This window comes from Chrysemys picta, chromosome 7 (assembly GCF_011386835.1).
Source record: "Chrysemys picta bellii isolate R12L10 chromosome 7, ASM1138683v2, whole genome shotgun sequence".
NCBI lineage: Eukaryota > Metazoa > Chordata > Testudines > Emydidae > Chrysemys > Chrysemys picta.
Window position 1 is genome coordinate 109,307,591 of NC_088797.1, and position 72,089 is coordinate 109,379,679.

Consider the following 72,089-nt stretch of genomic DNA (forward strand, 5'->3'; position numbering starts at 1 on the left):
GCCTTGATCCTGCAAAGACCTATACATGAGCCTAACTTTAAGCATTCGCATAAGTCTGCAGAATCAGGGCCATGTTTATGTATGTTTTGTACAGTTTCTAAGCTAACTCTGCAGACCACATATTTGGCGCACAACTTGTGTATCTTAAATGTCAGAACATGGGCACATTTGTTTTCTGTAACAATTATATACAGATAAATATTTTTTAGATAAAGATTGCTATGCAAATAGTTACCGCCATGTTTCTACAAGTTCACATAGGAACAAATGAACACTCTGAGTAAGTTTCCCAGACCTGAAGAAGAGCTCACTGTTAGCGCAAAAGCTTGTCTCTCTCACCAACAGAAGTTGGTCCAATAAAAGATATTACCTCACCCACCTTGTCTCTCTTACGACTAAACAGGCAGATGTTGCTATTTTCAAATTATTTATCAAAATGTTGTTAAGCTCAGTCTTTCTTTCTGGTTAGATTGTTATGCCACATATTTACATTTTAAAAATTATTCTAATTGTGAATAATGATATAAAGTATTTTATCCCAGGCATTCAGATACTAAGGCTATTAATGTGGTATAAAAACTTAAACAGCCTAGATAGATACAGAATTAGTGTCCTCTTCAAAAGCACATTGATTTGCACACATGTATGTTAAGCCACAGAAAAGTTGACTACAGCCTCCAATTTCCTAGATGAACAACCATTAGTGTAATATGTCTACATTCTGTGTTTTTTTGGTTCTTAAAACTCCCAGAATTGTTTTTCCTTCTTCTTATTAAATCTTACTCAAAACAAACCAGAAAATATTATTGTTAACATTCACCAGTGAAGGTGAATTATTCTATAAAATTGTCAGTGGATCAGAAAGCACGCTCAGACTGCTCTATTTTAAATTGCAAACCGGGTTTATAATATCTTATGGAGAAAATACTAGATTCTCCAAGTTTGCCAAAAACACCTGTGATTTTAAAAAAAAAAATGCAGCTTAACAAATATCCTGAATCTCTGCGTTACTTATGGCAACTGGAGCTGAATAAAAGTGATTTTTATTTCCTTACAAAATGTATCTCACTTCTTTTTAATGGTAATATGTTTCCACAAAATGGTTCTCTCCATGTAGATAGGGAGAAGCCATAGAGACACCACACAAATAGCTCTTTTGATATTCTTTCTGATAAGGCCACCCTTTTACCACACAAAAATTAAGTTTGGTCGGCACATTATAATGTCCATGTGTTTGACCATTGAACGCCCTGTGTAGCCATTAGAAATAAAAGAAAAATCAATAGGGTTTCATTAAAACAGCAGGCAATCAGGGCTAAGGCACTAGCTTAATTACAGTTTCAGTAGCGTTTGCTTTAATTGGAAAGAATAAAAGAAGTGAAGTGGAGTGAATGAAGAAATTAGCATATCTATCACTGTTGTCACATTGTACCGTGGCCTTAAAGCACTGTTTGCTCTTTAGTATCTCTGAAGCTGTGTGAAGCCCTGAAAAAAATATGAAAAAGGCAATTAGCAAATAATCAGACTGCACCTTTGTAAAATTCTAATTAAAGTCCTTTATAATGCTGGAAATGTATTTTTTATCTTTATTAGATACACAGGATATAATTTACAACATGTTTGTTAATTTTATTTCTTTGGCATAATGCATATATATTTGGCATAATGCCTTAATTCATATATAATGAATACAGTAGTAAAGTCTTTGTACTATATGTTAATACTCTGCATTGGGAAAGGCCTCTCAGGCTACTGTCACACATCAAGTCCTCTTCATAAAGAAGTGACTCGTGGACCAACATGGAAGGCTTCCCTGGATGCGGGGCACTCTCTAGTCAATCAAAGATGCAAAGCAAGGACTGAGTTATGCCACGTGGAGAGAGGACACCTGAACACACAAGATCCTGGTAGCCTGAATATACATGAACCACACACAATGGGCTCACAAGGACGTATCCAGATTTGTACTGCTGCCAGGAAGGATGGGCTGGGATGGTTCAATGGCCCAACCACCTGCCATTAGCCACATCAGCTGGTGGGGTGCATGCTGCAGTGTGACTTCATAACACCTTGCATAATATAGAGCCAAGCTCCATGGTGGCTCTTGGCACAACTCCCATTGACTTCAATGGGTGCTGGATCTCGACTTTGGTGAACTACTCATCTTGTTGAGGCTGCCGCTATTGCTATTTTCCCACCATTTTATTTATTGATAGAACTGATATGAGCTCCATGTACAATATGCCTTGCGAGTGATTCTGTTCGTAGGGTTATAGGACATGTACATTAAAAAGCTGCAGCTATCAGGGAATCTGCTTGGTGAATACTTGGTGAACACTTCTTGCCTGAGCTAAGATTGGGAGTCAAGGGACATGGAGGTCTGTTTTTTGATCTGACCTTGACCTGCTGAATGACCTTGGGCAAGTCACTTGACCTCCGTTTCCTCATCTCTAAAATGGGGTTGATAATGCTTTACCCACCTTTGTAAAGAATTTCAAGATCTACAGATGAAGAGCCAGGTTTCAATCTCACTTATACTGGTGTAAATCAGAACTAGCTCCATTAACATCACAGAGTTACAGTGGTGTAGAACTGGTGTAAGTGAGATCAGAATTAGGCCCAAACAGTTATAAAGATGTGCCAATTTATTTTTTATTACTTAGTATTATTATTAACTATTCATATTGAAGAACTAAATTGTTCACAAACAAATCATGATTCCCATGGACTGATTTGCTACTTGAAATTATGCAATGACTATTTTGGGGAAAACACATTTCAGACTATGGATTGCTGATGAAAAAATTGCTAGAACTATTTATTTGAATATTTCAACAAGTACTCTGTTCCACTGTGTTGCATGATTGGGTGCCTTAGTCACATGATATTTTTTCTGTTCTCTTGTTGGATAAGTGCTGCTTCAATTATGGGGCGGGGAGGGGGGCATGAATAAACCACTAGCACTTTGAGTCTGTAGAGCAAGTAAGGGAGCAGTTGATGGAGAGATTAGGAGATAAACTGCCAAGATTACAGAATTTTAGAACATTTTATCTTTTATTTTCTGGACCACATATGTCATACATGGAACATTACTGCTTGATAAGGGATCAAATTATAAATTAGTTTTCTCTCATTACATTACATAAAACCTCATTACATTGTGTAAGAGAGAGAATCTGTGTGTGTGTGTGTTTACACACATCCAGACATATATATGCTGTATATATATTACTCATCAAGAAGATCAAGTGCTCTTACTAAATTTACAGGTCTCTGATTTTTTGTAATCCATCAACATACACCACATTCAGTGTCACAAACAATTTAGCTACTATGAGCTTGGTCATAGCTATGATTTCTGCCACCATTCATACATGTCCATCTTGTTTGATTGATTTCTTCAGTCAGAAATCTGGCTAGCACTGGGGGGTATTCTGTCCCACTGGCTTGTAATATAAAACTAGTGTTCCATCACCTGTACAAAATAGATAAGATAGATGTCAAAAGCACTGATTGCATTTCTCTAATTTTCTGGGGTCTACCACAATCATATCTGTGAGGAGCAATCACGTTATTTTTGTCCATCTTGTTTGTTTAATTGCTATAGGGCTTAGGCAGTCAAGGTGGTAGCCCTTTTGGAGACAAGGTTGTTTATACTTGTAGAATTTAAGGCTGTGTCTGCATGCTAATACACTCTTCCCAGGTCTCTCCTATGTTTGCATGAGTAGTCACAAGAGGGTTGCTTTCCACAGACATTCGTGTGAACAAACTTTGCTTTAATTTTGAATATCGAGTATTTCCCCAAACCACTGACAAACAAACTTACAGTGTAAAGGTCATATTGCCAGATGGCATGAAACAATGTAAGTCCATTGAACTCCATCCTGCAGCACCTGAGAATATTGCCTCTAAGAATTGTTCGCAGAAACTATTCAGAGAATGATTCTAAATAACCGATTAATTCAAGAAAACCACCATGTGATAGCAGACAATTTCTAAACAAAAAATCAGTGAAATTAATTGAAGACATTTTTCATAACAAATTATTCACCCAATTGGTTTTTACTCGTAAATTTCTTTGTGTTTTAACTGTGACCTCATGTTACTGTGAGAGCATAGGTTCCTTTGCTGCATAACTTGCATCTAAGTCCTTTGTATATAAAATAATTGCACAAAGAACACATTAGAGCTTTGGGCTTTTTTTTTTTTTTTAAATCTGTGGTAGAATTCATACAAAACTATATGAGAGATACTGGTGAGATCCTACCTAGGTAGTTGGTATCTTTATTAATGAGCAGATAAAAATTCATTTACTTGAGAAACCTACATAATGCCAAAGCTGGCTTATTCTCACTAACATCAATTCCAAAGGAATTTTAAAATATTTTTATGTTGATTTATCTTTTCATTTTTGTAATATACTTTATTTTTGAACTTCTCCTTTGTAATACTCATTATAAATGTAAAAAAGTAGCTTGATCATAAATACAACAAACTGTATTCCAGCTTCCAGCTCTATTGAAGTTCAGTAAAAAAAAAATCCCTTGTTTATAGAAGAGACTATGTATTTCCTAATTTGGCAAGGCCTTTTAGCACATGTCTAACTTTTAGAAAGTGATTTGTCTCACAGGGAGTAATTTTAAAAAGCACTTAGATAATGTAGAGGCCTACGTCCCATTTTCAAAAGTGACATGCCCAGATTTTTAAAATATTTAGGCCTTGCACAACTCATTGTTGCAAAGCCTAAGTCATTTGGGCAGCTAAGTGTCATTTTCAACAGTTAGCAATTAGGTCCAGATCCTCAGAGGTAATTAAGTGCTTAACTCCCACTTAACTCAAAGGAAGTTAGTCATAAAGAGAATCTGGATGTTAGGGCCAGACGTTTAAAAATGACTTTACCCTGGTGCATATACTTCATTGACTTCAGTGGGAGTTAGGCACCTAGGAGCTTTTGAAAATCCCACTAGATGTTTGCTCTGAATCTTTAGGCACCCAGAATATCTTTAAAAATCTGGACCTTAAGAATCTAAATCCCACTGAAATCAATGGGAATTAGATGCTTAAATACTTTCGAGGGTCTGGGCCTAAGAACCTGTCACTTTTGAAAGTAGCTTAAAAATGTGCTTTTGAAAATGTTGCCAATTGATTTGTGAATTACCTTGCTGAAGAGTGGGTAAAAGTGATTGATAAAGAAGGAAATGTATTAAAAATATTGACCGACATATTTATGGACAGATATTTGTTTTGTTAGGTGGTTTCCAGAATTTGTAGAAGTTCTCATTTGTTTTCTTCGAACAAATAACAGGCCTAATGGATACCATTTCCTGCAGCAGGAGTATTCTGCATTCTTGAATCTTGTATTCTTTTTTTCTCTCCCCCACTATGAGAAAAAATGACAAAATAATGTCGCTTGTTGAGCAGATGCTGTCTAGTTTTGCCTCTGCTTCTCACAAGCGCTTCACATTCATGGTGACATGAATGTGAAAACATGAAATCAGCTCTTAACAAAGAAGATATAAAAAGACAGTTTAGGAGACAAATGTTTTGATAAATTACTACAAACAAAAGTGATTGGAATTAATTGTGGGTTTGATATTGTTTTAAATACAGTTTTATAAAGCTTCCTCTTACACAACTACTATTTAATTAACTATTTAAAGTGACCATATCTGCCTTTTCACCAGAGGATTCTTGAAAGACAGAAATATATTTATGGAGTGGAAACACAATTTGCAAATGAACTTTCATATACACAAACAAATGCCTCAAACCAGCTTGACAGTACGTGATAACTCTATTTGTAATCAAAGGTTAAAGTATACTTAAACCAGTTTAGCAGTTAAAAACAATTTTAATTGAAAATATACATTTGTAATTGCAAATGGAAAGATTTCCTGTAATAGCAGCAACAGACCCATTTTCTAATAAGATGAACAATACAGTTGATGACTGAAGCATCTGTATATAGTTACATACAGCATTTCTGTACTGCAGGCTGCCAATTTATTTCAGCAGTGAAAAGCTTGATTTATTGTTTGTAGCATTACCATCTGTTGTAGTTATTACAGAAATTATATATAAACCAGTTAGTAAACACTTTGCCCCATTGTCTGTTGTTTTGATAATCACCCATAATAACATCTAGCATCAATATGGTCTTTAAACCCGATTTGGGAGTTAATGGAATAAGAGGAGGCAGTCAGTATATGCACCAGGGTAATGTCATTAGGAATGTTTGTGAAGAACAAATTAAATCAGTTGTAAATTGTGCTCTCAAGTCAGCCAGAAAACCAGTCTTGTTCAGGAGAAGGGATTTATATTTTAACCTCGTGCAGAAAATGCACTTAAGCAGATTAAAATAAAATAGGGACTTCGTCAATGGATGTAAATGGTAATTGTTGGAGCTCTAATGGCTTCCTGTTGGCTATGTCATGCACTGGGCACAGCTATTTTAAAGTTAACCAGTGCTTGAGGTCATACTTTTACAGATTCAGTCATTAAATAGGGCTAGACATGTCACTAAATGGCTGATTATTCAAATGATGAGGCTGCTCAAAAGTTATCCATGTCTTATTTTGGACACGGTTTGGGTGTTTTTTGGAGGGTGGGGAGGTACAGTTTAAATAAAATAAAGATGAAATGAATTCACGTATAAGTCAATAGTAGCATCCGTTTGGGTCTCATTTGTTTGGATGCCAGATTCGGCTTTATTTCAGTCTGTATTGGTTAGTTAAATGATCCGTATCAGACTTTTTTTTTTTGAACAAATAGTTTTATATATCAGCATTGTAGTCTCTAAATAAATTATCATATATGGAGGTGATATTTGTGTGCTACATTGCACAGTTTACAAGTATGTGATAGATTTATCATACATTTATGCAATTTATCACATTCCTGTGACCATATCACTTGCCTACTAATTCATTTCCCCAGGACCCTGACTCACATATCATAGGAGCCCTTGAAATACAGTGTTGGAATTAACAAAAACAAACGATGCAGAAATAAAATGACCCCCATTATGTCTAAGAGGTCAGCCATTAGTGTTGGTTTAGCATCATTTTAGTGATATACTGAAAGAAGTCAAATATGGAGTTTCTTGAAGAACATTTCTTCCAAAAGGTAAGGGAAAAAACACCTGCTCGGTAATCATCTAATCATTGTTTCATTTGCATCTAGATATTATGAATAGGTAATGTACACCTCTACCCCGATATAATATGAATTCGGATATAATGCAGTAAAGCAGCACTCCAGGGGGCCGGGGCTGCGCGCTCCAGCGGATTAAAGCAAGTTCGATATAACACTGTTTCACCTATAACGCGGTAAGATTTTTTGGTTCTCAAGGACAGCATTATATCGGGGTAGAGGTGTATTTATTCATTTATTTTTGTTTATAACTAATATTTTAATAGCACCAGCTCTGGGCTCTAGCCATCTTTTAACCAATGAAAATACAACGACATAAAGATAAAATCAGCAGCTTCCATATAAAGCCAGAAGAGAAGAAATAACCAACCAGAGAAATCAACCCCAAACAACACCCCAGCACACTACTAATACTAACCATTCTGGCACATGCTTTCCCTGTGAAAGTGCAAGAAAGAGATGTGCCTTGGCCTGTGCTGTGCCCTAAGGTCAATGCATTGTGGGTGAACTCAGAACCAAAGTAAGAAAAGTGAATTCCAAAGCCTCTCACAGAACGCCCATCCGGCAACCCCCCTCTCTTTTATCCTAAGGCTGCTCAAGCACCGCCACTGACTGTGGGGAAAGTGGAGTCTCTCATGTTCTGAGCCATTTAGGGCTTTATAAATCAAGACGACCACGTTGAACTCCACCCAGAAAGCAACAGTCCAGTCCTGATCTCAGAGAACTGGTATCATGCGCTACAGGAGAGATACACCAGGGAAACAACAACAAGCTGTGTTGTCTGCACCAGCTTTAGTTTCTGGGTAAATTACACAGAGCTTTGCAGAACAGAGATAAGACCTGTCCCTGGCCCCAGAAAGCTTACATAAGACAACACATGGATCGGCGGGTAGTGTTCGATGTATCGGGGATCGATTTATTGTGTCTCGTCAAGATGCAATAAATTGATCCCTGAATCGATGCCTGTACGCCACCTCGGCAGGAGGAGTAAGCGGAGTCGACGGGGGAGCCGCGGCAGTCGACTCGCCGCAGTGGGGACGGCCAGGTAAGTCGAACTAAGATACTTCTTGTAGCTGAAGTTGCACATCTTAGTTCGAAACACCTCCACCCCCACCCCTGCTAGTATAGCCCAGGCCAATGTTATGGGAGAGCATTTTCAAGACTCAGAACAGTAGAGGAGCATTAGAGAATAGTAGTGAAAGGAAATAAAAGTAGAGAAACCAGACCTCCAAATGGGAATGAGAAGTCAAAAAGGAGTGGGGGGGACAAGGTCTGGAATATTTTCTATATTAAAAATATTTAAGGGCTAAAGTATTTTTCATAAACTAATATAATTATTTTAATTAAAAATCTTTAAAATATTAATGGGTGTAGTCTGAAGGCAGACTTAATTATAGCAGCACCATTCACGCAGATGTAGTTAAGGCTCTGTCAGAATTTCCATTATGAACACTGTTTTTCAAGAGGTTATAACTCAATTGTACAAATTTGCCACAGGCTGAAACTTTACATAAAGTTCTCAGGGTGGAAGTGATTTTTTTTTCTCCAATTTTAGTTTAATTGATTTGACTGTAGAAGGGCAGGAAAGATTTGGGATTTCAGCTGTTTTCCTGCATGTGGTATTTTCTAGGCAGCTTTTTGGTTTTGTAGATGGGTGCATTTGGGCATTTTTATAAAGAGAGTCTTTAAAACAGCCAAAGATTGAGATTCAAAAGGTGGCTTCTGCTGATATGTACAGTTAAGTGCACACATGCTACATACTGCCCGTGTGCTGCCTACTCCCTGTGTCAAAATCAACATTTGAACCTGATTATTATCCCCTGCAAAATGAGAATCAGGGTTTTGATTCAGCCTATTTTAGGGCTAGGGAGCAACTGCAAAGTTCAGACTTGAGCCTTTGCTTTCCCCAGCTAGTCTGACCAATCCTGGTGGCCAAGCCTTGTGTATAATGGATGACCGAGGTTATATCTAAACAGGGATAAAAAAAAAATCTATGGCTGGCTCCCTGTCCTTTCTTTTCCGTGCAAGGATCATGGAGATTAGTACAGTCTCACGGCAGTGTAAACCCCATGGAATAGACAGAAGAGTGGGGATAATAGATATTGGAGTCCTTATGACTTTAGAAGCTGAGGGAGGAAGAATGGGTTTCTCCTGCCACCACCTTTCCTCAATATATCCCATTTATCTTATGAATCCTTACTCTGGTGAGCTATCCTGTCCCCAACGACTGCTCAATTTCAGAGCTTTTAGCTGCAGACTGTCTTTGGGTCACTTGACCTATTCAATCGTTCCTTGGCTGTCATTCAGCCAGAGAAAACCCTGCCTCATCTTTTTGAGATACAGTTGCCTATGCAGTCAGCCAGGATTGGGCTGGCTGTGTGCCACTCTGGTCCCCTGACATAAATCAGAGCAGCCTCCAGATTGCTTTATTTTATGCTAGCTGCTGATGGCCTCCAGGGGTTGATATCATAGCTAGCGATCAACAGGGCATCCCCTGTCCCCTAGCCTCTGAATTGGCAGCAAGGAAGGGAGTGGCATAGGAGCTGCAATGCTGGCTCTATGCCATTGGAGGAGACTTTTAACACTAGGCTGATCCTACGGTGTCCAATTACACACCAGTCCGGTGCCCAGATTCCACTAGTGGTGCACTGTATTCCAGGATCTGAACCAAAGCCTTTAAATTGTCAAACACTTGGGTGATTCACACCACTGAGAAATGAGTGAAGGCTAGGAGTGTAGGGGACGCCATAGAATCCATGGCACAAATCTTATGGGTCCCAGGAATAATCTGCACCTTTTATTATTTACATTTGTATTGAGTTTTTCAGAGGAATTTTAAATTCACAGAACTATACCGCTGTAGAACTTCTGATACACATATATAGGATAGTAAATTTTGCACAACAAACCACTTTCTACGTTTAGACCTTTCTAAACGTCATGGAAAATAAGTTTTGTCAACTTCAACAGAATAGTTTTGCTTTATGCAATAGCAAATTTAAAAACACAACCCTATTTTATTCTTGGAGGATACAATATTCAACTTCTGATAAATATCAGACTCATTTTCTCTGCCTGAAACCTAATCATTAAACCACATTCACCATTGTGAGATATCTGGCTTGAATATGCCATATTAGTGGGGAAATTACTCTAAATAAGAACACAACTGACAACTGTTGCTGGCAGACTAATGGCCTATTTTATATATTGTACAAAAAATAATGTCATTGCCTGTATATTTACTGTATCATTTGCTTTAGACTCCTGTTTTTTTTTTTTCATCATAGTATAGTATGGTTGCTGGAAAAAATTGTAATCTAAAGCAAAATGCACACAGTTCAGTGCAACCAGAATTCTATGTCCACACAGTACTAATACCTATTACTTTGTAAAGATATCTGCCAGCAGGTAGAAATGCATCCCATTCTCATTGCTATATAGGATTATTTGGTAACCATTTAATGTAAGATTGAATTATGTTAGTAGCAGAACATTTTTTCACCTGCTGGGTAGTTTTTCAACTCAACCTACTAAAAGAGATGGGGCCACCATAAACACACAAAGATACATCCCTGAATGTGCTATTGATGATCTTTTTAAAATAAAATCTATCATAGTATTATACAGTGATAGTAGCTATTGCAAAGTAAAGCACAGACCCTAAGAAGTCCACAAGTTTGCAACATGAATGATGTAATGAGAACAAATTACATTTATTTCATTTCCAGTCCTTGTTAATGTCTTCCTCATGATAATAGATTCAGATTTTGTGCCATTATCTGGTCTTATTAAAGGAAAGTGGTTTCAATTTTAATGCTTCCTATATAAAGTAAAAGAACACCTGCTCATAGAATATATTTTCCATGCACCTAACAAAATACAGTGAAATTAACAAAATGTTTCTAGCCATATTAGAAAAAGGGCACAACTGTTACTCTCTATATAAGACTGATCTTGATGTGGATTCTAGATAAGGTATATCACTGACAATGCCAAGTGCTCAAAATTTATTCTTTTTGTGTTTTTCTTCAAAATAATTCATGCTAACAATGCATGCCAAAACTATTTTTTTTTTAATTTTAACTTTTTCTATAGTTTTAGAAAGCACTGCTGATATAAGACATTTTTACATGTAGTTTCCTGGACTGAATTATCACACACAATAGGACATATAAATTTAGATCCCTAATGTATGAGAACTGATATAAGTCGTTAGAGGGTAAAATACTTCCATATTAAGCTGAAAATGTGACATGCATCAGAGAATCAAAGTCCACATTATACATGAAAACCCTCCAACTGGAACAAGGCCACCACCAAATCAAAATGGGTCCATCAATAAATGAAAGCATTGAATACCTTGGGAGAAATTCTGACCCCATTGAAGTTAGATGCTAACTTGTCTCACATATATAACATTAAGGAAAGAATAATCCAGTCAGCTGAAGTCAGAACATGCTCCAGGTCCCATTCTTGAGTAGAGTTTTAGAGCACAGACATCTTCAACCTAGTCTCTTAATAAGTCACCACCTGCCCCTTGTCTCCATCAAGGAAGCCAGTCTTTCATTCACTTCTCCTACCACCACCTATGTGACACTTTTCCACATGGTGCAAGGTTTTTTCCTGCATTAGAGCTCTGCTCACTACAGAAGAGAAGAGCCGGGGAAAGTCACCAAGAAGCTATTTACAACTCCCCAAGTTTGAGGGTCAGTCCTAGTTCCAGCACAATTTAGAGATGCTCCTGGACACCTCTAAACTGTGCTCTTGACAGAGGGTCTTACAAGGCCTTTGTATAGAATTGATATAACAGAGAGGAGCTCCCCAGACCCCATCGGTACAGCCTGCCTCCTACATATCTACTACCCTGGGGGTAAATGGATAAGAGGCACAGATCTGGCAATGGTACAGTTCTACCAAGCAGAGTGTTTTACTACAGCAGCAGAATTCTCTGTGGGGCATCTGAATCCAGATTACAGCTCCTTTATGCCACTTGAGTGGTGTAGAGGCTGTGATCACTAGTTAATCTGGCCATAAGAGTACTGTGCATGCCATGCCCTCTCTGAATTAGTCAAGCTACTACCTTCTCCTCAGAGAAATTTCTTCCATGATGCCTACAAGACTGACAATCAAAAAACTATTATAATTAAACCCACTTTTAATTGAACCATCAAATTGTGCACATCTAAACTGAGGAACCTCATGATATTGTTAATAGAGCTAGTCAGAAAACAGGGGGTGGGTTCTCCTGGAACAGTTAGACAAAAATGAATTTTTGTTGCTATTTGCATCAACATTTTCCACTGAAATTTTAGTTTTTCAGTGAAACATTGAAAACTGAAATATTTTTATTCAAAATGGTGCCATAGTGGTCTTGGGAGTTGTAATTTGGATACCTTAAGCTCCCACTGTCCTCTATGGGCCAGATTCTCTGGTCAGATTACATCTCCCATAATGTACCACAGTCAGAGATCACTATGACACACTCTGTCCCCTCACCAAGAGTGGAGAAAGTGGTGCAACGTCTGAGATATAGTCTGACTAGGGAGCCCAAACATAGAGAAGAATAGGAGCATATGGCTCCTGAACCACAAAACCAATGAGGTACTGTGGTGCCATTTTGAATACACCACTTTGATCCTTTTCTGTGAAAACTTGATTTTTGATGGTGGATTTAACCAGCCCTAATTGTCAACGTTGCCCGGTCCTTCATCAATCAATCCCTTCCCTACAGCCTGTTACCATTATTAATTGCATCATGTCTAAAGCTAGATTGTAAACTTTCTGGGGACATGGAGGGAACATGGTTACCTATTTGTGCTGTAAGTTGCCTTGGATGCTGTATAAATAATAATTATCAGTCATAATAGTTAATCATAACAGCAACACAATATGGGCCACTATATGGTGTAACTTCATGCTGGGACTGAACAACAAGGAATGAATCACTTTAGATTGCCTTGTTCTGTTCATTCTCTCTGAAGCATCTGGCACTGACCACTGTCAGAGACAGGATACTGGGCTAGAGAGACCATTGATCTGACCCAGTATGACTATTTTTATGTTCATTGACTTCAGTGCAAGAATTCCATTGTTAGTCAGTTTTTAAGGTACTGTTTGAAGGTCTGATGACTGACAGCCCTGGAGATCTCTATATACAGAACAAATACCACCGTGGCAGTGCAAGCTTCTCCACGTTATTCCACCCATGTTGTTCAAACCTGACCTGGGATGATCCTCTCTAGGAGTGAGAGGGTAATTCAGTCTCCAAGAGCTGTTTCAAGTTTCCCTTCTGGGACTCACCAGCAAGTCATTTTTTGAGGCAGATGCCGACAACCAGGAAGTGGACTGAACCCAAACTCATTTCTCATAGATCAGCCTTCAGAATATCACCATTTATTCATTCAGATCCTGAAGTGTGCTAGGAACCTAACCATTCCTAGAGTGATACCATCCCTTCCCCAAAGAGTCTGCAGTACAGGTTTAGACATAATAACCCTGATTCTCCCCTGCCTTCAGGTTCTTTGAGCTACACACTGGCACAAAATGGCCTTAAAGCTAGCATAGCCAGCCAGAGATGGATCAGCCCAGTATACAGGGATCATCCAGTGGCATAGATCTGAAGGCTAATGCCTTCTACACCCCTACCTTTCCCATGTGCATTCTTCTTCTTCACATTAATGTAGCGAGATCTTGTGTTTAGCCACTAGGCTATTTCTATTTAGGGATTATTTAACTTTATCACAAGCAACAAGAGCCTACATCTCACCCTCTGCTGCCCAGAGCCTCACTTTCCAAGATGGAGAATGGCCTTTGTTTACTGTAGCCACATCCTATAACATCACCACGGCTCATAACATAACCACGGCTGCACCACACACTGCAGACTGCACAGGGGGGTATGGCTGGGAAAAGGAGGTCTGATCGGAACGTCCAGTCAGTCATCAGCTGTCAAAATAGCTCTTTCATACTCATGGCAGCTCATGTAATTTAGAACAGCTTTTAATTTATGCTAAGGGAAAGCCCAGCACACAGCCAGCCCAGAATCAGAGAGAGCAATGGTGGCTTAAAGCTACCTTTGGCCCCATCCACCCAAGTAAAGCTCTGTGCTCCTCACCCATAGCTGAGGATCTGTGTCAATATTACACATAAGGGGCCAGACTCACCATTCAGCTTCCTTGATTCTTAAGTGAAACTGAGGCCAAACCCAATCCATGGGTAATTTACAGCAGTTCTGGCAATGCTGCATGGAGCAGTCCTCTAGGGACTTGTCTGCTGGCTGGCGGTCATAGAGCACAGGGCATCCTGGCTCCCCCCTTTCCCATCCCTGACCTGCCCAGGAATATTGGCAGAAGGGTGCAAAGGAAATGGAGTCAGGGGCCAGCATTTGACTCATAATCGTAACAGCAGAGTTGTGAGAAACAAAGGAAGAGGAGTTAGAAGTCAGGAGAGGGAAAGAGTGAACGTACACTTCCACATTTTCATCCAACTTACACTGGATTTGAACAGGCGATCTAGAAGTAAAAGGTTTTATATCCCACTATGAAGCCATTGAACTAGCCAATCCTTCCTGTCTGATTAGTCTGCTATAATACAACATCTTCATATTTCTCAGTCACTCAGGGGTATCTGGTGCAAGAAGGTAATTACTCTGTCCCCCGCAACTACAATTAGAATAATTGTTGATTATTCTAACACCTTGCATTACTCAGCATTACATTTTGGAATGTCATGTGTCGTCATTCAGTGCAAGAGAGTGTAATGCATATTGCATTTTATTGGTGATTGAAATGGAGAAAAATGGTTTCTTTTGAATTAGCTGGTCCTTGCAGGCAGCCAAGCTTGAAGGAAAAGACAAAGTGAATATTATTTGGGCCACATCACTCTTTTAAATATAGCACACCATTAAGTCCAGCTTGGTTTTACATTCTTGCAACATGACTGTTGTTTCAGTTATTCACTTCTGTTGTCACATAAATGTGGGAATCCATAACCCAGGGATGCAGCCTATCCATTGTGCTGTGCATTTGACACTGGTCATTTGACACATGATGAACTCTTGAACTGTAAAACATATTGATTATTGTTTCTTTTTGTAATTTTTATTCGCTCACAGTGAAGATTGCTGTTTATTAGTTTTCTCAATATTTTGTTATAGCATTTGTGCTTAAAAGCCCTGATTATGAAAAGCACTTAAGCACATACTTTTCGGAAAAGGGGCCTAAAAGGTTATCTGAACTGAAGCGATGGAAAACCAAAGCCTCTATCCTGCAAATGCTTATGCATGTGAGTAAATTTATGCACAGTTTGTACTCATATATGTCAGTGTTTGCTGGTTCCAGGACAAAATGTGCATTTTTACTCATAAGTCAAATCAATGAAATGTAACAGGATCAGATGCTTTCATGATAAGTTATTGAACCAATTTTGTGACACTCGTATTATCAGTGAATAATTATGCTGTAAGGTAGCTGTAGAATTGTCTTAAATAATATGAAAACTTCCAGGATACTACTGTGCAGGGAAGGGAGAAATCTGTAAGCCATCTGCTGGTTTAATTTAACTTATTTATGCACCATTGCTGTTCTACTATTAGAGCTACAGACAAATTGGCACTGGTTACGTTCTTATTCTCTTGCATAAACTTGGATACAGTGTGATTTCAACCTCCTTAGCGTAGGTAGACAGAGGATCAGGGTGTCACAGCACTTGAAATGATATTGTCATAGAACCGTAGAAATTTTGACAAAATGCGGCTTAAGGCTATTGAGAGTAGTAAAACCTATACAATGTGGCTTTTGTTGAAGAGGCAATTAGTGGAACAGGACATGGTAATTGTGAGAAGGATTTAGCTGAAGCAGGCTCTGCCTAGTTTTCCCCAGGCCAACAGATAGATTAACAGAAGTCTCTTACGCTTTGTATCAATTCAGTCAGGAATTTGCCAGCCTGTGACAATTTGGTCAAATCCAGTCTCTTCTCTATCACTGGCCGACATTGTGCTGTAATTAACAGAGTATTTTTTCTGGCTGTTAGCTCATTCATTTGCCAATGTTTGCTCCAGCTGCCTATATCCTCTAGGAAACATATTTCTCTGGGAGACTTCTATAGAAATTGCTATTAAGAACACAACCTAAAGAAATTTTTACTTCATTGCAGCCAAATCAAGAAACATTTAAAGAAAGAATCAGCAGGGAAATCTTGGGCTACCGTGTGAACTCCTTACTCACAGTGGTGAACAAGTTTCTTACCCAAGTAGTCTCACTAATTCCAATGCACCTGCAGCAGCACCAGTCTTTGGACCAAATCCTGTCATGTATGTTACGCTTGAGGATGTCAGTCAGTTCTGAAGAATAAGGAACAAAACAAAATAAGTCAAAACAGATTGGACAATTTGTTCTATTGGTAAAATTTTTGGAAAATTATTCAACAGAATATGGGCCAAAATCACTGTTGGCATAAATGGGTGTGACTCCATTGAAAACAACAGAGTGCTACACTTTATAAAACTGACCCACCATTATAATAGTTAATAAATTATCCAATGCTATTTCTGACCAACATCGTAAATGTAGCATATTTCACAGTTTTGGTCATGAAGTGACATGTGTAGAGTTGTGTCTAGGCCTAGCATGTGTGTGTCTATCTGCAAGGAGCCTTCCACCACACACACACACACACACACACACACACACATGCACAAAGACCAGCAACCATTGCAATCTGTACCCCTTTAATAGTAAATCTGATTTCTTCTATGTGCGTATGAATGAATAGCAAAGAGCAAGGGATGGCATTAATGAGATTGATTGAACTAGAGACAAATTATCCCATAACAAGGGGCTTGTCTTGTTTTGTTTGGGTTTGGGGGAAAAACAAAGGGGAAGGTTTTCAAAGGCACAAAAAGCAGTCAGACGTCCAATACCATTGATTTTCCATGGGAGTCGGATGTCTAACTGCACTTCGTGCCTTTGAAAATCTCCCCCAGCTGTGCAGTTTGACAAAAGCTCCATGGGTTAAGTCTAGCAGTCTTTACTCAGGCAAAATTCCTGTTGTAAACAAGACATGATTAAAATCTGCAAGATTTGTACCTACAGAAATAAGGGTCAGACTGAACTCTTCCTTTCTGTGCATACCGCAGTCCAAAAAGCCCTATATCAAGACATTTCAGAACAGCGTGTGGTCATATATTATATAGTATGTGCTACAAATTTTAGATGAAATGATAGTCTTAATGCTGAATGAATTTCCTTGCTTTTGTGAGGTTTACTCAGATCCTTATCTTTATTCCCAGGTGAATTATTTTAGCATTTTCATGCCCCAGTATTACTGGGCATTACTCTTTATAGACCCAACTTAGTAACAATCAATAATGCAAGTGGGCAATTTATTTCAATGGGGTTTAACAAACAAAATTATAGGCTTATTCTGACCTTGTTACACCCGCAGCCTGGAGCATTTATTAGAAGTTTGCCGACGATGCATCTGGGGACATTGTGTTACAATCTCACGTACACTGGAGAATGCCATCATTTTAAAAGGAGTTACTCCTGAACTAGATGGCACAAATAGGCCCAGAATCAAGCCCCAACATGCCCTACATTTGCAGACAGTGAGCAAGATTGTATGGTGGCCTCCAGCAACGTCAAAGCAAAATGGGGCTACTCTGTATTCTGCCATATTGCTAGAGGCCGGAATTTTCAATGGAGCCCAGACGAGTCAGGTGCTTAACTCCTCCATCCCAGCTAGAGAAAGAATAAAACCAGGTGCTGCCCAGAACATTTCCATTGCCAGCAGGGAGGTTCATGGCAAACAAATAGTAGTTGACTGTTGTGACTTTAGTCATTATTAACTACTACCTCTTAGTGCCCCTCAAAGGGAATATCTAAAAAGCACCTTGCTCTGTCATATAAAAGAATGTAAAACTACTGAAAGAGCCAAATTTCCAACCTTCAAAACAGAAAAGTACATTAAGCATAGCACCACAAGCTCACTTTATCCACAGGCCAATGAGCAAGTGTAAAATGCAGTGCTGGTAGCTAAATGAATCTTAGAAGTAATGATACCTCTTTTAATGCTGACGAACAAGATGGCCAGACCCATTTAGCATTTCTAGTTAACGTTTTAGCGACTGCTATGAAGTAGTGAATTTTACTAACCATAAATGTCTTTGATGTGCTTGAAAAATGTAACAAGGTGTAGAACTCAAAAGAGCAATTACAAAATGGGTTAAAGGGAAGATGAAAATACTTCTACTCTGGGAGAATTACCACCAATCCAAGAGCCAGAAACTGCCACTCTATTGACTAGTATAAGAAAGCAGGGATCCTGTGTGGATTTGAAAGAATAAGGAAGGGAGTAAGTTGGTTTGATCATGTATCTCAGTGGAATGAAAGATGACAGCCTCTTCTGCTACTCTTTCACCTCCAAGTCCCCAAAAGATCCCCCTACAAAGTCTGCCTGGGCTTGGTAATGGATGGTAAATGTCTTAGATTCATAGATTCTAAGATCTGAAGGAAACATTGAATCATGTAGTCTGACTTCCCACACAATAAAGACCAACGAATTTCACTCAGTAATCCCTGCACTGAGCCCAATAACTTTTGGTAGTACTAGAACATATCGCTTAGAAAGACAACCGATATCGATTTAAAGATTTCAAGTAATGAAGAATCCAGCGCACCCCCTGGTAAGTTGTTCCAACAGTAAATAACCTTTAGTCTTATTTCCACTTTGAACTGGATCTTGTTTCACACATACTGTTGAGGATTGGAATGTCCAGTGAATATGTCTCTACATTTTTAGGAGTTGGACTGTAACATTAAAATTGTCCCATATGTTAGTGAAACAGGGAAAAGCATTTGGGGATTCTTTATGGAGTGACGGCATAAAAACATAAGAAAACTAATCCCTAGTGATTCTTATTATTGAAATTAATGCTCGTTAAAAATAATGTGAGTACAATATTTACTTCTCACCGTGGCCTGTGATTATCATCATGATGTTAGTGATTATTTGCTTGAGACAGGCAAAGAGCAGCGAGAAGGGGAAGAGACAAGGTTCAGGATTAAAGTGGAGCGCAGAATGATTTGAGACTTGAAGTCTTTAAGATTTGAGGACTTCAGTAACTCAGCCAGAGGTTATGGGTCTATTATAGGAGTGGATGGGTGAGGTTCTGTGGCCTGTAATGTGCAGGAGGTCAGACTAGATGATCATGATGGTCTCTTCTGGCCTTAAAGTCCATGAGAAAGGAGTGAAGGATAGAAAGGGAAGAATTAAGAGTAAAAACCAGGGCATCAACAGATTGGAGATTACAAACAGAGTGAAGTGTGCTGGGGGAAGGGGGAGAGTGAGTGACAATGCTGGAGAGCAGTGATGGTCAGTACAAGGTAATTCAGAGATAGATCTGGAAGAGATTAGTGTTTGGTAAAGACCAAATTAAACTAATGATGGAGACTGTGAAAAGCCAGTCAACCCTATGTTGCAGACTGAACAAGTCTTTTATTTCTTTTGATTCCTTTCCACCCTGATGATTCTCAGTATCAATTCACAGCTCCACCCTCCATAGTGCCTCCCAAGCTTGCAACCTCAGTGTCTTCTTTAACTCATCTCCCATTTCTCCCCCATATTCAGTCTCTTGGTAAATCCTGTTGCTTCTTTGCCTTTTATGTAATTAAAATTTGCCCATACCTTACTTTTCCCACCACTAAAATTCTTGTCAATGCCTTGGTCATATCTTACCTTGATTATTGTAGCCTTCTCTTCTCTTGCCTCCTTGATTCTCACCTCTTCCCCACTACAGTCTATCCAAAATACTTCTGCTAAAGTTATTTACTTCTCCCATCACTCTGAATATATCCTCCTTCTATACCTTCATTACATACCTTTCATTCATACACTCATTCCACAAATTGGGCTATGTGAATATTGCTATTGTGTATTGTTATTGTAATAACAATATTGTATTTAATGGACCAGATTTTCAAATTCCAGCTCCCATTTCTGCTACCGGAAATTATGGGGGCAAATAGTTGCTGGCACAAAATTACACCCACAATTATTCATAGGTGTGATTTAAATGTCTAAGCACCTGACAGCACCCCCAAATCAGGTGCTTAGACATGTAAGTGTCCTAAAATATGTCCACAATTATTTGCATCTACAAACTCTGGGCACAAAAACTGAGATCATGTTAAAGGCCTGGAAGAAATGCTGGCACAAAATGTATCAGAATATGTAAGAAAATGATTGACCTCTGCAGATTCAGTCATGGAATCAAGCACAATCAGTTTTATCTTTCCAGCAGAAAGTATTTCTAGACATCATAATAAAGTATACATTCTGGTATTATATATGCATGCACAAGCCATGGTGACTTCAATAGAAGTTGTGAGGGGCATGGATCAGAATTCACGTTGCACTCCCCGACAGTACCCAGCCTGGGGAAGCTGATGATCCACCCAGTGGACCAAATTCGGTGATGAATCCTGGTTATGTGCCACCAGAGGCACGTGGTGCCTATGCGAAGAAGTAGGAATTGTAGCAAGACCCCTGGGACAGATTTTCAAAGGTATGTAGGTGCCTAAGGATGTAGATAGGTGCCGACTGGGATTTTCAAAAGTGCCTAAGCAGGTTAGATACTTAACTCCACAATGCTTCCCTGTTTGGGTGCTTTTGACAACCCCACTAGGTGCCCCTCTGCATCTTTAGGTGCCTAAATACCTTTGAAAAACTGGCTCCCTCTTCAGCAAAAGGACTGACCAGCATGAATCTTTTTGTTTGCACAAGGGGACTCGGGCCAAGTGTAAGAGTCCTTGTTGATGGACTGTTTTGCATAATTAGGGCTTTATGTAGCACCTTACATTTTTCAAAGGTCTGTGCAGACATTCATTAATCTATGATGGGCAAAGTGAAGCAAATGAGGAGATTCGGGCTGCAATTCAGGAAAGCACTTAACCATGTGCTTAAATCAGTCCCTATTTGGGAATGCACTTAAGCATGTGCAAAAACTTCTGCTTAAAGTTAAGCACTTGTTTAAGTGCCCTCCTGAATGAGAGCCTCAAAGAGGGCAGTGATGAGCGAATTTAGGATTTAAGCTGTCTGGGATGTAAAATTTTTAAAAAAATGTATTCACTTATTTAGATTTATAATTTATAATTTAAGCACCTATCCCTGCCTCATACCGCTTTTCATACATTTAAAAATATGCAGTACAATATATAAAAATGACAATATATAGACCATATATAATAGACTATCCATACAAAACATGATAATTTATCCTCCGTATCAGTAAAACTAAAATAACCAACATATGGCAGCCCTTTCAACCCCCCTCCTCCCAGCACATCTGGAAAACTAACGCATCTGGACTGGTGGACATATGAGGTACTCTATAACTGCTGCCACTGTATATGGGTAGATTTTAATCTTGACCACCCATGGGAAATTTATAGTAACAAGCACCCTGAACTAGACCTTTCTATCTGCTGTCACACAAGTGACGCTGACTGAGTGGCCCCGAGGCTACTTGTAATGATTAATAATTTTCATATTTTGGTGCTGCCTCATGAAAGGATTCTGAAAGCCTTAACACGGTGAATATACCCGCACATATATGCAAATAATCAGTATATGGCCATTAGCAGCTTTAAGAGTAAGATTAAAAGATTTTTAATTAATTTTATGGATGAGCTATGCTGACCTTTGGCTATTTTATTGTATGGTGCCTTGAGGTACTTACATGGAAAGACACCATAAATTGCATTGTATTGTGCCCCAGCTCTTGGTGATCAACTAGCTATTGCTATTTGAAACCCTGTCAAAGTAGTTTCAATAACAATATCATCTTCTTCACTTCATCTGGCTTGAAGGCAGTGAAGGGAGCCTTGTTTTCAACTATATAGTCAAGCTTCTTGACTTGTCTGTCTAGAGCCAGGTGATATTGTAACTCGGACTGAGGTCTGTTAAGAGCTCACTTATTTCATACAGAAACTTAGGCCAGACTGGCGTGGTGATCCCAACCATGAAAAGGAGGTGCCTGTCTTTGTAGGTCCTAAGCCCACTTTCTTCACAGATAGACTCAGCCCCACACACAGAGTTAAATCCCACAGAGTTGCCATCCCATGCTCCCCTCAGTGTAGGAGTCTTGGCCACAACAGGCCGATACCTCACAGATTCCAGGCAATAGAACACAAGCCAACACATTCACATGAATGGCCTTCCCCTCTGCATCAGTCTCTAATGGCTACTATGAAAGAACTACCCCCTTTCCAAGGTCAGATGAACTCAAGAGCTATGGCTGTAGCATTAGAAGTCTTCCAGGTTAGAAGAGGAGTATGCCATGTACAGCCTCCCCTTCTGTGAGCCACAGATCGCCTACAAAGAGATCTCCACAGGCTCCAGAGACATGTGGCAGGAGGAAGGGGATCCTTCAGCAGTGCTGCTTCTCCGAACCACTTCCACAAGTTTTATTCTATCCATTTAATGCTCCTTTCTCTGCTCTCTAATGGACAGGAGAGGGGAGCATTTAGATCTGAAGCAAGGTGCTGCCCAGTGACAGTATTTGCATATATTTCCTATAGGAAGCCCATGGATGGATGGTGAGTAGCAAATGGTTCCACATTCTAGCAGCCAGTATTCCTGAACATACAAAACATGATGGATTAAAACCTTAGACTGTGACAGAATCGCAGAGAAAAGGCTGGACACATGTGGGTTCAAAGATTGATATGTTTGTTGTTTAAATTTGCTGAGTGACAATTTTCAAAGAACACACACCCGCAAATATCTCTTTCTACAATACTTGGAAGAGTCAAAAGTGAAAACCTTTTCAATTTTTACAACCTTGCCTCTGTGGCAGGCTAAGTCATTTCGCCGACTTCCTGGGCAATTTGTCTGGGATCAGGCTATTTCCCCGAGCATCCAGAAAAATCAACATTTTTTTTATGTTCAGGAGGTTCGCAAACAGCATGAACAAAGGGCAACCTGGAAAAAAAATAAAGCATATTGCTAATGCTAGGCAAAGAAGCTGCAAAAACCAATTCAAACCAAGAGATGGCAAAAAAAAAATGTGTGTGCAATTTTCTCCCATACAGTTATTCACCACTCTGTATGTTTTTGTCTTATTCCTGAAAGCTATGGCACTTGTAGTTTCATTTCCCATTACCAAGAACTTGCTTGTGTTTCTTTTCAATCATAGGCCAATAGAAGGTTAATAAGTCCATTTGAGTAGATGTGGATATAATATGGATGTCACGGAGAAAAAAAAATAGACAAATCAAAAGCGAAAGGATTATGTTTACATTTTTAAAACATCTGTTAATTGATGTTTTATTGATGTACTGATCCAAAGTTCACCATAGTCAATGAGAGTCATCTTTGGATCAGGCCTTAAAACTTTACATGAATTCAGTTTTAAGGACCTGAGCTCCTGATTCAAACAAAACTTAAATTGGCTTTGGTTGGGAGGTTTGCCTGAGTAAGGATTGCAACATCTATCCCTAAACTGTAAAATTCATAACACACTTTGGGTAGGGTTTCAAAGTCTAAGCAGTCTGATACTGACTTAAAATAAGGTATTTTACATGGCTTTAATGGCAAAACCTTTCCTCAATTTCACCCACAAATAACTCTGAACAACAAACTTAACTTTTCTAAACAAAAATAATTTCATCATTTTGTGTGGCATTAACACCCTGCTATTTCTATATGTTATCTATATTTTTCTTGTTGACATTCAACCAATTCAGAGCTAAAAATCCATCCGACACTTTTTCTGCGGGTCATAAATCATAAAAAAGGTTATATTTTATGAAAGCTGAAGCTGAGAAGTAAACAGCATATTTGTATCAAAAGAGTTTCATCTATTAAGCAGCAATGACAGGGCCCTCTGGGCCAAAATCTAGTTTTCTTACTTAAAAAGCTTAGTTCTTTTGTAGACTCCTGCAGGGACCTATAACAGTTGGAATTGGGTTTTTTATGCCTTTGAGGCCTCCAAATGAATGTTACGGTTTTCCATTATTTTCTTTTTCTTTTGAGAAAACTAGGCTACCTGCTTATTGCCTAAAACCTACACCCTGTGATTGTTCTGTTGTAAAATCTATCTTCTACCCTTTAGTCTCACATTTTATCAGTACCCTCAAAATTTCCTTTCCATTCCTCTCTGCATAAGAGGATTATTATACATTAGAAAATAAATGCAACATGCAATTTCAGATGCTGTATTTCAAATTAACTTTATAGTTTGCCTAGCAGCCAGAGATCTATAATTGCCTTTATCAGGCCATGCTCCTGCAACAATGTAAGTATATGTTTAACGTTGTACATTGTGAGTATCTGTCCAGCTACCCAGATACATATGCATCCCACATCACCATAGTATCCTTCCATTACTTAGAGATAACTATGTAGAAAAAGTTGTTAGGATGCTTGCTTAGGACTCAAGAGACCTGGCTCTAATTCCCTCCTCTCTCACAAACTCCCTGTGTGACTGTTGGCAACTGACATAATCTCTTCCTGTCTTAATTCCTCATCTGTAAACTAGGGATGACAATACTTCCTTATGGCATGGGATATTGTGAGAATAAATACATTAAAGCTTGTGAGATACTCTGATACTATGGCAACAGAGGCCATATCAGTACCTAAGGGCACGTCTACACTGCACACTCCTTTCAGTGGCATGTAGCGTACATACACTATATGCCCCCTTAGCATGGATATAAATAGCAGTGTAGATGGTGGGGCATGGTTTAGATGAGTAAAGACATGCCTGAACCCTACATGGCTCTCTACTCCCCAAGCGGTGACTCCCATCTACACTGCTAATTTTAGCAGTATCGTGTTCCGCAGTTGCCTCCCGTTGCTGGGCCCTTTCTCCACCACAGGGAGCTGCCAGTCTTCCCCCACCCCAGTGAAAGATTCCAGCAGGGAGGAAAGGGTCTGGCAGCATGAGGCAGTACGGTACAGCTCCAGCAGCTCCCCGCTGCCACGACTTTCCCCCGCCTCAGCATTTCACTCATGTGTAACTATACACTGCAGTGAGGACACAGACCGCTTCTCACAGTGGCATGTAGCTACACATACCCTACATATCGCCGCAAATGCTGTGCTGTGTAGACTCAACCTAAGATATTCCCATTGATTTCAAAGAGGCTACTCCCTCTGCACAAATTTAAGCCTGTGCTTAAGTCTTTGCAGGATCAGTACATTAATGAATTGCCTTTACCCTGTTTTACCTAGCAAAAAATCTCTAAACTTAATCGGCCAGATTCCTCCTTGATGTAACTCCATAGATTTCAGTCACATTGCACCAGGAATTAATTTGGCAAAATACCTACAACAAGTCTTCTCTGGTTCCTGTAAGTATGAGAGCAGTTCAAATTCTCTGGAGCATTTTGAAAGGTATTGTATAAGTAAAATCAAGGCATCAGTCTGAATTTTGCTTTTTAAATCTCTGTCTGCTATTAAAATGTTAGTACTAGTGCATCTTAAGCTATTAAAAGATGATGGACCTGCTCCTGTCTCAATGATGTAATTTTCAGCTGTGAATATATATATATATATATATTATACTATGATTACATCACAAGTATGGGTTCAGAGTCAGTAAATTCACCACCTCTAAACTAGTGGAATAATCACTAACAATTAACAAAATGATATATCCAAGTCACAGTAATCTTTTTACCCACTTCGAACATATATTTGTTCTTTTGATGTCTTGTGTGAATAGGAGTGCTTTATCTGACTGATGATGGGCTAAACAATGGTTCAGAGTTGTAATATAGAACTCAATTTGCTGGAACTATCATCTAAAAGGCCTGGACAATTTATTGAACACTGCAGATGAAAGAAAGAGGGGGAAAATTTAAAAACTGACCACTTCTAAAATGAAGAAAATAGAGCAGTAAAGGGTATTGTAATATACTTTAATCTTCCTTAATGTAGGAAAATATGAAATGCCATTAAAGCTTCCTTTGAAATGGATGTGTCCATATTGCTTGAGCACCAAAATCTAGTTAATGAATCTATTGTTAAGGCAAATAAACAGGAAAGCAGCAAAGAAGGAGTGATGTATGTATTCTACTGCCTAATTCAGAAGATGAAAGGGGAGAAAAATTAAAGTTAAATTCATATAAATATTAGAGCCAAGGAGAATAGTTGCAGGTGTAAAAAGGGGGGGGATACGGGAAGCGTGAATTTTCATTCAATCTGGGAGTCAGAACAGGGAGACATTTTTTGTACAAGAGCAAAGTCAGGCAAGATGAAAGCTTTTCAAGGGGCATGGTAATTAACATTTTAAAAGGTTTTAGCAATAAAATAATGGTTCCACAATAACAGCAATTTAACCATTTTATTTGAGAAATTAAACTGATTGCAAGTGTTCATTTGTTAGAAGTGGCATTTACTGCATTTGTAAGAAGTTATCAAATCATGTTTCCATTTTAATAGTTTTTTTATATGTATTCAACATGCAAAAAAGAAAAATGAATGTTGCTGTGATTTATCTGAAATGTTCTGTGAAACAATGCCTGGTGCAGCATCTTTAATGCACAAACCTATTTTAAAGGATTGTTTGTTACCCAACAAGGCACTGCTAATAAATCTCAGATGGGAGTCATACAAGTATCTAAACAGATAGCTAGGCAGATAGATAGAATAGGGTAATAGGGTAATAATAAGACAGGCTGTTTTTTATATATTGTGTTATTAGTATTTAGCAGACTGACTGGTAAACTTTTCCAGAAAGCGAAAGATAGGTATCAAGTTAACAGTAAGGGAGTGCTAGACAAATGTGATGACGTAATGTTAGAATGGGCGTGAGGGACTATGCTAATGTCTGTGTTAAGCCCCTGAGCAGATCCAGATGTTTCCAGAAACCTGAACAGATTTATGCCAAGTCCTGGTCTTCACCTAAAACTTAGGTCAAAAATTCACACCCCCAAGAGTGCGAATTGTGAGAGTGTTAGGTCCGTTAAGCTGACCTAACCTCCAGTATAAATGATTCTAGGTTGATGGAAGAATTCTTCCGTTGACCTAGCTACTGCCTCTCAAGGGGTTGGATTAACTAATACAACAACAACAAAAACCCTTCTATCGCTGTAGCAAGTGTTTACTTTATGACACTGCAGTGGCACAGCTGCAGCACCCTCGCCATAGCATCTGTAGTGGAGACATACCCTGAGTTTAGTGCAACTTTGTGGGTTCCCAACCTGGGGATTGCAACCCCCGAGGGTGAAACAGGTCCCAAAACTGTTTTTGGCTGTAACACAGGGATGGTATGGAAAGGGTTGAGAATTGCTGTGCTAGTTCAATTGATAAAAGTGTGGCAGTTTCTAGGCTGACTAGCCTGTCTGTTGTGTGCTTACTGACTATTACGGAAAGAAACAAATATGGTTTTTGCCTGCCACCGTATGTTTTCCTTAAGTCTTTGGTGATGAAACTTTTCATAGATACTGTTGATATGAAGTTATCACAGAGAAATATTGAACAGGAATTTACACATTAGTGGCTAGGTTTCCGCTCCCATTGAGGCCAACAGCAAAACTCGAGTTGAGCTCAATGGGTTTATTTTATAACAGACCTCAACAAGCTGTTACAAAATATACAGTATGGGTCCAGTCCTGTGCCAGTTGAACACTGAACAAAGAGGGACTGATAGGTCCTTCCTCTATGCATCCCTTGCAATAATTAAATCAGAGCATGGATAAAGTGAACAAATCATATATCATCTCAGCCAGACTATCCATTTAATTGTCTAAATGTAATTTACATGACAGATCTACTACAGTATATGGTATGTTCATGTCTAATGAATTTGTATTTCCAGCCCATATATTTTAACTTTGTGATTGCATTACTGATTTTGTTGAGAGTCCACAAGCCAACTGACCATCTATGAGATAGTGCTAATGCACTGTTCTGCTTTCTACATCTAGCCAAATCAGAATGGAAGACAAGATTAGATCTTGTAGCTGACAGTGGAATGTGTTCTTTTTGCCTTTTCAATGTGCACTGCTCAAAATTGAGCTATTTCAATTTTCCTTTTAAAACCGTCAGCTTTAACTCTCAGAGGTGGGAACTGTGGCGCAGGAAGCTGCACCGTAGCAGATGTGTGTGTGAAAGTTGCTGCTTGGGTGTGGACAGAAATAGGATTTCCAGAAATGAACTGTTATTTTGTGAGGCACTAACGCAGAAATGTACAATGGGGAAATGGGAGCTTAAACTCTGCTTCTCACATAGAACTGAACTGGCTGTTTTGAAAAAAAAATAAATTTGAAAACAAGTAATTTTCCTTTGGTGATTGTTGAATTTATGTTTAATTTATATTGACAGTTTTTGCTTTGGTTTGGCAAGTAGAGTTTGTGGGCTGAATTCATCCTAGGTGTCACACTGTGCCTATCTATCTATCATGGCGTGACACCTGGGATGAATTTGCTCCCATATGACCACTTTTGTTACCTTTATAGTTTAAAAATACTCAAAAGATTTATGTAATCTCTTAAAAAAAAAAGATGTATTTTAATAGCGGAAGGCTAAAGGTTAGGTCCACTGAATGGCTAAAAAAGTTTTGGCAAAGGTTATCAGAACTCATCCTACTGCATAACTAATGACCTCTACAAGTCCATCCAGACTTCTGGTGGCCCTTCACCCTAATCTTAAACACCCAATGGGCTAACTGAAAACTCCAAAAGAGAATTAATTTCTCTTCTATTAACCGACCTTTAGAGTCTGTCAGGGATTATGTGTACTAACAAGATTTTTAATCTATGAAACTAAAGGTTAAAAAATCTGCAGTCTTCCCTTTCTGTCCAAAATGACTGCAATTTTAAAAATCCAATCATGCTAGGTATGCCATTTTAAATGCAACCACATATTGAAATTAGTAAAACAGTAGAGGGAGATATTTTAATAATGCAAAACCTTGAGAAAAATATCTCTATACCAAAATTTTACCCATATGATATGGAAAATGAATGCATTTTGTTGGATATTGGCATCAAAATGTTTGCTATCCAATTTGGGTTTTTTGCTTGTTTGTTTTTTTGTTTTGGTCAGGTTTTCCCAAAACAAGGTATCTTTGTGCTACCTATAGAAGGAGAGCAAAGCTCTGTTCCCTCTAAACAGCTCTTTGCTAGTAATGTAGCAACACTGGAGGGATGAGGGGACATAATCTAACCTCCTAAATGACATAGGGCCCTAGCTAATGCTGTGAAGTCAACAGGAGACTTTCCAGTGACTTAAGTGAGTGCCGGATCAGGTCCCTAATTTTCGTCTTTTTTTTTTTTTGCTAACTATTAACACTTTGATAAGTGACATTTCATGTGACAGCCCTGCTATTATACATTTAGCACTTATTCCCTGCTTTGCAGCCCAGCACTCTCCTAATTTTTTTCGTTAGCTTTCTAATTCTCCTCTTCACCCCAATTCAGTTGCAAACTTCAATTATCTCTAGTTAAAAACTGTGAGAGCAGTGAGTAGCACCTGGCTTGAGTGCAGGCTATAAAACATCTGCTAGCACAAACTGCAAACCTGAGGAAAATTCAAATACCTAGGCTTGCTTTGTTGTGTTTTGTTTGTTTTGTTTTTGCAGGTATCTTAACCTTTTCATCATTTTTATCACAGTTCCAGAGGTGACAGATGCTTTTGGTCCATGTCAACAACAATTTATTTACCCTAGGATGTATATATTTTTCTAATTTCACTTTTAACTTTAGCCCAGTGCCGGGTTCTGAATTTAATAACTAAGTTCCATACCGACAACATGATTGTGACTTGAAGGTGTGGCACTCAAGACCTGACAAAAACTCTGCTATGAACGGTTAGAGGTGTCCTCCCAGCCACCTCACGCAACACTAAACATGGAAGTTAGATCACTCTATGCTTTTAGAAGCACAATCTTTTAAATAAAATTGCAAGATGGTGAATATAGTGCAGCCTAAAACAAAAGCCTTAGTGATCTTTGGCAGATTACTTGCGGGAAGTATGGCCCATTTCAGAAAATCAAAGCAAAGAAAAACATTGACTACAATTCAGAGGCCTAATGTATTATTATGGCTTTTTATGGATTTTATATATAATTTCCTGTAAAAGTTAAGAGGTTGAAGTGATCTCTTACATTCGGCTGCATTATCAGCATAGCACCAAACAATTTTCCACATCTTATTATGTTCACAGTTGACATACTATTAGAGAAATGTGCAGCTGTCTTACTCTGCTATTCATTTCCTCATTACTATTTTATAAATATATGATTAACAGTTATTGCAGCTGCCTAATTCACATTTATTGCAAATGCAACCCCACAAATGAATGCTCAAAGCAAAGAGATGTGGTTTTAGAGTAATTTAAATTTTACAGTTCCATTTACCCTGCTTTTTAATTTACTGTATAATGACCCTATTAGAATAAAACACATCTGGAAGTTCTTTAGGGAACATTTAATTTTCTGTGGCTTCAGTACTAACAGAACTTGTACCATAAAGGCCACAGATGCTTTGAACACTGTACAAATTTTCACATTTTATGCCAAGATGCTGGTTAATTGTACAGATGAGACAATTACAGCAAGGCAAAAGATAAAGTTCCTGTATATTGAAAGTGAATGAAAGAACTTTGACCTCAGAAGAACACTGCTGTTTGGTAAGGACTATATTTTATCCTCACATATTGTTTGTGGACACAATTCCCACTGAACTTTGCATATGAAGGCAAAAGGTGGCCCTAAGTTTTCACTTCAAAAATAAACAATTTTTCACAGCTCCAAGACCTCTGATTTATCCCAGTAACCTTTTAGGTAAAAAGGAGATGCTAGCCTACATGTCTGACTGTTCTTCATAGTAATTTCCTAATCTTTTGATCATCGCTGTTAAGTAAAAGAGTATTGCAATGAGACGAGCGAAGGTTTCGGAGGTCAGTCAGCGATTCCGTATGTATTTCATATTTACAGTCTGTGCTGAAGATACAGATGCTCTGAATCCTCCCAGCCTGCCCTATTAACAAAATCATCCTGAGAATTTGAAATTGATTTGAATATTAAATACAGATCACTGCAGCAGAGCTCTTTTACAAGAAATAATGTGAATGCATTCTCATTGATTAGTTAATTTATGTTCTACAACTAATCGAAACACAAATCTCATTAGCCACAGGTCAGTAGGCTGAGGGGTTGGGGGGTGGGGTGGGAGAAAATCATTTGGATAGCCCAGTTAGCTGTAAAGATATCATTATAAAACAAATTATTCTAAAAGCCACTGCCTTGATCAGCATGTACAGTCCTTTAGAAATGCAGTGTCAAAAAGCCACTCCTGTGCTATATATTATCTATAATATTAGTCTTAAATATGTTTTCACTAGCATGGTTTCATGCACTCATATATACAAATTGCTGTCGTTACCCTACTACCTGAGGGTGTATGCGCACACACACACACACACACACTTTGTTTTATTTCCCCAAAATATTTACGGAGCATATAAGCAGTTTTAAACAACCATCATCAATGTTAATTGACTGTGCCTGCCTTATAATTTTATATAATAATAAAAATTTCATTTATCGCCCCCACCCTTCCGTTTTCCTCATATGTTTCCACAACTTGCAATAAAATACACGATTTTTAAACCATTGTTATGACATCACCAGTTCAAAGATTTATTGCCTATAATTTTGGGTTATCCTTTCAAATCTAATTTCCCATGATTTTGCTGCTATTATTTATATATCTGCACAGCACCCTAGGCTTACATGGTGTTTTCCAGACAAATAAATGACACAGGCGTATGAATATGGGAGCTCGTATACTAGAAGCTTTCAGACAAGTGGGCTAGACCGTGATTCATTGCTGACAACTGTTTGATAAATTAGCATTTGACAACTATATTTTACTAGAAATTATTTGTTAATTAAATGAATTTTTTTCTACCTGCTATGTAGGTTTTTCCATTTATATTAAATTTTATGGAAGTTGAACTAAAAGTCCGTATGTTGCACTAAAATTTTACTCTGAAGTTTTAATAATAAAGTTTCAGAAAACCGAATTATTATTCCAGGTAGATTTTTTCATCTATTTGCAATAAGCTATGTACGGTAATTGCTTTATGCTATGTTAAATGCTTAAAATAGGATTCTGTATGGATTGATAATAATGAAAACTTTAGCATTGCAAAGCACTGCCAAACATTAAAACTCCAAAAATCCATGAGAGAGAGGCAAATATTTCCTCAATTTTTACAGCTGGGGAAACTGAGGCACCTATATGGTAAGTGGCTTCCCCAAGGCCACATAGCAAGTCAGTGGCAGCACAAGGGTTAGAACTCAGGAGTTGCCATATCCCAATACTTGTGCTCAGTATACTAGATAAAATTTGCATAGGTATTGACTAAAACATACAAAATCCAAGAAATTCATCTAGGACATCTCATGCCATCATTAGCCCTATCCATTGTGTCATGGTAATGTAGCAAATATGGTACTGTTTCCAGATAACTAAACCACCTGATGTGAATCAGGCCCCACAGACATGCACGTTGAGGGTACCCTTTGGGCAGATGTCCCCCAACTCACTCAGAAGGGGTTATAAGCCATCTCCATAGCAATATTTCCCACAGAGTTCTCTTTGCTGGTCCAGGGACCCACATGGGGGAAAGGGCAGGGACTGGAAGAGAAGCTGGCAGGTCAGGAGTAGGAGTGGGGTAAAACCATTGTCCCCTGCTATGGCCCCATTAACGTAGCCTGCAGATATATTGTCTTTTCCATGACACACATCCCTTCCTCAGCAAAAGTCTTCCTTTAGGGAGAGAGTCTGTTGGGTGTCAGAGATATTGGAGATGCTATGGCCACACGTAGATGGTCTTCCGCTGTTCCCTGAGATTTACACTCTTTAGGAACCAGCCCCAAGGCTCATCCTGGAAGGAGGCAATCCCTCTCTTATTCACCCCAAAGGAATAATATGGAGACTCTCTCTGAGGGTTTTACCATGGTAGTGACAATCTAGAGACTAGAGAAGGGGTGGGCGAGTTACAAAGTGGGGCTGGCCCTGGGTGCAACGTTGGTTGCACCCCCACAATACGTCTACCAGCACAGCTGAGCCAGTGTGCCAGGTGAAATAGTCCGTGCTAGGTAAAGGGCTGGGGTAAATGAGTCTCCTTACCATAAGACAAAGGGGAAACTAAGAACTGTGTTTAACTGTGTCTCAGACTGTGGCTTTCTGAGACATAATCTTATTCTGGATTGCTTCTGGGGCAGCACATCTGCACACTATCCCTTGTTCAGGACTTAGAGCAAAGCCCTTAAAACAATACAATCTAGATCTATAATCATGTTATATGTTATGGCCGGCACATGTATGTAACATATTAACTGCCTTTGTTACACAACAAGGAAAGATAGGATAGATCAGTGATAAAAGATCAGATAAGATCCAGTTCACTTTCAGACAATAAAACGGGGCTTTCTACAAATACAGAAGCTATATAAAACCTGTTCCTCTTTACGATAGATGGGGACCTATCTACACAACTCTTATGTCATCATTATGGTATTTGGGATGGGAACAAAGAAAAAAAATACATGAAATATAATTAAACATTCTTGTTATGTGGGTTTAATATTAAGGTAATTAGTCTGTGTGCTTGTGTGTCTTTATTTTATTTTTCTGCTGCCTTTTTAAAATATGTCACAGATATCAAATCAGATATGGTTACAATGGAATATTTCTTCTTAGAATTGCGGGAAACATTTATTTAGGTGTGTCAAGGTTCATCAAGCCTCGATACTTCCCAAAGCAGCATAGGGGAGATTTAAGAGAGGCCATGCAGGTCTCAGAAGCTCTCTGCTCTAATAGCAGTTAGAGCAAAAGCCTGAAAACTAAGAGGTTGATATGTTTTATTCTCAATTAATTCAGTGACTCATTGTGTGACCTTTGGGAAGTCACTTGACCTCTTTCTGCATCCCTCTACCCACATGAAAACGCAATTAATAAATAAAGCAGATACTTAAACCTGAATTTTCCTGGGTAAACAAATGAGAAAAACAACCAACAAAGAAAGGCACCATTCAAAACTCATCCAATGACCCCATTATTCATGGATCATTAGTGTAATAGGCCACATGGGATCCATAAAAGGCAAAAATGCCTTTTATGTCATTGAGTATTTAAAGAGTGATAATCCATATATTATTGAAACAATATTCACTCTAGCAACTCCTTCAAAGCTACTTTATGTGAGTCTGAGTATTTCAAAACTAATAAGCCATGGATAGTCCATATATCTGCATATGTCTTACCATCATTAGGGAATAGAAACTAGAGTGCACATGCAAAGATGACACCTTTAAATCTCTGAACTGAAAACATCTAATTCATTTTATGATAAGTAGTTGGTAAATGTTCATTTTATTAAGTTAAAGACATTCATTAGTGCTAATCTGAAAAGTTATGAATGCTGCTTCTCCCTGCAAAAACGTGTTAACAAGTTAGATGACTGAAAATACTGAAAGTCAACCAAAATACAAACGAAAACTGGAACTCACAACACCTGGGCAAAAGCTTCACTATGTACTCAAGTTGCATCGTTATGTTCCTTACTCTTCATTTGTACCTTATCCATAAGCCTTTGCGGGCTGGTACCTCACATTCATATCTGTCCGTAAGGTGTACAGAAAACTATTGTCTCGATATTAGTACCACTAATAATAATGCAACAAAACCAAAGGCCATCTTAATCCACAAAATTGGCTGACTCATTATGAAGTGTTGATGTGCCTTTAATATCTTGTTATTTTTTATTCATGGAGTTCCCAGTGATACACTAGGTGCCATATAGACACAGGAAGACATGGTGCCATATGTACACTCAGTACACCAGAGCTGAGGAGGTGTTAAGCCATGTTTACACTCCTTTTTTCTTGGGGCTTCGAGCAGCCATTTGACCATGCAGCCATTTGACCATGCAGAGAGACCAGGCAGTGCTTGAAATGGTGGGTGACCATCATGGTAAAATCAAGTGCCCATCCTCTCATGGGTGCCAGAATTTCAAACCGTAAGTTTAGATAAGTGTATTTGCAGCTTAATAAAGCAATGGTCTTATGACCATTTGACAAGTGGAATGTTATTACTATGTGTGTACACCCTCAAGAACACAACAGGCTGCCTAGAAAACTGAGCTGAGAACCTTCCTACACATGACTGGCATGGTTTAAATTATCTCTAGTTGTACAATATGGTGTGAGCATATTATAGGGACAACCGGATGGGCATTGTAATACAACATATTTGGTTGACTGTAAGTTAATATCTTATAGCAATTTCATTAAGAAAAAATAATTTGTAAAGTTTAAGTCAGTACAGAGGCCAAGACACACTAACTGGTGGAGGATGACCTTAGAACTGATGGGGAAATGTTTTTTGTTTGTGTGATGTTTCACTCCATATTCTTTATGAAAATATGCTTATATGAATATGACATAACTGAGATATACTTTATGCAAGATGGCTCATGCGAGATATCATAGGAAAGGTTATGATAGGAACTTACAACCCTGGGTTTAGGAGGCCAATGCTCAAACCACTGAGCTATCCCTCCCCCTTTGGTTTGGTTATCAGAAAGAGCTCAGATTGTTGAATGCTGAGTTCTCTTGAAAATCTGACCATAGATGCTTCTGTGGCACAATGGGAGGTGCTGGGGGCTGAATACTTTTGAAAATCTGGACTTTATTTGGGTGTCTAAATGAAAGCTGAGCTCTTTGGACAATCTGGCCCCAATGATGGGTGCTGAGCACTTGAAAATCTGTCCCTGAGTTCTTCTGAAAACTTGGCCCTTAAGGGCTACATATTTAACCAAGGGAAGGGGGCCTATGAAAATGCATCAAGAACTTGAGTTCAATGGAAATGGAAATGTTTATATCAATAAATAAAAAGCAACAGAGGGTCCTGTGGCAGCTTTAAGACTAACAGAAATATTGGGAGCATAAGCCTGTTAGTCTTAAAGGTGCCACAGGACCCTTTGTTGCTTTTTACAGATTCAGACTAACACGGCTACCCCTCTGATACTTATTAATAAATAGTTTGTTCTGTTTCTTTAGATGTGTTCTGCCCCATACACTGTCCACGAAATATGAGTCTGCCTTTTTGTAGGGAGGAAGGTGTAGATGCTGCTTCTTTCTTTCTTTTGTTCTTTTTTTTTTTTTTTTTTTTTGTTACTCTGGCATGAGTTTTAATTTTGCAAGGGAAGGGAACCAGGTTTTATTATCCTGTGATTATGCAGCTGTTACTTAGAGGGGAAAAAATTATCAATATGAAAAGATGCTCTGCACCAACTATAATCTTCCTGTTTAATAAACACAACCACACTCTGGCAAACTTTGAAAAACCTGTAATATTATGTCAAAACACCCATGAAACTGTTTTATGCCTTTTCTGTGTCTTTTTGCCTTTCACAGCTGATTACCCAGGATGCACAGTATCTATGTGTAAACAGAAGCTTTCTTCTTTTATAACCAGCCACCTCCTTCTTCTTCTTCCTGTCTGACTCACTCATTGATGCCAGAATCCAGTATTTGTGGTATCACAATTGCTTCCATGGTGATGATTGCAAAAATAAATAAATAAATCAAGCCATAAATTTCTATAGAGGGGTGGCAACAGCAGCTTGCCAGAAGGGAGCTGGATTTGTGATTTTTACTTTATGTTTCCTTCTGTCAGTATACAAAGTGCTTGACTAAAATTCCTTCTTTTTTGTTTTAATTTCTAATTTCTATTGTTCTTCTAATGTTTCACATTCGTTTTACTTTGGACTACTAGGGTCGGTCCTGGGGCCGGTTTTGTTTAATATCTTTATTAATGATCTGGAGGATGGTGTGGACTGCACTCTCAGCAAGTTTGCAGATGACACTAAACTAGGAGGCGTGGTAGATACACTAGAGGGTAGGGATCGGATACAGAGGGACCTAGACAAATTAGAGGATTGGGCCGAAAAAAACCTGATGAGGTTCAACAAGGACAAGTGCAGAGTCCTGCACTTAGGACGGAAGAATCCCATGCACTGCTACAGACTAGGGACCGAATGGCTAGGTAGCAGTTCTGCTGAAAAGGACCTAGGGGTCACAGTGGACGAGAAGCTGGATATGAGTCAACAGTGTGCTCTTGTTGCCAAGAAGGCTAACGGCATTTTGGGCTGTATAAGTAGGGGCATTGCCAGCAGATCGAGGAACGTGATCGTTCCCCTTTATTCGACATTGGTGAGGCCTCATCTGGAATACTGTGTCCAGTTTTGGGCCCCACACTACAAGAAGGATGTGGAAAAATTGGAAAGAGTCCAGCGGAGGGCAACAAAAATGATTAGGGGTCTGGAGCACATGACTTATGAGGAGAGGCTGAGAGAACTGGGATTGTTTAGTCTCCAGAAGAGAAGAATGAGGGGGGATTTGATAGCAGCCTTCAACTACCTGAAGGGGGGTTCCAAAGAGGATGGAGCTTGGCTGTTCTCAGTGGTGGCAGATGACAGAACAAGGAGCAATGGTCTCAAGTTGCGGTGGGGGAGGTCCAGGTTGGATATCAGGAAAAACTATTTCACTAGGAGGGTGGTGAAACACTGGAATGCGTTACCTAGGGAGGTGGTGGAGTCTCCTTCCTTGGAGGTTTTTAAGGCCCGGCTTGACAAAGCCCTGGCTGGGATGATTTAGCTGGGAATTGGTCCTGCTTTGAGCAGGGGGTTGGACTAGATGACCTCTTGAGGTCCCTTCCAACTCTGATATTCTATGATTCTATGATTCTATACTCGATGAGGAAATCTTTGCATCGTATCTTGGGTTTGGAATGGCATAATGAAGTCCTGCAAAGCTAAATGTCAAATATTGTCCAATACATGCACCCTTTGGTCCTCTACATGCATTGCCTTGCCTAGCTTTAACCGAATGAAATTGAAAAGCACTGATTCTGATCTCTGGCTTTACACTGGTAGAACTCTACTGCAATGGCATTGCTCCCAATTTACACCAGTTTAAGTGAGATCAGGATTGAGCCCCTAGATTTTCCCCATTTCTTTAATTTGGAGCCTATTGGACAAAGCTCCCATTGTCTTCAATGGTCCAGGATCTGCCCCAATGTTTATATTCCAAGACCCCTTCCATTAGTAGATGTGCTCTCTCATTCTCCTCCTGCAGAGTGAGGAGAGGACTATGGAAAGTTTGGTCTTGCTCAAAACTTACAACAATGTTGCCCCAGAAAATAACCAACAGGAAATGTTCGAAGAACTGGAATCCTTAACCTGCCTGCTGAAACCCAAATGTGGCACTGCCACAATCCACTCCGTCAGCAAGGAGTGCAGATCTACAAACTGCTCCTGAACCTCCGTGTCCCATGACATGGGCCAGCTCTCCATCTTGTCACATAGTTGCAGATTTTTATGGAGGAACGAAAGAACAGGCTGCGGCAGGGGACTGGTACTGCAATCTTGTCCCTGTCACCTAACGTGTGACTATTGAGTGGTCAGAAATGAGCTGGCGCTCTCAGTTCAACACCTAGTAAAGAACACACCAATTACTGAGCACCCTGCCTTACTATACTGCCCAGAGATGAAGAATCAACTTGACCCTAGATACTCAACCCTCTTCTCACTGCCAAGGTGATCTGCCCTGATCAGGGAGGAGATCCATTAATGGGGCAGTGTGGGGAAGCTTGTATTGCTGGTGCCCCTTCTTTAACTTTTCTACAGTTAAACAGAGGTCTGCGTCTCGTCTGCAGACTGCTTTCATAAGTCCTAACTTTGCATTAAAGGCCAGATCCTCAGCTGATGTAAAGTGGCATACTTCTATTGAAGTCAATGGAGCTCAGTGGAGGATCTGACCCTTTATATTTTTAACTTAAAAATATACATGTAGTAGAGCATCATAATGATATTTAATTTATTTTTCCTAATTTGGTATGTAACCACCACAAATACCACCCAGGTTCTCCTCAGGGCACCAATAGCCATGGTAATACTATAAACATTCTTTCCGGTTTATCAGGAGAATTTACTCACGGCTGCAGTCATACTGAGACATCAGCTAGGATAAGGATATTCAGGCAGGCAGGTTAAATGCTAATTTCCTTTCTACTGTACCATTTTCTAACCTCCTTCCATGAATCAACGTGAGTAAAAGGTTCTTCACTTACAGACATAAAACAAATTGAACAAATTACGTTACTTAACTGAGGAAGAACCAGCCAGTCTATTGATTTCTTGTTTGGCTTCAAATTTTCCCTTTTTTATTAATATGAATTTGTAAAGGGGATTTTGGATTTTAAAACTCCATATATTTCATTAGTATAGTTCAAAATAACCTACTAGTCAGTCATTGGTTAGTGGGGGGGGGTTCTCTTTATTTTTTAAAGTAAATGGGCTGATTCTGCTCTCACTACTGAAGTCAATGCAGTTACACCATTTTAAAACTGGTGTGGATTCACAATCAGGCCTCATGGTGTTGGAAAGATAAAACAGGTAGTAGAACACACCCAAAAGAGTTTAAGAAACAGAAGCCAGGGGAACACAGTATGAAGTAGTTCTCTGGATATCAAAAGCAACCATTAAATTCCCAGTTCTTTTAGATGGATCATGAACCATGATCAGCAGCAACACATTTTATAAGATGACAATTTGCTATTTAAGGAGTACAAGATGAGAGGGAATTCAAGAATGAACAGAGCTGTGGCACATTTATCTTTCAATGGCAGCACTGACAGCATGAAAAGGAAATGTTTAATACTAATGGGGACTTTTAAAATTTTTACATAGAGGATATTTTGGTAAGTATCAAAAAATTGTCTGAGATTGGTCTTAAAATGTAGGAACAAATTTTCAGCTGCAGCCTCTAAAAATGCATGTGCAGCTGTTTGTAGAGATGAAACATGCACAAATGCAGGTTTTGGAAACACAAATACTTAGATGGAAGAGCATGTGAGTGAAGACTTTGAGTTTGCGGCTGAAAATTTCATTCTAAAGATTTAACTCTCATGGCAATCCAAAATAGCTTATTCTTAGCTGAGCTCTGCACAGTGATTAAACAGCAATTTTAGCAACAAGGAAAGGCCAGACAGCCCAACATGTATGGAATATTTGGCTGACTTTGATCTCATTTCCAACATACCAGTTTTCTCCAGAAACCTAACCTTATCTTGAACTACAGTACTCACAATCTTTGCCTCAGTTGCCCTACCTAGAACTTATTCCATATTTTCATTACATATTTTGTATGAAATGTATGAAATTGCCCTTAGTTTTCTGATGTCTATTATTATTCTAAAATATTATTCTAAATTATTTCATGGTGCCCACAAGTATGCTAAGCACTTCTCAGAAAATGCATACAGGACAGGACCCTGCCCTGAAGAACCTTATTCTGCAAGATTGTGTTCCCCATTAGAGATGAGCAAATACTAGTATTCACTTTGATGGTATTCACCGCCCCTTTTACTTGCCATGCATGTAAGTGAACTATTGCTTGCAAGAACATAAGAATGGCCATACTAGGTCAGACCAAAGGTCCATCTAGCCTAGTATCCTGTCTTCTGGTGGTGGCCAATTGCCAGATGCCCCAGAGGAAATGAACAGAACAGGTTATCATCAAGTGATCGATTCCCTGTCGCTCATTCTCAGCTTCCGGCAAACAGAGGCTGGGGACACCATCCCTGCCCATCCTGGCTAATAGTCATTGATGGACCTATAATCCATGAATTTATCTAGTTATTTTTTGAACCCTGTTATAGTCCTGGCCTTCACAACATCCTCTGGCAAAGAATTGAACAGATAGACTGTGCTATTTGCCAGGGAGGAGGGATAGCTCAATGGTTTGAGCATTGGGCTGCTAAACCCAGGGTTGGTGAGTTCAATTCTTAAGGGGGCCGCTTAGGGATCTGGGGCAAAAAAAATCAGTATTTGGTCCTGCTAGGGAAGGTAGGGGGCTGGATGCAAGATCCTTTCCAGTTCTACAAGATAGGATATCTCCATTAATTAAAAAATGAAATACTTTTTGTTTGTTTTAAACCTGCTGCCTATTAATTTCATTTGGTGACCCCTAGTTCTTGTGTTATGAGACGGCGTAAACAGCACTTCCTTATTTACTTTCTCCACACCAGCCATGATGTTATATACTTCAATCATAACCCCCCTTAGTCATCTCTTTTCCAAGCTGAAAAGTCCCTGTCTTATTAATCTCTTCTCATACGGAAGCCGTTCCATACCCCTAATCATTTTTGTTGCCCTTTTCTGAACCTTTTCCAATTCCAATATTTCTTTTTTGACATGGGGTGATAGTAAAAAAGTTAGAGACCATTATTTTTCTCATCAAAACCAAAGAGAATTTTTCATTTAAAAATGATATTTTTTCTCAAAATGACATTTTTGGTGAAAAAAATTTTTTTGGCTGAAAAAACATTTTCCATTTAAAATAAAGGTTTGGCAGAAATTTTTCAACAAGCTGTAGCATTGTTTTTCCTTATTTCTTTTACAGATATACCTTGAGATCTTTCTTGTCAATATCCTGCAATATTTGATCAAGGTTATCATTGCCTGCTTTTGTCTTACTGCTGAGTAATACTTGCACTTTGCATTGGTATCCTGCACCATGTGCACAAGAAGTTGGACAGTGGAGGACATTACCCATGGTTTAAACAGTGTGGATTTCCCATATTGCACAAGAACACATTGTGCAAATTCCTTTGTGGAAGTATATGTCCCCATACTTTATGTGGTTTGAAAATGGGACATGATCATAAGACAAGAGATGACTGTAGAATAGATGGCCATTACCTTACCTTCTAAAACCCAAATGTCTTTGTTTTAAAGTACATTCTAAAGTTTGTGTGTGGATAAATCTTGTCTTGATAGCAATATCATCTAGTACCTTTCTTCTGCTTATGTTATTAAGTGCTAACCTGAGGCAGAAATGTAGGATATGGGATAACTTAGTTAAAAAACTTCAATATCATATTCCCCAGTAATGGCCGCAAACACTAATAGTGTTACTGTAGTACAGTATTTTTTACCATTGCTTTAAAATACTATATGACTTATTTACCTGGTCATGAATAATGTTTTGAGCTTTGAACATTTTGGCAAGAATAATGACACAAGTATTTCTTTCTGTTTTAGGTACTGATCCTTCAAAGGTCCATAAATGGACTTCCGCTGAGGTCAGGTCCCATTGCACACATCTGATTGCAGGGTCAGGTCCTAATTCTTTATTCAGCTATCTTCAGCTACAAGTCTAGCACACAGCACTAAAGTCCTACAGTTCTTTGTTGCATAGCCTTCAGAGTACTAGATGTAAAGGGTTTTGTTTCTGATTTTTTTTTTCTTCATCCATTCCTTTCCTCTGCTTCCTATCTCATTAGTTGCTAGGTTATCCAACCTATAGGATGCAAAAAATAAAAATTAAAAAGTTACAAAGGCATTGCATGTACATGATTTGAACTAGGAAGAATGCATGCAATGAAATGATGCTATTTTATACATCTTATTAAAATGAATATCAAACTTTGTTTTGCCTCATTCAATTTTTGATGCTAATTAAGTAAGCATAAGCATAAGAAAGGAAATTGGATTTTCTACTTAAGGAACTTCCAATAAAGCCATGGACGTTAGTGAGATGAGGTTCTAATAAACCTTAATAAGTGTCTATATAACAAGCAATGTTTGTCTCTTAGGAACATTGGATTTTTCTCAAAGGATATGGATGGCCAATAAACTACATTTGTGACTATGAAGATATATTGTTACAGGAGCCGTTTTTCTACCATTAGCCTTTCAAACCCTCGCACTCCAGTTTTCAGTAATTCTGTGACCTTGAGAACAATCATGGACCAAGAAATTTAAAAACCATTTTAAATTTCATAAAAATATAATTTAGGAATAGCACTGGCTAGATAGGGGACTTTAGACAATACTTTATTGTGAATAATGCTCTTCTTTGTCCATTTCAGACAACCTCTAATGTTGCTACAATATTTGTCATTGATCACCCAGTCTTGTGCTGCCACATCACTGTTAAGCCTGGTGACAAAGGGGAAAGAAGGCGTATGTATAGCCAGTACCATTGTGCATAGCAAAACAAAGCAGGAATAGAGAATGCTTTTGTGTTCAATTCTTCCTCCTTGCTGTATCGGGCAAAACAAAACCATTGGTGTAAAACCAGGAATTTGTGTCAGTGTAAGTACAACTTTTTGGACAAAAAAATCAAAGTTTTCTACAAAAAGCAGATACTTTTATCAAAAGCTCAATTTTCCATTGAAAAACAGCTTAAACTGAAAAAAATTGACCAGCCCTACAAAACAGTATCAAATCTACAAATGTGGCATTTGGGGAACGTGCATGAATGTAACTTACCCGAGTTTGGTATTGTCTGTGGGCCAAATTCAGCCTCTCTTGTAAAGGAAAAGGAACTCAAAGTCAATGAGTATCAAGTAAATTTCTCCATAGTAGTGCTGAGTTGAGTTTGAGTTGGGCAAGTTTGTGTGTGGGGAGCAGCAAAGGGAAGTGGCTGTTTTATTGTACACATTATATTCAAACCTGGGTGCTTAAATTAGATGCCTAAATCTACACTTGTTCTAGCAAATTAAAAAGAAAGTAACCTTCCCGTCAGAGATGCTTAGCCCCTAAAACTCCTGCTGGACTCGGTGGTGGGTATGGTGGCACAGCACCTCTGAAAATCAAGCTATTTTTATTTAGGAGCCTCCATATGGAATTACCCACCTAACATTTGGTGCCCAAGGCTGAAAATGTTGATCTTCTGGTAGTTGTTTGTTCCTGCTACACATTCCAGGCTAGTTCCCCAACTGCTATAAATCTGCATAGTGCCATTGATTTCAATAGAGCTGCATCTTTTCATGCTAGCTGAGGATGGGACGCTCCTTATGCACCCTCAGCATGGAAATGACACTCCTTTTGCACAGTCACTGAATACGACATCAAAGTGAGCTACGTGCTTTCACACTTAAAATCGCTTGCACCATTTGCTGACCAATTTATATTCAACTTGTAGCTAACACATTAACGTCGGCTCACAACTGACGTTAATTTTGCTCAGGCAATTCCATGCATACATTTATTTCAGGTCATATCACAGATCATTCAGTCCATTCAATTTTGGGTTGTTTCAGGGTAAATACATATTTGAAATTGTTTCAGACAAATAGAAGATTGCTCACTGGAATGACTAACAGAATTTAACGATAATGTGATTAAACCCCTTAGTAAAGGAACTTTTGCCCTTACAATCTCTTGTCAAACAAATATATACTAATTTCCATAGATCAAATATAAACTAATCTTATGTCAGCAGCCTATGTGCTATTGGTGCAGACTGCCTATTGGCCTAAAAGCGACGAACTTCAAATATGTGAATTTGTTTGCCCATAATTAGCACAATGTATCTTAGCCCATTCAAAATAATAACTGCATCCCTTCCTGGTAATGAAGAATGATTAATTCTCAATTATAGTAAGTATCCAATTTTATACAGTGCAGCACTGGTCTAAACCACCCTATCTCTAACATTCTAATTACAGACATTAAAAGTTCCATATAATTATTGCTGAAGGATCAGTAAAATTAAAAATATTGGTTACTTAAAGCTATTATTACATTTGCTCTAATGCAGCCAAGGCTTAAATTTATGTCTGAGCTGCCAGCCATTTCATCAATCTATTTTTGTGACTTGTTTAGAGCAACTGGTTTTATTTCACAGTCTCAGTAACTGTTCCAACAGGTCTATTAACGGTTTGGCACTCTACATTTTGTAAAGCTTTAATTAAGTGAAACAAGCTAAAAATCACTAATATGTGCCTTTAGCAAACTAGCGATGTAATTATCTCATTTAACAGATAACTACTTGTATTTCATTTTTCAAAGCACAAAGAGAAAACTAGCTCTAAATGACACTTTTCAGGCTCATTAAACTCACTAGAGAAATATCAGATTAGGGATTTCTACTACAAATACCATAATAAACTCTAAGAGCTGATATAAACAACATGAGTATTTTGGGGAGGTGGCGGGAGGCAGGGGAAAATATATAATACTGCTTGCAGCAGAAAAAATATATATTGGTTATATATGTTAAAAAGTCTCTCATTTCAACACTCTCTAAACTACTGCTTCAGTTTAAAACACAATATGTCTAAAAGTATCAAAATCTCTTTTTATCTTTAAATATATATTATTTAAAATAAGTATTTTTGTATTTGAGAGACAAATCCTGTGTTCCTGACTTATCTAGGGGCTGACCTATACTAGAAAGTTACACTGGTATAAATATTTCAGTTTGAGGTATGATTTTTTTTTATTAATATAGTTATACTGGTATAAGCCCTGGAGTGGATGTACTTATGCTAATATAAACATGCCTTCCGATACCAAAATAAGCCATACCACTTTTATACCAGTATAACTGCATCCACACTGGGAGAAGGGGAGAGATTGCTACTTTAACTAGCCAATACAGTTCAAGTGGCAAAACTTTCTAATGTAGACAAGGCCAAAGATTCGTTTGTGCAATGCACTTTAGGTGGTCAGGTTCTTTTGTATGGAGCCTCATTGACTTCTGTGGGACTCCATCTGGGCCCAGGAGTCTGCCTACAATGAAATCACTGCAGGATCGGGGCCTAAATAAATAACTAAATAAATAAAATTCAAGATTTGTCCCATAGAGAATAATGTGTAAATCATTAAACACAAAACAAAAAATAGCAGAAGTGAACACTCCTTTTATAAGGCCAAACACGTGAATATGTATCTGCCAGGAAGTAAAATTAGAACAATAAAACTAGGCTTATATCATCAAACAGGGTGCTAGCAAACCCAACTTGCTCAGCAAAGCTGGCCTTTAACTAAGACTTGGACTAAATTGTTAGAGGTGATTAAATATTTAAACAAATAATTTGGGACTATGTTGATGAAAAAACAGATTGCAATCATTGCTCTGCTCTTCATGAGGTTATGCTATTTGTTATTTGTATGACTGATGGCTATCCGTGAAATGGTCACAAATCCTGACTGTTTCAATATTCACTGTTCATTATTCTCCTGTTTAAATGGTTTAGCCACCCAATCAGGAACCAGAAACAAAAGTAAGTTGCGGTAGTGACAGCTTTCTAATGTCGTCCAGTGGGCCAGCTTACCTACAGGCTTGTATCCTGTAAGACATTGGCTTCAGCAGTTAGCATGAGGCTTGAGGCCTATGAACTTTGGCATAGATAAACTTAGGTAACTCCTAAGTTATGGAGAACTGGAAGTAGAGTGTAGGGGAATTTCGTCCATAAGGACATCAGCCAACCACAGAACATGAACTGACACTAGCTTCTGGAAGGTTTTGGACAGAACATCTGACCACAACAGTGCCATGGCAATGAATTGGCGTATATGATAATAGGGTGAAATCATAAATACACTAATCTATAGAAGAAGGACACCTTAACATTGGTAGGGGCAGAAATACATATAAGGAAGAGGGGAGAAACCCCCATTGAATATGCGTTAGATATGGTAATGTCAGCGTAACATATTATAAAACTGGCATCCCAGGGCAGTAGGGGAGAGAGATGTAGCCCTTGGGAGGGGCCAGAATGATGGCCACTGGTGAAGATGAGGAAGGAGAAGGCGATGAGGAAAATAATGGCTAACATTTCAGGTTGTTCTGCAAGGGATGGTCTGAGTATGGATGTTCAGATGTACTCTCTGTATTATCTCTATCTACCTTACTGAGTTAGAGTGTGTGTGACTTTGCTAAACGTATTAATAAATTATTTATTTGTAAATATAAAAGAGTTCCTGAGTGTTGCACCTGTGCACATCGGGGTTCCCAACTATATAATAATTTGAATAATACCGGGCCTGATCTTGGGACGAGAACCTGTCAACCCTCAAAGAGATAACTGAGAATTTTTATTCATAATCTATAGATCAGGCTACATTACATTTGAATACCAAATATCAACACTGGTACTTTGTGAATAATCCATAAACAGCCAATTGTTCACTTGTGGTATCTGTTTAATCTTTCTGAATACTGATATATTTACAAAAACTAGGCTTCATACATTTATTTCCTTTAAGTATATAAACATTAACAGAACACTTCTCCCAGATGGCTGGATGTCCTTGAAAGCTAATCAAAACTGTAACCCAACTAAGATAAAAACAGCAGCAGCAAACCAACAACTACTCTCCACACAAAAGAAGCCAATCAACAAAACAAAAATATCGTCACCTCATTCCCCCATTAAAAAAAAAAAGCCAGGACCCCCTTTTAAGACCCTAAATCTCAAACCTCTACATACGCCTGCCCAAATAGGTGGGTTTTCAGCAGGTCCCAAACCTGGGCTATTTCAGAATAGTGAATTCCAAAGTCCATGGACCCTAAGTCCAAAGAACTGCCTGCCAGTGGCTCCACCTTTACACTGAGTTAGATAGAAGTGGAGCACTGATCTCACATGCTATGGCATTGCCACCTAGGGAGAGAGGTGCTCTTTCAGATAGGCAGCTCCCAAGCCACTTAGGGCTTTATAGGTCAGAGACAACCTCTTTACCTCCATTCAGAAACAGAGAAGCAGCTAACTGTATTTTGGAGCACTGATGTCACATGCTCTTGGTGGAATAGCTCACTTAATGATGGGCCACAGCTGCCTTCTGCAGCAACTTGCTTTTCAAAGCTGATTTACAGTGTAACCCTAGACAGAGCTTTGAAATGACAAAGCCACGGGTGATGGTCGTAAGGCCTGTGTTCGTGAGAAAGGGCCACAACCTCCTGAGCAGATCAAATGGAAACAAGTCAGCTTGGGTCATTGCAAGTACAAGAAGCTTGTGGAACCCCAGATGAGAAAGCTCTCAGTGCCTTCTGGGACCTCCCAGCCAGAAAAGAATGAAGTTACCACAAGACAGCACCATCTATTCCCTGTTAGGTCAGTAAGCCCCCAAGGCTAGCTGGGGTTGGTCCTGCTTTGAGCAGGGGGTTGGACTAGATGACCTCCTGAGGTCTCTTCCAATCCTAATCTTCTACGATTCTATGATTTCCAGAAGCATGACACTCTTGGCTGGATCCCCAAGACCCTTGGTTTTAGAGCTCCACTCCTCAAATTACATGATGGCACCTTTCTGTTTTACCCTCCCCGATCAGTGCCGTCAGGGGTTGGCTCACCCCCCGGCAGCCAACTAGAGCAGCCAAAGGCCTTACACTAATTGAATTGATCCCCTAGGGGCCAGTTTGTCAGCCCAACATCAAGGCAGTTACACAAGGGATGAGTTTGGCTCTGAATGCTGGAATATTCTCAAGAGTGGAGCTACATGCATAATAAGTAGATGCCCAATATTGGTGGCATGTGATAATGCATTTGTGTTCTGTTGTGCTTCTATTGTGTATTTTAATATGGTTTATAAGTCTGCCAAGAAGAAAGTTGAAGCAATAAGCTTGACTGATTGATTGATTGATGCATCATTATTTTTAGGGTCCATTGCACAAACTATTTTGATAGTTGAAGCCCATAAAGTATAATGTCTGTGCTAAAAGTGACACAATGAAGAAGATGCTGCACCTGATTCAATTTGAGCTTTGAGTCATTATTTAGAGCTGGGGGGGTTCAGGAGTTACAAAATACTGCCTCTCTGATTCCCTACTGGTAAGCCAGAAGATAAATGTCTGAAACTAAGGACCCCAGGCACACAATAATAAAACCCTTTTAGAGACTAGACCCGTCCACTAGTTAAAGGAAACCTATTCCCATTTTTCTGTTGGAAAAAAATGGAATGCAGTTTCTCAGTGGCAGATATCAAGCTCTTTATATTTAAACTGCAGCATTTAAAAAAAAAAGATACTGCACAAACAGGACTGGTGAGATGCAGCAAATTCTCTGCCTCCATCAGTAAAGGGAATGACTGCAACCCCCGAGCTTGGGATTCCTCTGACATATAGAAATCCCACACAAGTGTAGAGCCAAATTCCTAATCCACCCTCCTCACAGCCCAGGCCAGGGCAGCCGGAAGGGTCAAAAAGGGAGGGCACTGTGCTCCAGTTATGCTCAGTGGTTTGAGCATTAGCCTGCTAAACCCAGGGTTGTGAGTTCAATCCTTGAGGGGACCACTTAGGAATTTGGGGCAAAATCAGTACTTGATCCTGCTAGTGAAGGCAGGGGGCTGGACTCGATGACCTTTCAAGGTCCCTTCCAGTTCTAGGAGATGGGATATCTCCATCTATACTATACCTGCGAGAAGGCCTTTGATTCCAGCTGGCAGAGATTAGAGCTGCTCCTAGCTTGCTCTGACTTGCATTGGGGCTAGAGCTGGGCTGAGTATCAGGGAGATGTAAACAAACTTGATGAAGCAAAGAATATGAGGCTGTATTTTGTTAATGAAAAATGTTGGGGGGAAGTTTTATGTGTATTTTGTTATTTTGCTTTCTACAATGTGATAATTTTGAAGTTTTAAATTAAAAGGGCATATTCAAGTTTCCCATCTGCTTCTGTGTGAATCTTTTACACCATCCCCTTTAGGGGTTATTTTGCCCCCCATACATTGTTTTAATCTTTCAGGAACAGGGAGCTAATATTTGAATGAAAGCTCTAGCTCTAGATAGTTTTTGATACACATCTCAGAAATATGACATTTGAAAAATACACTTCTAGCTCACATTCCAGTGTAGTTGCCACCTAAGAACAAGATAATGTTTAACAAATGCATCTTCCCAGAAGTACAGTGACAGATGAAACTGTTAGGAAAAGAGCGACAAGTTAGTTCTGAACACCATTTTATGGGTGGGTAAAATGTTCTCTCTTTCCTCCCTTTCTAGTGATGGATTGGGCTGCAAAATTTGGATCTTTTTCCAAATTTCAAACGCTCAAAATTCAGCGGTATTTGGCTATGGATTTTGGTTCAGCCCCTACAAACTCAGGTCCAGATCCAGTTTTGGTTCCAAGCTTCCACATAGCTATGGGGGCGGGAGAGCGTACGTACCAAGGTTTTTAGTTCCAGTCTATCTCTACTTTTTAAGGGACAGATCTTGCAAAGTGGCTGAGTGCTCTCAGTTCCTGCTGACTATAATGGATTAAGTTCTAAATCTTCCCAAACAACTTCTAAATTACCTGGTAAATTTCTGGATTGGTTTTAGTTTGGAGCTAAACGATCTCGTTTATGCAGCTAACCCAAAAGCTGCATTAGAAATTAAAAAGCCTCCAGGAAATTCCCCCTTGGAGTCTAATTATATTTCACAAGTTTCCAGTCTGAGTTCTGGAAATTATGGGACTGGGAGAACTGGGAGCTTATTTAATATTCACCTGGGGATACCCTTTTGGTGCTGGCATAGATCTCACAGGTGAAATGTGGCTCTGGATCAGAGAATCTTCTCCTCTAGAACCAATGTGGTTAAGTAACCTACTCAGAGCATTTACACAGGGTGCGGTCAGCGCAAGAGCAGATCCTCAGTTCCCATACCCCCTAGCTTGTCCCTGCTGACCCCGTGTGCTGCTGGGTAGATGTTTCATGCAGAGTGGAGCTCTGCACCATGCAGGAGAGTGCGTACCTCCTAGATGGACCAATCCCTGCTGCGGTGTAACTACTGCCCAGGGGCCATCTGTAGCCTGTCGAGGAGTGGTTGGATTTTCCATTGCAATATAATTGCACCAGCACACTCTGAAGATCTGCAATTCTAATGAAGAACAACAAAATAATTGCACGCTGAAATCCACTATTGCTATATTCTAAGCTTGTCCCTTGCTCTGTACTCCCATTAAGACTCCCTTTTGCAGAATCAAGGTAAGAGAGGAGCATAAAAAATACATTTTGATACAAATCCATCCCTGAAGTAACACCACTGGGTTCAATGGAGTTACCCAAGCGAAATGAAAGCGTCTCTTCTGTCTGAAACTAGGACACGTATTGATACATATGATAGAAAAATGTGCCCCTACAAAATATCTGTATTTTCACGTAAGAGAAAAAATATCTGGAAAAAAGTCTGTGATAAGACAAAATGTAATACAAGCAAAGAAAGCTGTTACCCTACTGGAAATATGAGACAAAGCTGTTCTGCTACCTATAAATTACACCAGAGGCCACCTTTGAGTTATACAGGGTGAACATGGTGGAAGGATGACATCTAAAACTGTGGCACACTAATTCAGAACTAGATATTCTTTATTTAGGTGAGGTGGCCACACACAGCACACCAGGTCTTACATTTCTTTCTGATTGCCATACACAGAATTTTTAAAAAGAAAGACCCACTCACTTGCTGCGTCTCATCCTTGAAAAGTGACCATGAGGCCAAAACTCCCCATCCTTACTCAGGAAAAACTCACACTTGAGTAAGGACTGAGGAAGAACTTAGCAAACCTTTATTCACAGGAGCAATCCTTATTCATGCAAATACTTCCAGTAATTCTAATGGGATTATTCATATGAGTCAAAACTATGGACCAGATTCTCCTCTACTTTTATTAGTATAAATGAAAAGTAACTTCACTGAAGTCAGTGGAGCTACATGGCAGTGGAGGACAGAGGAGAAGAAAGTGAGGCACTACTTGCAGGAGCAAGGTTTGCTGAACTGGAGTCTGACTAGGGACTCCAGGAACTGGTCCATAATGAAGAACCAGGGTAAGTGGCAAACAGTTTTTAAACAAGAACTCTATGAATGAGCGTCATCAGTGAAACCAGGATCTAAATGGCGTGACTCATCATGCCTTACTTAGTTCTTTATATAAGACAACACTTAGGTATCACTATCACAGCAGGCATCACCAGGGAACACTGTTACATATAGTCTTACAAATACTTTTTCTTAGCATGTGAGCAAGTTTTGACTCTTAGAAAGACATAGTGTGTTGTTAGAGAGACAAGGTGGGTGAAGTAATATCTTTTAACTGAAGTTGACCCAATAAAAGATATTACCTCGCCCACCTTGTCTCCCTAATATCCTGGGACCAACATGGCTACAACTCTGCAAACAATGCTGTATTGTTGTTATTTTTCAGTTATGCAGAGTTTTGATGAGACAGTTTTTGGAGAGAGGGAGATGTGTGAGAAGCAGGAGAGCTTGCACTCTGCTTGGGCTCTGATTAGGGTCAATTCTTGAGGCAGAGTTGCTCCCTGGGAATTGGGCATTGGTGTTGGACTAAGATTCCTGGGAAAATGTGGTTGCCCTGCATGCTGTTTAACCATCTCATTTCAGGACTGGTGTAAATTTAAAAAGCTGCACTTAGAATATACACAGACTTCACATCAGATCGTGTTCAGAAACCACACAAACTAACTGACTTTGACTTTGAGATACATATTATCAAGGAAGCTCATTAAATATTTAATATTCTTTCTTCAGTCCTTATTTGCCAAGTCAGTTTTTCTGTATCTGTGGAAATTGTATGTGTCATGCTTTGCATTTATAAGGAAGTGTACACAATAGCAAATGATCAAATAATGTTGAAGAAAGGTTAAAGTGTATGACCTATTGAACCCTAACTTGCAACTGTTATTGCATTAGATAGGTTTTCCTTTAAGGCAAATAACTGACCTTTGAACCTCTAGACCGTCGAGTCTGTCTTTCACCTCTGGCTCATACTTACAAAGTCTTAGTAGGAAGAATGGTCCTAAACAAACCTAATACTTGAACTGCTTCACCCTTATCACCAGGGCACATTAAACCTTCTGAATATACTCTGTCCTTTATTATCCATATGTGAAAACAAAGTTGCATTTGCTATAGACAACTACATACATTCAACACTATAACTAATCATTAATGCCTGGCCATTTTCTGCCACTATCAGTCACCATCCTAAAAATAATTGAGATCTAGTGTGCACAAAAGTAGAGCTAGAAATATTAGAGTAGTGGATCTAACATGCATCCATGACTACAATATCTTATATAAATATAAACTACCTACCAGACTGTACTTCAAAGTAGTAGCAAATATCCTTTTCAGATCAAGTGTCTCCTGCTTGGAAAATAAATGTCCCAAATTAGCATTGGGCATTTAGGTAGCAGCAGGAGACCATTATCCTGTGAAAACATTCTTTTTCATTGACATTATCTCTTAATTATTGCCCATCTTGGACTAAATTAGCATCCATCATTGTAGGGAAATGCTACACATTATTCTCAGTTCTGGTATCCGTGATTTCTTTCACTATAACTTCATTTTCAGTATATTCCTATTTAGGTTCAGTTTGCTTCATATCTATCCATCTAAACTACAACATTTCACTGCAAACAAATGAACCTGCCAAAAGGCAGTACCCCCTTCCTCTTGTATACCATTATCATCCCCATCCTTGTGCTTCCCTGGTCTGTTGTTCCATTGCAGAGAAGAATAGTCTTGTGGTTAAGGCATTGTATTGAGGCCTCTGCAGATCCAGGGTCAATTCCCACCTCCACCTCAGACCTGTGTGATCATGAGCAAGACATTCAGTCTCTCTGGGCCAGACTGTGAACCCTCTATACACATTGGTGAGCACTTGCTCATGCAAGTGGACTCCTTAACTTCAGTGTGAGAGGTTCACAATCTGTGCCTCAGTTCCCTCTCTATAAATTGGGGATAATATTTCTTACTTTCTCCCATCCTTTGACTGGCCTGTCTGTTTAAATTGTAAGCTATTTAGAGCAATGGACCACGTCCTGTGCTGGATTCAATTGGGCTATGCAAATTTACAGTGGAGGGTCTGGCCCAATGATAGAATCAAATACAAAATCTTTCCTAGTTTTCCTTTGATTGTGGGTTTTAGTGAATAGCTAAACAATATTCAAAATCACCATTAACCCAATAGGGTCATTTTTCCTCACTGGATTTACACTTGAAACCATAAGCCCGTGACCCACTCCCATCACCCTGTTGCCTTATAACCAGCCCCACAATCTCACTTACTTGATATCATCTTCAGAACAAGGCCTATAGGCCTGCAGTCCCCTTTTTACTTCTCACAGCTTCAGTGAGTGGGTGGCTGGGACCTACAGGGCTCTCCAGGGACAGCTGTTTGGCCTGTAACTCCTTAGGTGTGGCAAGGAATGTCTGTTCCCATACCCCAGCACCAGAACATCTTCAGTGGGGCACGTGACTGTCCATCCCACCATTCAATCATGACAGCAGTGAAATCCAAAAGGATTCTCTAGGCCTGCTGCTGTTGTTGATTCGTTTGAATACATCCGCCTCCTGTTCATCAGAAGTGCATAATCTAGCGGGTGAGAAGGTGTCCTCTTAGACCCATCAGTAAGTCTTGCTGATGAGGTAACATTAGAAGCAAAATAAACCTTCTTACAGCGCCACTTGTTAGGAAGCTTTTCCCCTTCCTCCCAGGCAAGGTCCTGCCACAAAGATACATGCGTTCAGACTGGATTGTTACAGTTTGCTGTCTCTGGGGCGGACAATGAAAGCAATGCAGAAGCTCTAGATTGTGCAACCTATGACAGCCTGCCTCCTTCGAGCACTGCACTCCTGTGCAGTGGTCCCTCCACTCACTCCCAATCTGCTAGCTTTGCCAATTCAGACCCTCAGTCTTGATCTTCAAAGCAATTAACAGGCAAGGATCCAGTTACATCAGCGATTGCATCTCACCCGTGAACCACCAGGACAAATGCACTCCCCTAGGACTATCCTTAGAGTGTCCACGACAAACCACATGACAGCCAGAGACAAACTGTTCTGTCACAAGGATTTGGGTGTGGAATGAACACCCAAGGTGGTTTGATCAATCCAACCTTACTACTTCATCTTTGATAAAGCTTTTCCATTATAACTAGAATTATATATATACCTCAAGCAGAACCACCTACAACCAAGAAAGGAAGAAGAGCAGAACTCCCCATTAAATTCATATGGACCTTTCTGGGCAGATCTGATTTGCCTGAGAAGCAACTATATGGGGAGGGGTGCTGTAGAAAACCCTAAGAGTAGCCAGAGTTTGATGTACCCCTTTGGACAAGCCTCACCGGGTTTCAGGGTTCATTATGAAATCTCTAATAAATAGCACAGGCTACAAGCAAAGATAGTGTAGGCAGGCACTGTGCTACCTTTCCCACATAGCTCTTCCAATTCCTATCCATTCTGACCTCCAGCACCTGCGCTGGTCCATCCCCGGGCCTCTCTTGAGCAGATACTGATGATTGTACAGCATTGTGCTGTGGACAAATGTCTATTAGGGACCATCAAGCCCATTTTCATTTGTGAGCGACCTAATCAAGATGTGACCCTAGGTCTCCAAGGAGAGTGCATTAACCCAGAGGGGCAGCTTCCCCCACCACCACACTCCCTTTTTAAATTAGTGTTAACAAAAATAAAGGCAAACAACCCCCACACCTAACCCCTATGTTAATATGCTCTGAAAGGTCGGATGCAGGACTTCTAAAAACCAGAAGATACAAGGTCCACTGGTTGTGTCTAGGTATTAGAACCTCTAAGATATGGAAAACCATCGACTGTTTAAAACGGACTACAATGTCTGGTCACAATGGAGCAGATAAAAAAAGAGAGCTGCAGCTTTAACTTTACCTTTCTGGCTTTTGTTAGCTCGAGTCGGATCCTGGCGGAGCTGCATTTAATATGCTATAGACTCAAGATGTTTCTTTTTTTTTTTTTTTTTTTTTGATGTGTGGTGAATATCCAGCATGTAATTGAAAAAAGGAAAGGGGGCTGCTTGTTTGCTGCCTGATCCAGGAATGATTAAAGGTAGAAGTTTTTCGGGCATTACTGACAGAAAGGGTATAGTTAAAGCTTCTTTAAAAAAGAGAGCCTTCATAAAGAGCCAGTACTCAAGCCGCTATTAAAAGCATCATGCTTGTTAAAACCTGTAAAAAGGCAGGAAATCAGTGAGTGAAATGCAGCTTCTTCACCAATTACTGAAAGGAGTGTACACCTTAAAGCACTCTTTGAATTGTGTCATACCAGCCTCTGTCTCTCTCTCTCTCTCCCCATCCCCTCACCCTGTGTCTCCCTCTCTCTCTTTCTCGTGCCAGGCCATTCAATGGATACATTAGTGAAGGAGGGTTGGGGGAGAACAGGTTTACAATGCTACACCAAGTTCACTTCTCGCTTGTTGTTTGCGACCCATTTACAGCTGAATGACTCTGTGCAGAGACAGCTCTAAATGACTCTCTCCACCTCTTCACCAAGCCACTTGTTTTTGTCATTTCTTTCTCTTTTTTAAATCCAAAGAAAATAATTGATAAACCGAACGTCGTCCACCTTAAAGGCAAATGCATATCCACCTGGTTAAAATTCCTCCTCTTTCTATTCTCCATCTCCCTATATCCATTTTGCTCGGCGCTGTTTAAACAATACTTCATCAAACGCAGCCCGAAGCAAATAAAAAGCACAGTAGAGTAAATAAAAAGTAAAAAAAAAAAAAAAATCACAGGCTGGAGGGTAAGTACTTTTATTCCTGTACTTTCGTTGCCTGGGGAATTATTATTCCATTGCTGGTTTCATGAGGGAGGGGGGTGAAAGGAGAGCCATGTTATTCACAAAATGGATTGCTCCTCTCACTGCTTTTCACTCCTGTGGGTTCTCAAGAGTCCACTGATTACAACAAAGTGTGGCCATCTATTCCGTCTTATTGACAAAGGTCCTTAATTACTGCTGCACCAGTAATACCTGCTATTAAATTCTGCTAAACAGAGGCTGCAAATTAGCTGCGGATCTCGGTAACCTTTTGTGTGTAATTACTGGCAGTGGGATTGACGCTGAGGCTATATAACTGACCCGAGTCAGAGCAATGGGAAACCTTTGTTTATCACCTGCGGTGGGGGCCAAAATGTGAAATTAAAAGCTCTCCATCAGCTGAAGGCCTTCAGAAGCCCAGGAAAGCAACAGGCAAAAAAGCAAACTGTTCTATATTTATAACCATCGTCTTCAACTGCTATTTAAACTCACAGCTCATTAACCTGGTAGGCTGTTGTAATGTACAAGGCATGCAAAGTTTAAAATGGCAAAAATTTAGGTTGCCTTTTTGAGGCGTTCTATATTTCATGAAGGCCTTTAACCTGCATTTAAGAGCCTGTTTGATGCAATTGCTGACTATAAATAGCCGTCAGTATAAAAAATGCATGAACTTTTAACATTTGTCTTAAGGAGCCCCTTTTTAATATAAGAATTCTTTCCTATTCTATTCAGATTCTTATACTGTGCCCATCACCAGGCTACAAGAGTGCTTTCTAATTGTGCAATAAGGGCTCGATCCTGCCAGGCATTGAGCATTCTGGCCCCAATCAAGCAAACACTTAACTTTAAGCATGTGAGTTGTCCCATTGACTGCAGGAGGACTCACATCAATGTTGCCGTTTCGGGCCAGCCTGCTTAGCACCTTGCAGGACTGAGCCCCAGGCAATGGAACTAACATCTGTTACATGTGTTCCTATGGGCTGCGCGATCGTAAGCTCTATAGAGAGAGGAACAAAACTCTCTAATTTCTTGCATTAGATAATGTTCATCATATTGGACTGAATTCTAACAAGCCCTTACTCAGCTGCATGTAAGGGAGGAGCATGCAAGGAGCCTTCTTAACATTCACGCACACCTTAAGCAAAGGCCTGTCTAATAGGTAGACCCTGCTCGCCTGTGACACAGGGGGGACTAAAATACAGGGAATATAATGCATCTTCCAAAGAGGTATAACAATGGGCACTTTCTCATTGCATTCCTCCATTTCAGATCCTTGTTTTCATCATATAATATTACATAATGATGATGATTGATGATTACATTGCTAATATAACACATTTAAGAGGAGTTCCTAAAGCAAATACTGGTATGGATTTTAAAGTGAAGTTGCTAAATTTACATGATATGGGTTACAACAGAGTAGACATAAACTCTAGTAGAATTATAGAATATCAGGGTTAGAAGGGACCTCATCTGGTCCAACCCCTTGCTTGAGGCAGGACTAATCCCCAGACAGATTTTTGCCCCAGATCCCTAAATGGCCCCCCCTCAAGGGCTGAACTCACAATCCTAGGTTTAGCAGGCCAGTGCTCAATCCACTGAGCTATCCCTCCTCCCGATAGAGCTATAAGGCTAAAGTACCCAAATCAGGTGAGTAACTTTTCTAGTGATGTGTCTGTTAGAGAGCATTCAGTTACATAAATTCATAGAATAGATACACAGCATCTGTGTCTAGACACACAAGGCCAAGTAACTCTTGTTGAAATCATTGGGAGCTGCATGGGCATCTCCAAGTGCAGAATTTGGCCAAAGATGCTTTTTAAAACTACTTCATGGGAGGACTTTATCAGATTAAAAGGATCTAATGGGAAGATAACAACCTCATCAGCTTGGAAGGAGAGGATGGATTTCAAGTCCATTTCATAAAGAGGCCTGGGATAAATTTGGAGATTGCAGACTTCTAGTGATGAGGCAAACTGGAAAGATTTAAAAGGGAGTCTTGTATTATAATGGCTTATATTATAATAGATCTCCTGCTACCTTCTCCTATAGCCATGAATTGCACTTGGCAGCCTATGTTTATCTACTGCTCTTGTAGGCAGAAGCATTTACAGGAGTAGCAAATGCACCATATGTTGTAATGATGCTCACTCTGAGATAGGGTAACACCCTGTTAAATAGCTATATCTGATGACTATGTTCCTGTATAATGTCTCTTCAAACAAAAGTTAACTGTTGTAATGATTGTTTTGTTTCTGATATTTACATGCCAAGGATTTGTAAACTTGTTAAAACTTCCTAAATAAATATTTTTGTAAAAAATGCACCATAATCAAACATACAGGGTGAAATCCTGTCCCCGCTGAAATCAATAGTCTCATTGACTTAAATAGGGCCAGAGTCTCCAATCCTCAAGTCAGGTTGAGCTCTGTTTGATGCAGGAGCTGAAGGAGAGGATTAATGGTACTTCTGCATTCCCCCAATTCTTGGGCCAAGCAGGAGCCAGCCAGATAACATTATGTAAGAAGGTATCTAATATATGTCCTTAGAAATTACAGGATTTTACAAGCCATTCTAGTTTTGCAGCCATTATTCCTAGAACTTCTGCTGTCTAAAATGCATTATACTTACTGTACTAGGTGTCATTGACTCTAGTAAAAAGCGACAAAGAGTCCTGTGGCACCTTATAGACTAACAGAAGTATTGGAGCATAAGCTTTCGTACGTCTGTTAGTCTATAAGGTGCCACAGGACTCTTCGTTGCTTTTTACAGATCCAGACTAACACGGCTACCCCTCTGATAATTGACTCTAGTGGGAGTCAGCTCAAACCCAATGCTGGCATTCTAGCTTTTACTTATTGTACACATTTGTGGTGACCTTTGTATTTTTAAATAGTTTTTAAGGACTCCTGCTCTGCTTCAATGGTACTTGGGCATTTTGATGCACAGTGTTGTTCCAAGGAAGAAATTGTTGATTACTGGTTAAACCAGGGGACTTGGAGCCAGGACTACAACTTCCCTTTCTTGGCTGTGCCATTGACTCAGTGTGTAATCTTGGGTAAATCTCTTAACCTTTTTAGGTAACGCTACTTCTTGGTGAAAGAAGGGATAACAGTACCTTAGAACAACTGTAATGGTAATAGAACCCTTGGGGATAAAAGTACTTACCTCAGAAGACTTAGTTAATATGTGTAAAGTAATTTGAGTGAAATTCACTCCTGTGCAGCAGCAGAAGGCCTATGATAATACCTTAATAGCACGTATGCCCTCAAAACAGCACTTATGTGGAACTTGAATGGTTGTATAGGCCTTGTTCTGGACCTCTGCACATGAGGGAATTTAATTCTTATAGAACCTCTTCTATGCCTCGATCCTGCAAAGCGCTGAACACTCCACACCTGATTGTTCAACACCTTGCAGAATTGAGCCCATATAAAGCACTCAAGAACTGCATGGTACTATATAAGATTGCATAGAGTTTGTGAAAGAGGAGGGATGTGTATAAGATAAACAGGATTTAGGCTCAGTGGTGCAGGAACTAGGGGTGCTGGGCAGCATCCCCTGACTTGAAGTAATAATAACAACCAAATACGTGGTTTCCACTTTCAACACACCCACTGTAAAAAATGTTCCAGCACCCCTGCTTAGGCCTCAATCTTGACTCAGACAAAAGTTCCACTGACTGTTCCTCCGATGACGTCCACCGACTGTAATGGGAGTTTTGCCTGAGTAAGGACTGCAGGGTTTGACTCAATCATTCTGCAATGGAAAAATATAATTGCTGACAAAATTCAGAACTCATTAGCCAATGGTTTAAAAACATCCCTGTGGCGTGTGTACTTAACAGTTAGCAAATGAAATGAAGTTGTATTTGAAATCTGCATTTATCAAGGTGTTGAAGGCTCTGGCTTTGACAACATGAATCACAAATATACCTGATGCCTGTAGATAGATGCAAACCTTGGTGTGCATTCTAGGCTGCTGGGTATTTATTGAGGAATTAGGAAAATAGTTATTGCCAGAATGGATCACACCCAAGGTCCATCTAGTCCAATATTGTGTATCTGAAAATGGACAGAACCAGATGCTTCAGAGGAAGGTGTACGGCCTCCACAGTACGCAGATGAGGGATAATCTGCCCTCCACCTAGGTCTCATCTCTAATAGTTAAGATCATTTTAAGCTCTGAAGTACAAGATGTAATAGCCCATCCAAATTTTTTGTTCTCATTAATTATGATGAGACTAGATCAGGGAATTGAGACTTGACTTGCCCACTTGATCCAGCACACACCTAAGCGTATATGTAAAATTACTTAGTTGATTTAGGTGGGACTGCTCGTATGAGTAAAGTTACCTAGGTGCTTAAGTGTTTTCAGCCCTCAATAGAAATGTAACCTAACATCGTGGTAATAGATAGGATTTTTTTAAAAATTATAATACAAGATGAAAAACAAAGTTTCTTTCTCTAGATTTCTGCTTGTTTTCCATTATCAAATATATATTTACACAATGGGGCAAACCTACCTGCTTTACTCATGTAATAGTCCCTTGGAAGTGAATTGTATTATAACTATGCTAATCGAAGGAAAGACAGCAATATCAAAAACAGTGTTGTCAATGCTCAGTATTTTATTATGGGTCTCATGACATTTAGGGATTTTCTTAAAGCCTTAGCTTTTGGAATCTTTACATTATGTACAATCTCAGCTGTCATTTTTTTCTTGCTTTCATAGTTGTAGAGAAAACCTTGACAATATGCCCCAAGTGCACCCTAAAGGCTTAAAAACCCAAAGGCAAATAAAAAGAACCCAACTTTTACTATCTTTTTAAAATCTCATGGTTTTAAAGTCAGTCCCCTTATCTGGAGGTGAGGGCTTGATTCATGATTTTTGAATACCTGAGGTCTGCAATATTGCAAAATGTGTGAGACATAAATATACATATAAGGTTTTTAAAGATCTATTATGATATTCTCTCTCTTACAATTTGAGATCTAGTATGTGGCAGTGTTCCCTCTACAGACAGCCGCACCCATTGCTAAAAGAGGTCACAAATGCCAATCAGACTTTCCATTCTTTAAAATACTTGCCTGGGACTCTATTGTATTATGTGAGAAACATAACTAGGTAATAAACTTGAGAACTATGACTAGGTAATAAACCACTGAATAACAATGCAAACGCAAATGATGGTGGAGTTAATATCGCATATGTTAAAAGTCTCCATTTCCTGATTTCAGAATGCATCATTTTGCAACCTTAACTATCTTTTAGCATAATTGATTCTATAATATACTGAATTTCTGTTACATCATAAAATAAACATTAAACCAGAATGGCACTTGCATTGTTTTCTGATAAGTCTTTAAGAAAATGCTCCATATCTCAAAGGTAGCATAAGCGCCATATTATCTGGCAGTTGCTATAGTAACAGTTACTCTTGTAATTTGCTAGTGACTAAGTTAAGCCCACCCTAGGTAGCCTTAACTTGCCTGTTCGCTTGACATGTTTAAAGAGTTTTCCTTTAACAGATCTGTATCTTTTGCCTGCTGGCAGCATGGACCTTTTCTTGTTTCGGTGACTTTTTATCCTTTGTTTTAGGTTGCTCACTTGGGGCCAGATCCAAAATTCATAGACGTCAAAGGAAAGAATCCCATTGCCTTTAATGAGGTTTGGATCAGGCCCTAAATCCCAGGTGAAAACACTTATCCCTTCAACAAGTCCTTCTCCTGGAAAGGAACAATGTCAACCATTTTTAAAGAGCATCGGCTCCTGCAAGAACTGCAGCTCCAGATTCATTCATTATATGTGGGTGGATGGATGGTGTTGGAAATCATTTCCCTAAGAAGTTTATGAAGGTTTAGTATGACTCAGTTTCCACACAAGCATTCCTTTATTAGTTCAAAGGCAATATGGCATTGGTTACAGCCAAAATACAAATATAAGCATTACACACCTATACTCCATTTCCTAGCAACAAAGTAGTTATAAGCATTAGCTGAATACTCACCGGATCAGGCCCGGAAGACACCTTCCCATCATGGCATGGCTCCAGAGGGGAAAGGAAAAGCTCCGACAAAGAAACTCCTACAGAACCTTGCTTTTTATACACTATAATAAACAAGTGATGTCATTGCTGTTATTGCACCTTAGCTAAAGTCAGCTGAAGCAGTCTAGGGCTGCACTCTACTCTCTTCACAGCTTTTCCCCTTATCTCACTTTAGTCCAGTAGTTGGGGAAAAATATGGCAAACATTTCTAACCAATTATTGACTGCACCTGGTGTACAATTAACCATGTTTTCTTTATTTCTATTGTTTAGCCCAAACCGTAAATAAGACAACTCTGGTATGTCCAGGGTCCCTACAAGTTTAACACAAACAACTTTTCTTTCTCATGATTTCATTCTTTTCAATCATATGCTGTGGATTTATCACTCACGTTAACATCAAAACTCAATTTAAAACCATGGTTCATTCAGGCCTAATGCAAGCCTATATCCCATATAGATAGATAGATAATCTTTGAATTGCATAGCTATGTGAAAAAGTATTGCCCTTATTTTCAAATCTTTTTGAAATGTTTTGTCAAAAAACGGATAAGATATTTGCTTTTGCTGATGCCCGATGGATAATCACTAGAGCTGCAGGAAATGCTATCTTTTTTCCCCAATGTTTTAATTGCATGCTTTTACCACAGAGCGCACACATGGCAAAACCCCTGATCAATTCTTATGGTTTTACTGTATTACTGTAAGTCAAAACTACTAAACTATTTCCTAACATCTAAGGAATTCACTGCTGTCGATCTCCCATTAACAAGGTGATATAGAATGGGCTGCTTGCACGAGGAACAAAATGCACAGACACCGTCATTAAAGAGCATTCTCAAAACCTATTATTCCATAGAGGCATTGCAGCAATCCCTGCTCACATTGGTTTTTAAGGCATTGTGCGCCATATTCTGATGCCTCGCCTTCTTTAGGACCCTTACTCCTCATTCTCAGTGTGAGCAAGAGCATCAGAATCTAGCCCTTTGAGAATGTATGTTCTACTAACATTACTGAATGCACCTTTAAAATGTTGAAATGTAATTGTGGGGTTCAAGACCAAGCCTTTTTTCCCCCTCTCCTGTTAGCTTGAAAAGCACTGAAGTCCCAACAGACTCTGTAAAAATATGTGGCACTCTACAGCTCAGATGGCCAACCTGAGCATTTTCTAAATTGCTTGCCTATCAAAATCATATTTGGGATTGTGTTTTGTAAGTATGTGCAAAATTTACATTACAAAAAAATGCAGTGTGGCATCAAGAAAGACTTACTACAACTGTGCTAAAACACTATAATGTGGCAAAAGGGCCTCCGAGGATTCCTTTTATTGCTCTAAAGACTCCCATTTTGAAGTGTTGGTGGTATGATGGCAGAAAGCCTGTAATTAAATATTTAAATCACCATAACAATATATTTAAAGGGAAAGAACTTCAAGGAGCCTCTTTGGAAATCAAGTCCTTTTTGGGAACATTATACATGTTACTGAAGTTATTTAAAAATAAAGGGATAGTCTAAATAGTATATTTCCCTAAATGTAGCACTGGATGAGAATAGTTTTTGCTGTAAAATATGAAAGTGCAATGCATTTTCTGATTCTATCCGGGTTTTCTATTTGCCAGTTTAATCCTCCAGAATTCAGCTGTTCTCTGTTCAGTCCTTTTACATCATCTTTAGCTAATCTGTCAAACATTTTAGACAGCCAAACCAATTTTCAGATTGTTCAGGACTTTGCCACAAGCACCATATGCTGTTAATAAGATTTTCATTTGGAATGATGCCATGTTGTCCATGTTTTCTGTTGTATATAAATACTGAGATTTAATGGCTTCAGGTTTTGTTTAATGTTAACATCAACAATAAAAAAAAAAAAAAGGAGGTTCTCAAACACCAAGCCCCATAGTGAAATGCACTAGTGACAGCCATTTGCAAGGTTAATGTTGTGGAAAACAACATCCATCTTTGAAACAGTTTCATTAGCCCCATCTAGCTGACCTCTCCACATAATGTTGTCAAATGTGACACGCATCAGATTATTGGGAATATGGAGATCAATAAATATGCAACACCAGCGCTTAGAACGCTCCTGGCATCATAGCCGTACAAATGCCATCTAACATTCCAAAGAGTAGCTGTCATCTGTCAAATCTACTAGCAAATAGACAGGCTTAAGGGGAAAGCTATCAATAATAGTAAAATATATGAGTAAAGATGAAATAGACAGGGAGTGCAAAGTCAAGGTTCTGATGCATTAAGGTTCCATATGAAAAACACCAGATAAACACTTTAAAACAATGACTTTCCTTATTTGTTGAATTAAATGCAAATCCCTCTCATATGACAATATCTGCTACAATGCCTATTTTACATACATTATCTGTTTTTGTTGCCAATGTATTACAGTTTCTCTAGGACTATTCCTGGGTGCTGAATCCCCATCTTGTGAGAAGCAATGCCCCTCCTGCAAGGTCTGGAGTGCCCTCAACCCTCACTGGCTTCAATTGGAGTTCAAGACACTGTGGTTCTTGTTCTGTGCACAAGAGTGTAGATTTACAAATGGAGTTCACAGCTAGGCTGCTAAATTCTGACGTAGGTGCCAAAATAAGTGGTCTGATTTAAAAAAAAAAAAAAAAAGATCATCCCAGCAGCAGCCACTGAAGTCAGCACTTTTCAGGATTTGGCTCTGGGTTGAATGTGGAACGCTGCTTTTTGAAAGGCTACAAAGCCAAGACCTGGTAACACTTTCTGAATGGTTACGTTAGCAGTATGTATAGTCTAGCTATTAAATGTTAACTTGTGTAAAACCAAACTGATGTCCATTACTCTTTTAGGTGTGTTTAGTTTCAAATGCATGTGATCCATGTAGATGTCTAAAGATTTACTTACTGACCCTGAAGAAGGCTACAACTGAATAGCAGGTGAAAACATCAACATGAATAAAGTTGAGGCTTTAAAGAATGCACTTCTGTTTAGATCCCCATTGCTTTGGGTATAGATAAATGGTAAATAAAATAATCAAACTCAGAGCTCAATCATTGACTTAAAAGGGAGAGAAGTGCACTCAGCACCTGGCAGGATTGGGCACCATGTAATTTATATGTAGAGGGGAAGATAAACCATAGAAATTCCACCTAGCTAGGCCCTATTGCTAAATATTCAGTGACTTTGTAACCAGCAAATGTACTTCCCCCTCTTTTAAATGTCTGTATGCTGCTTTCATTGTCGTTTGCTAAATATAGTGCAATTCACTATTAAACTTGGGTTCCCCGCTCTCCATCCTCCCCCAGTAAAGGAATTTGACAAATAAACCACTGATCCAAATCATTTCCGAATGACAGTGCTGAAAACTCATACCAATGACTTGAATCTAGTAGTACTTAATGCTACAATGTTCTGTAAACAACTTCTTATGCTAAAATATATATTAAAGAGTACATGTTTGTTTGAATACATGTTGTCCAATTAAAGCTGATGGCAAACTGGTTTCTTTCCTTATATGTTTTTAAAAATGTTGTTCATTTTGTGGAAAAAAGAGAACGAACAGAAAACATAAAGGTATTTTTGAAGTATACAGTTATAAGGTACTTGGCTGGTAATTTGCAACCTTGGTACACAACATACCTTTTAGCAAGGCTATTTATTTCTCAGGGAGAATGCTACAGTACTTATGATAAAGGCCTCTGTTGGACCTCTTCATCAATAGCAAACCTTTAAGCACAGCACATCTCATAAATAGGAGTTCCACTAACACAGACTTCAAAAGGATAGAACCTGATAATTCAAAAATAGAGCTATATTAAGTGTTCCAGCAGTCCATCCATAAAAGCAGTCTTATATTCCAAATGCCTCCTCTGTGCAGCATGACAGTCTATTAGAATAATAGCAGGGGAAAGCATAATTACAAGTAATCATTGGCTGGAAAGGAGCTAGTTGTTTTTGTAGAGTAAAATGCCTTACAGAACCTGGCAGAAAATGCAACACTAGTTCTAACAGCGAGGGCAGGTAACCATAGAAAATAATCATAGCGCAAACCCTGAACTATTTGTTTTTATTTATTAAAAACCTTTTGCACATTTTAATGTTTTCCCAGTGAAATAAACTTAATTTGCCACCACATTTTCCTTTAGATCTGATTATTACATAATTGCTGTTTATGAACAACCGTGTTCTATACATATGTCGGTCAAGTAGTAATGTTCTTCTTAGCTGGTATATCAGGTTCATTCGATAAGACATATGAGTTAATGATTTTCCACTTACCAATATGTTTTGTCCACAGAATATTCTAAGAGAAACAGAGCCTATTTTAGGCATCCGTTTTTGAATACGCAAATCAGTGTCTCCTGCAGACAAGAAAGATAGATCAAATAGTCACATGTGAGAGTGAACTCCATAAAGGAGCCAGTTCTGCCTCCAGGCTCACAGGTATGGTCGTGTCCCCATGTTTCTGATGGCAGGGAAGCCCCCCCCCCCCCAGTTTGTAGACAGTTTTTATTTACATTTAGCAGAGTTACAGGACAGAAAGCACCAGTCTTTTGTTGGCTCTGTTCTTCCCCCTCTTTCCTACCTCATTTATTCTCCCACTTTTAAGATGTGCAAATTGGCCCCTACCCTGCACCCCTGAAGTCATTGGGAGTTTTGCTATTGGCCTCAGCTGGAGTAGAGTTAAGTCCATTCCTGTCTAGGTACTGGTCCACACCAGTGCAGGCAATTACCAGGAGATAACCTATTCAGGTACAACGCTGTACTCCTCAAACCCATTTCAATCTACGGTTCCATTCTAAAGGATCTCATTGCAGATCATGAACCAAAGAAATGCACAACTGAATTGTGATCCTATCTTAATACCGTGCCTATCGCTGGTATCTAAAGCACTGTATGAAGCAATGGACAATAAAGGTCTGAAGCCTAACATTGATGATAGCTTTCCAAATTCTGGACAACAAAGGCTATATAAGGAGATTCTCTGCACCCACAAGTACACCCAAGCACTGGGTGCGTTTTCAGGAATCTTCAGACAGCTTTTGCCATGCTTAAGGATGCACTAAGTGACCATCTGACAACAAAAATTACTACACGACCCCAGGAGGGAGGACCAAAGCCTGAGCCTGCCCAAGTCCCGCAGCCCCAGGCAGGAGGGCCGGAGCCTAGGCCTGAGCCCTACCGCCCTGGGCAGGAGGGCCAAAGCTGAAGTCCAAGGGCTTCAGCTGCAGTTGGAGGCCTGTAACCTGAGCCCTGCCACCCAAGGCTGAAATCTTCAGGCTTTGGCTTCAGCTTCAGCCCTGTGGAGTGGGGCTTGGGCTCGGGTTTCAGCCCTGGGCCCCAGCAAGTCTAACGCCAGCCCTGGCCACCCCATTCAAAAGGGGCCGCGATCCACTTTGGGGTCCCGACCCGCAGTTTGAGAACCGCTGCGTTAAGTTCTTTTCAGTGCTCACGCTCACAGCCCTTATTGAGCTCAGTACAAGTCCTATTTACTTCAATGAGGCTGCTTAGTACGAGCAACAGGACGGAGCTTTGAGATTGTGACTAAGAACCTTGAACAATAATTTAACGATTTACTCTGGAATTAATCCCTTGATTTCGTTCATGTTTCAAAAATTATCAGTTCCACCCAATAGCAAAATCATTTAAGGACAGAAAAAAGCATAAATATAAGAATAAGCCAGAGTCAATTAAACAATTATAATTACAAGCCTATTTGCATATTATTTTACTTATTATAGTATTCCTGTAAAGGCAGCAGCAACTACTTTCAATTCAGCATGTAGAAATCATCATTATGTACCAGCCCAAATTTCCTTGCTCTCATCATAATGCTTTTAATATGAAAACAGCTCTCTGTGAAGACAGTCTGATTATAGAGCGATATGTTTAATCATAGCCAGTGCTTACTGAAAAGTTTCAATGTTCATTACATTAGCTAGCCTTAAAATTGAATACAAATCAATTTTAATCAATATGTAGTAATAAATAAATATTAAGGAACTGTTCCACTAATGTACAGGTAGCCTAATTAAAGCAACAACATTTGCTGCACTTACATACCTTAATTTTCTCTACAAAATCCTTATTGAACCACTACTTAAAAAAAATAATTGCATTTGCAATTAGAAACACTGAAGTTACATTATCGATTTTCTGCTAAAAACCTTTTTAGTAAACAAGCAGAAACTACATTCATTAAATGTAAGTGCTTGGAGCTATGGTGTGAAATTCAATTCAGCCATTATCATGAATTACACTGATTATTGCTGTAATTATTTTCTCTTGGATACAACTGCATTTCTGTTCCTTGTTAGTTGTGTTGGACATATAACCATGTTCATTTTATACCTAATAATACTCAACTGTAGTTCCAGCAATTACTATCACTTATACAAATCATTAAGTTAAGCTACGGGTACCTAGTAAGATACAAAAATTAAGTAAAACATCCTTTTTTTTTTTACCTCTGAAATAAATAATACCATTGGTGAACAGAGGAAAATTACAGATGTTAACTGATTTACTTTAGAAAATGTCATTACCTGTTTCCCTTTCACTGACATTTTCGTTGTAGCAAACTTATGACTATCCATTTAACACCTGTCAACAAAATATTTTCCCCATATCATAGAGATGAATACAATAACACTTCTTGTGAAAGATTCATCTTTTTAACAGCTATTAGTTTAAAAGAAATATTTGTGCACCGCCAGGGCAGTGTGTAAATACAGTGCCCTAATAATCTGATCCATTAAAAGAATCCATTTCATGGATCATATCAAAACAAAAAGATTTAGAGGTTAAAGACCTTATCCAAAGTCCATTGAAGTCAATGGAGAAACTGACTCCAGCCATGCCCGGCTCCAGGCACCAGCTGAGCAAGCTGGTGCTTGGGGCGGCAGATTGTTGGAGGCGGCATTCTGCCCCATCCTAGGGCGGCACGGCCACTTTTTTGTTGTTGTTGTTGTTCTTGTTCTTGTTCCGCTCTGGCCGCCCTGTAGGGGGCGGCGGCACGGAGAACCAGAGTGCCCTGCAGGGCAGTCCTCTTCCTTCCCTCCCCGCCGACCAGAGCGGAGCCCTCGCGGCAGGCGGCAGGAGGCGGCAGAGCGAGAGGGGCCGCGTGGCAGCGCCCCTGCTGTAGCCCTGGCCGCCCCCTTCTCTCTCTCTCTCTCCCACCCACTCCCTCTCCCTCCCCCCGCCCCCCCAGTCGGTCCCTCTGCACCCGCGCTCCGGCCGCGCCGCAGGGTTTTTTTTTTTATGCTTGGGGCGGCCAAAAAGCCAGAGCCAGCCCTGACTCCAGCTGACTTCAGTGAACTTTGGATCAGGCTCTTTATAACTTTTTCAGGCCAAAGGTTCCCCAAAGCATTCAAGGCCAAATCCTGAGGTACTCATTCTGGCAAAACTCCTTTTGATTTCAAGTTTTGCTTGAGTAAGGAACTGAGGTTTTGAGGCCACAATATAGGCACCGCCATTGGAGAGCAGGCACCTCCAGGACAGAGGGTGGAAAGCAACTGGTGAACAATACACTGTGAAAAAAGTGAGGGGCAAGAATATTTTGGCCAAGGACATCGAGGTAAACCTCTCTTTACAGAAAGTATCTGTAATCTTTAGGACCCATTTTTTTAAAAGAGGGGGCAGAGGTCTGCAGGTATTTATGTGCCTAACTTATATTCACAATTGTGGCAATGGTGCATGGTAATCAAGTATTTGTTATAATTTACTTGATGTTTGTATTTAGCACCACAAATATGCATAGCACAGTAAAATGTCTATAAATGGCTCCTTAGGCACTTATCTAGTGACTTGCATGTACAAATGTATATCAAGAAATGGTCCTTACCCCAAGAAGCTTACAATCTAATGCCCCAGTCTAGTGAACACCGATTCACATTGGTAAGCTGTCTGGAATGGCTCACAACTGTGAATGCAACCTCCAGGAGCCTGTCAAGAAGCAGTGCAGAGATCCCCAACTGGTTGTATGCTCTATAATTGGATTTCACCAACCCAGTAACACGTGTGAACTCCTAAAGCATTATAACTTATCATGGAGTCACAGACAGTCCCCATGGGCATTCCAGTCTATCTTACCACCCAAGCAAGCTGGACTTAGTAATAGCTGATTGCTATACACCAAAGATCACCACAAAATATTCAGATTGCTCCCAGAGCCAAGAGACCAGTCACTTACCTCAGCAGGTCAATTTGTATCTTAGATCTCACACTAAAGACAACGCTTGTAACCAATCCTATAGTAAACCATCTGAGAATTTATTAACTAAGAAAAGACATGAAGGAGTTATTACAAGGTTAAAGCATGCAAATATACACAGTCTATAAGTTACAGTCTATGGTTTCAAAAGGTGACAGAGTTGTAGTGATCTGTCAGCTCTGTATGTCTTTTAGAGCTAACCCAGGTTGACCCTGGGGAATCTCTGCTTCTGTTTTGTAACTCTGGCCCTGGGAGAGTCCAAACAGCAAAAGAAAAGAAAATTTTCTGGCCAGCTATTTTTATTTCCTTCTTCCAGAATTCAAGCTGATGGGACGAGCCTTTTTGCACATAGCCTCTTCCTAAGTATAAGGGAGCAATTAACAAAGTCTTTGTCTTGTGGTGTCCCACAGTGGCCCATTTAATTTAGACAGGCCTTCTTGATGGGCAGGAGATGATCCCTCCTGATTGGGTTCACAGTTTCAGAGCAAACGTTTTTTACAGTTACAAAGCAAAAACTTTAATTTTCATATTTACCATATTACCATACCATCTGATAAAGAAATTATGTGAGATTAATGCATGCAGCAACTTACAGGCATTTCATAAAGTCTAAACACTTTGTGTCCAATACGCATCCTAACCATATTAGCACATAGGTGAAACAGACTGATTTCCAGCAATGAATTTGTCAGCGCTTGGCTGAGCCTAAGGCCCAGAGCCAAGAGCTGGTTCCTGGTCTGCTAGCATCACATAAGTGTTTACTGGATTGAAACCTAAGTATGGTATAAACTTTAATGTCTAAAGAGTCCAATAAATAAATGAAAACAAATAAAACTTGTACTCATAAGGGGAAAACAAACATTTGCTTTAAAGTGAAAAGTCAATGTCTTTGAATATCAAATCTAAAATTAAAAGCTGAACTGCAGGCCAGTATTCAGCAATTTATAATCAAGGCAGTATGTATTCTGCAGCAAGCCGGACCTAAATACTGTGGTGAAGTCCCTGAGTTCAACAGAAGTCTGCTGCAATAGACTGAAATTCTGTGGCAGATTCATTCAAATTAAAAAATATAGGGCCAAATTCTCTGCTGGTGCAAACTGCTACAGCTTTGTTGTGATTTTATCCCTATATTTTTTTAATGAATAAGATATGTAATCAGGACCCTGTCTTATTTAGTTTGATATTTAAAAAAAAATTATGTTGTCACCATATTTTTACTATTGTCCTTTAAACAGAAACACATTTGTACAGTGGCACACAGAAGTCACTGTTAAATAAACATGAATTCTAGCCCCATCTGGACAT